We start from the raw sequence: 72089 nt of genomic DNA on the forward strand, positions 1-72089 counted from the left end.
TTTAAATACCTCACCACTGGTCATCAAAATTTCTAATGTTCATTGATGAAACGCCTTCCCTTACTAGTGTAAATAGTTTGCAAATAATTAGAATTATCACCTCACATAATGTAAAATTTGGCCAAATGCTGTTACAGCCAGCTAGGGGGAACAAAACCTGAAAATATTATTATTGTACGCTATTTAATTCGTTTTTAATCCCGCTTCGACTTAGCTTTAATCACACCAGAGACTATTTAGCAGAGACGGGCCACTTCTATTAAAATGAATGGGAGATATTGGAACGCCCAACCAAGAAGCTCTGAGCGCCCAACGGTAAATGGATGTAGAAAGGAAGTCCCGCCTTACAGGTAAAAGAGTCAATCACCTTTTAGATACAGACATCACCTGTCAATCAACTCGCTAACGCGCATTAGCTGCACAAGCTGGGGAAATTGCGTGTTTTAGCGAAATATGAGGTAAAGAAGCACAATTTATGATACCAGTGTCGTCAGATTTTACTGCTGATTTGAAATATGTTCTTTGATCGTAATCTTATTTTCCTTATTTTATTTTTTTTTAAATGCCCAATTCCCATTGTGCTCTAGGTCCTTGTGGCGGCATAGTGACTTGCCTCAACCTGGGTGGCGGAGGGCGAATCTCACTTGTCTCCGCGTCTGAGACTGTCAATCCGTGCATCTTATCACGTCGCTTGTTGAGCGCATTACCGTGGAGACCTAGCATGCGGGAGGCTCACACTATTCTCTGCGGCATCCATGCACAACTCACCACGTGCCCCACCGAGAGCGAGAACCACATTATAGCGACCACGAGGAGGTTAACCCAACGTGACTCTACCCACCCTAGTAACCGGGCCAATTGGTTGCATAGGAAGCCTGACTGGAGTCACTCAGCATGCCCTGGATTCGAACTTGCAACTCCAGGTGTGGTAGTCAGCATTTTTATTTGCTGAGCTACCCAGGCCCCCCTTTGATTGTAATCTTGACCAACCGTTTTTGAGATTTCGGTCTTTCTCCATTCAAGTAGATAGGAGCTGCACTGGCATGACTGGAAATAGCCTCCCGAGAGCGTTCCAAAGATGGCCGACAGTGGACTGACTTGGTTGATCACACGTCCTCTTTCCAAAACCAACAGGTCAATTCATTATTTTGAGCCAATCACAACGTCCTGTTCATAAAGTTACAGAGTCGAACAAAAGAATTGACTCCTGTATCAGAGTCGACTCCAATTCCAGGACGACTCACTGTCAAGGAATCGACTCGTTAGGAGTCTCCCCATCACTACTTACAGCACCTTTAAAGTATACACCCATGTAAAGTACATAAATATTCCACCAACATTTAATAAGGAAAATTGTACATATAATGGCTATTGTTTTTTTTCTACACATATTCCTTTATGTTAAATAAAAAGTGTTTAAATTCTAACATTCAGGAGAACTATTCAAAGTTTTACTAAATCAATCTTGGATACTAGGGATACAGCGTTAGAAAATAAAAGATAATGTTCTTAAAAATCATGTTTAAAAAAAATGCAAACACCATTAATCATAATATAGTTTTGATAGAACATTTATTTCCCCCACATGAGAAAATACTGTTTGAGACTGGTTACTTGGTGGGTCGGTAAAATCTGCAGTTTGTACAAGCTTACAATTTCTTAGAGGTTCCATCTTACAAACAGTCAACAAAAGCTCCACAACTTTCTACAATAAATACAAGGTTTTGTGCTTGATGGCAATTACGGATTTTTACTGTCTAATAGCAAGTGTACAATATATCATCATCCCTCCAGTATTTCACCTTGAAATCTTGAAAAGAACTAAAGCAGAATCAGATCACACGTGAAGTTAGATCTTAAAAGCTAATTCAATAGTTTATCTTAAATAATGGATTTGATTTCCATCTTCAACCAATATAATTTAATTCCTTTATCTCAATGGTCCATAAATAAATTACATTTTTTGTATCAAAAATGAGAATATATATTTAACCACAGACAGCTGTGAGCTGGTACATATACACGTACATAAAATGTATGCCAATTATGTACATATATATGGACATCCTCACACTATCTGATTTCAAAGACAAGCAGGATACACTTTGTAGGAAGTCAATTAATCTGAAAACCTTTTTACACACATGTACACAACCTTCTTCATTTCAACATTCCAATTTATTTCACAATAAACAGGAGAAAAAATTAAATACTATATGATAAAAAAAAACAAAAAACATACGTATATACATGAGTGTCTTTACAGTATACAAGAAGTGGTTTGTAAAACTTTGAAAAGTAAAAAGCTATCATAAGAAAATGGCAGTGATTCATTCAAACATTTATATTATTTAAGGTCATTTATTCGATCATTTAAAATGCTTAATTTTCAGAAATTAATTGCTCTGAATGTATCCAAAAGCTAAAACTCAGAGTCTGGGTGGTTTAGACTCATTACCATAAAGTGACACCAGTTAAAAACAAACAAATCACTGATATAAACTGTCGCCCTTTAGTGAACCCATCCTAAAAAAGCAACCTAACCCCTGAAACAAATAAAAATGGGACTGAATCTCAAATGACTCCACTACCAAATCATTGAAGAGGGTTGTTGTGTCCTGAACATATTGACAAACTAAACTGAAGTGAATGCAATTGCTCAGGAAACCCGTACCTAGACCATTAACCAAATACTGATGTAATGGTGATCTAATATAGCCATTTGAGATCAAGCCCATGTGAGAAGGTCAGATGTGGTTGGTGGCTCTGTTCTACAGGTAGTTGGAGCCGACAAAACCATTTTCTCCCCGAACCCGGCTCAGGTGGATCATAGCTCGGTCGTAGGCCACTTGCACAGACTTCCGTATGCTGGTCTTCTTGCCCTCCATCATACGCAGTTTATCTGCGGTATCGTCCACACCGAGAGGGGTAACCTTATCTTGAGGCAGCCACTGCCTGCAAAGATAGACAAGATATGAGAGAAACTTCCAACAGAGCCACTGACAGTGTCTTCTGAAATCCTTCCAGCCAGGAAAACCAAAAAAAACCTCCAATGCTGTACTTACCAGGTGCGTTTGTTGTCGAAGAAGAGAACAAGGAAGAGTTTCTCGCCAGCCTCTTCCTGTCTCTGTTCCCCCAGGTGCAATACATCAAGAGGGGGAACAGGGATGGGAACTCCGTTATGCAGCAAACCCTCCTGAGGCATTTCTGGATCTATGATCTACAAAACAGGAGCCATTTAAACCATTACATTTACATGCATAAAAATATTCTGAAATTAACCAACATTTAGTTATATTAGTATAACTAAATATATTATAATAGTTATACTCATTTATTATATTAGTTAGTATGTTTTGATCCTAGATTAAGCCAATATTTTGGATTCTAGAAATTTGAATTAGGCGGCTTGCAAATGCCTGCATTAATCAGAATTTTGGGTCATGTGAGCACCTTTTCAGAATATCTAAACATTCCTTTATATCTGCACATGTTCAAACTAAAGTGAATCTGGTTGATGTTACAACAGACAGTTCTAAAAAGTCCAACTGTTGAAGACTTTTGGTCCCATTATTATGAACAGCCTAGTAAAATTAATTTAAGGACTTTCATGTTAAATAACAGTCAAATTAGTGTTCTGTTTTTTTTTTTTTTTTCTCAGACTGAAAAGTATTCATGACTCCTAAGGTTGTATCAGAGTGTTGTATGTAATGTGAGTGTGGAGTGCCCTCTCTCACCAGAGCAGGGTAGGACGGATATCCTCTGCATTTGGCCCACACCAAGTCCAGAGGTTCAGGTGTGTCCCCATTTGACAGCACATCTACATAGCACAAGAATTACTGTATCACCTTGTGTACTCCAAAAACAAGTATATTTTTGTTAAGGGGTAATTATTTTTTGTTTAACTCTTCATTAGGATTAATTTCTTACCAGTCCCAGTGTAGTCAGAGTCTCCATTAACAGTCTCTAAGAATGGCACTTTGGACAACGCAGGTTTCCCCCGGCTTTTTTTAGGTGGCGAGGCACTGAAACCAACAGAGATAATATGAGTTTACTGTAGATGTGACCTGTAACCGGCTGAAAGGTTTTAGTCATTAATGTTGTTTTCTCTTACAGTTCTTTGAAGGTTGGAGATGAGCTGCATTCTGAGTCAGAGACAGCATCTTTGTGCTTTCTGTAGCCATTTGTGAGAGCTAAAACATTCAGACACGTTAAATTAATAACTGTCAACATAAACATTGTCAAAGGCACAATTTTATTTGAAGGGGACAAATCAAGGAAAATAGGCTTTTCCTTGCTCTTCTGAAATTAAATAGCCTAGCTCGATGTACTATGTTGACATGCTCTAACTTTTTCAATGCAAACCTCCTTCCCCAGTCCACTGATCATTTATTGAAATTAACCTGCAAAAAATGGGTCACTTCAGAAATCGTCAGGATTATGATGTCACAACCAAGACCACATTAACATATGACCACCCATATTTACATAACTATTCAGTATTTGACATATTTACATATACACATATATACAACAGGGACTAAAAACTAAATGTTTTTTAATTTCGGTTCGTTCTGAGCAGAAACATATTTTTTGTTCCGGTACCAGCGTTGCACAGCATTCTTTCCAAATGGTAACCGGCTAGAATGAAATAAAAGAGCAGTTAATAAAATTCTTTTTGAAATGACAGTACTCTGTACTAAGGGTGGGTTAGTTAGTTAGTTATTTAGTTAGTGAGTGATTTAACGCCATGCCAGCTTCCATGGCTCTTTTCATGGCGAAAAACGAGTAAAAATATTTTAAAAGGTAGAGTCTAAAACTGTCTCAGAGTTGACTTTGTTAAAAATATATAAATCAAATTAATATAAAAATAAATTAAAAAAAAGTGTTTGCGGAGTAAAATAAATTCCTAAAAGAAATAAAACTTGCACAATCCAATAAAATATGCTTCAAAGATAGTGGATTCTGACATGCGTTGCATAATGGTGGATCTTTATCTGATATTAAAAAGTTATGTGTGAGTTTGGAATGTCCTATTCGGCAACAGGTGTAAATGATCTGATTCCAGCTATTACTGAAATTAATGGTACGTCTTTTGCCCACTACAGGGTTGATTTCATGCAATTTCTTTGTAATGCATTGATCCCATTCTGTTTACCATTTGTTGATGATGTAAGAGATTATGGTAGGTTTCAGATCTGAGGGTGGTATGGAGCATTTGTTAAGATCTGTAGAAAATGCTTCTTTAGCAGCAGGGTCTGCTTGTTCATTTCCCAGGATTCCACAGTGGCCAGGTACCCAGCAAAAGTAAGTATTACAATTCTGTGCCTCCAGAGCTGACAATTTGGTTAGAATCTTTACAAGGGCTGGGTGGTCTTTTTTGAGTGATGCAAGTGCTTGAAGACATGATTTTGAATCTGTAATTATTAAGACATTTCTCTGTTGTGTGGTCTTGATGTGATCCAGTGCTAGAATAATAGCGTTGGCCTCTGCTGTAAAAATTTAGCTCTGTTTGGGGATCCTTATTTCGCTTTTTTGGTGATTGATCACATGTTCAGCTGACACATGATCAACAGACTTTGATCCATCTGTATATATAGGTGTTTGTGATGGAAACATCTCTTTGATATCCAGTTGTTGTTGAAGGTATTCATTCAGATGGGTTTCATTCAGTTAAGTCCAGGATTATTTTAGTTTTTTTGAGATTCCAGGGCGGGATACTGCAGAAGTATGTCTGTTCCAGTATGCTTAAGTCAACTTTTATTTTTTCTAGATAGGATTTAAACCGTAGACCAGGAGGTTGGATATACCTCAGTTTTCTCTCATACAGACATGAATATGGGGTGAGAAGATTGCATAACATGCTGGATTTTCTTTGTTGGTCTTTACTTTTGTTGAGTATTGCAGGTCTAATTTGAGGTGTCTGTCCTCTAGAAAAAGTTCCTTAGCCTCTACATATAAACTTTGAATTAGTGATGTTCTGAAGGCCCCCAGTGCCAGATGTATGCCTTGATGGTGAACTGTGTCCAAATGTTGAATATTCGATTTCCTGGCTGAGCCATACAGTACGCTTCCAAAGTCCAAACGTGATCTGATCAGCGTTCTGTAAATGTTTAGGAGAACAGAGCTCTCTGTTCCCCACTTAGTCTTTAAACCTTTAAAATATCCATTGCTTTAAAACATTTATCTTTTAAAATCTTTATGTGAGGAATAAAAGACAATTTATTAAGTTTATTAATTTATGTTTATTCCAAGGAATTTGGTTTCCTTGACAACTTTGATAGGATCGCCATCCATAAATAGCTCTGGGTCATGATGGGGAGAGCGTAACTGGCAAAAATGCAAACAGACTGTTTTATTCTTTGAGAACTTAAACCCGTTGGACACAGACCAGCCCTGGAACCTATTAATTGTCAGCTGGATTTTCCGTTCAATACTTTTCATGAATTTGCCTCTGTAGCAAATACAAATGTGGTCTACACAAATGCTGCAATGAATGTTTGATCCGATGACTTGCAACGCTGTTTATTTTGATACTAAAAAGGGTCACTGATAAGATGCTTCCTTGAGGTACTCCTAACTCTTGTCTGTGTGGGTCTGATAGGGTAGTACCTACCTTTACTTTAAAATGTGTATTTGATACAAAATGGGTAGATGTCCTCTAAAACCAAGCTGATGTAAATCCTTTAAAATACCATACTTCCAAGTTGTGTCGTAAGCTTCCTCCAAGTCAAAGAAGACAGCAATAGCATGTTCTTTTCTGATAAAAGCATCACGTACATAACTTTCAAGGTTGATGGTGATCTACAGTGCTTCTTCATTTTCTAAATCCATCTTGAGCATTACTTATAAGATGTTGAGACTCCAGCAACCATTCTCTCCATGGTTTACATGAACAACTCATCAGGGCTATAGGTAGGTAGTTGGAAGGTTCGATATGATCCTTTCCTGCCTTTGGAATAGGAATAATTTCTGCTTCTTTCCAAGAATATGGAACATCCCCTGACATCCAGATGGAGTTAAATATGAAAGGTTGGTTGTAAGGTTCCATGTTATTGGATGAAAAGTTAACATCCAACAACAATTGGCTTTTTTAAGTTGCCATCTCTGTAAGCTTGGTACTTCTCCTCTTCCTTTGAAGGTCAAGATTAGTGGAAAAAGGTCACTTCCACAGAGATCATTCCACACTTTCCATGAGAGATCTAATAGTAGCTCAGGCTGGCAGATGGTTAGGTCAATTGCTGAATAGGTACCATGTCCAGGGTGTAAATAGGCTTGAGACCCATCATTTAAAAGGCACAGAGTATGGTTGTTGATAAAGTGCTCAATGTTCTTGCCTTTTCTATTACACTGATTACTACCCCACAAGGTATTATGTCTGTTAAAATCCCCCATAAGTATGAAGGGGGAAGGAAGCTGCTCCACAAGGTTGTCCAGATCTTGAAAGTCCTCTGGAGGGTAATATGTACTGCTATTACTTTTAAATGACTATTTATTGTGATGTATCTGTGTATCACATCATTTCTAATTAAAATAGCTGTTCCACCAGAAGCACGTCTATTGTTTGGTCCAAAAGAATTTAAAATTGTAAAGTTTTTAAAAGAAAGGGTAGTATCAGGCGACAACTGCGTCTCCTGCAGACAAAAGGCAAGTGGATTTATAACTGTAGCTAATCGTTGCAATTCTGCGAAGTTAGCTCTGAACCCACAGCAGTTGCACTGGATAATAATGTGATCCATATTTAAGTTGGGAGAATAGGGATATTACCCCTAGTTCTGCCTTTTGGTGAGCAGCTCCTACTGTGATGGCCACTCTCTTTCATTTCGACATCTTTGATTGCTTTCATCTTTGTATTCTCATCTTGTGATACTTTTGATTGTGAACATCCTGCTTTTTTAGAATTCTTGTTAATTGTTTGGTTTTCTGTTTGTAAGTTCTGGTTGGTTTGGCTATGGGTTGATGTAGTTTCATTCTGATTTCCTGCACTCTTTGATCTAGGAGGAGGTATGCCTTTACTGTTACTGACAGTTTGTGGTTTATCCTTTTGCAGCCAGGTCAAATCTGTCTGGCAATCCACTGAACAAAAGTTTTTTTGACCACAGAGGTGAAAGTTTTATTTACAATGAAAGAGGGTGCGCCACAGAGACCAATTTGCGTGCTTCATTATAGCTGATTTTCTTTGTACATCTTATTTTCTGGATTTCTTTCTCTTTAATCTACATCAAGCATTCTTTTGATGTAGCCATATGTTCTCCACACAATTGCAGCATTTGGGTGGCTTCTGACAGCTTTCTTTATCATGATCCTCCTCTCCACAATTGCAGCAGACACACTTATTCTTACAGCTGTTTGATCCATGTCCATACTTTTGACAGTTAAAGCATCTCAGTGGATTTGGTATAAATAAGTCCACTAGAACACTCATATACCCGAATGTGATTCTTTCTGGAGGACTCCTTGAGATTTAAGTTCATAAGTTATTTATTCTTCACCATCCAACTCTCTGGTACGTATCACTCCTTTGCTGTAGTTGAGTGTTGGATGTCTTTATATCAAGTCCAGCCAGCAAACTGGCACAAAGAAGGTTCTCTGAATTAGTCTTCTTACAACATTCCACCAGAATCTGGCCAGACTGCAGTTTCTTCACCTCCTTAACAGTACCAGCTATTCCTGTAATGCCCTTGTGAATGGCAAAAGGAGCTTTGTGACTGGCATATCTGATGATGCAAAATCAATAATTATACATTTTAGCCAATCTTCATTGTTAGATGTAGAAGCACATTGATTCTCAGAAGTGCAGTCCATGACCAGGTCTAAAAGTAATTTTTTGGATGTGTGTTTGGTAGCCATGTTTGGCATATTATGCTTTACCATCTCTACTCCCCACCCACCTTGGAGTCCAACATGGGGATGCACAGAGCCACAGAAATCCTGCAGATTAGGCATCAGGGATATAGGGATGGTATACTCAAGCACAAAGTACGAGGTATGTTCCATCTACTCGAATGACCCTTAGCCAATGCTTTCTTGGGATACTGAAAAGATTGCTGATGTTAACTTATCACGTAGTATTACCAGGGCATGTCTTGACCAGCCAATTGATTGGATCAGTCCTTTCCAATCTCCCATCTAGATGAAATAATGAAATAATGGAAGCCGCAGCAAACCATATTTCTCAGAGCCAGGATCTCTTCCACCACTGAAACGGGTCGCAACTCGTGGCAAAAAAGTCACCCTCTTTTGACGTATTTTAAGAGAAGCAGGGGGATGCTAGGACTTTAACTACTCAGGGTCCTTACAGAGAGGTAGACAGTGATGGGATAAGAAGATGGGAAAACTCAAGTACAGTAGAGAGAAAAAACAAAATAAAAAATAAAGGTATATAAACAACTGTGACCCTAGTATGGGAGGCTCAAGGGTTATTCACTCTTGCCCAAGGTGTAGACCCTAACACTATGGAGGGAAGGAGCGTGCCACTGTTCCTTTCACGAGCTACCACCACAAAGGTGGATCCCGTGCCGTACCCGGGCTAAGGGTGGGTGATAAACTAGTTGCAATGTTTCCAGATCTCACAAGAGAAACAAGGAAAAACAAGCTCAAAATAAGGGACTTGCCTCACCCAAAATAAGTAAAAATAAGCCATTCAATGTTTTCCCATTTGGGGGAATTTTCAGGATAGAAAACAAGCATAGTATAGAGTAGCCAATATAAAGTAATGTCTCTTCAATAAATCTATTCTTAATATTAAAAATATCCCCCAAAATATTAAAAATATTCATTTGGCACACTGTATGTGCGTGTTTAGACTAAACATCACTTTTGCGGGTTGAATGATTTATATTTTTTTATCATTGTTTTTTAAACTAGAGGTGTCCTTCAGAACCAAAGCGCATGCTAATGTTCAACTAAAAGGAGTGAAGTCTCATTTTTTTGGGCAACAGGAAGTGATTTACTGTGATAAACCCTTTGATTTCTTTGATTTCATGAAAAAAGTATCGCAACAAAATTAACCGGTTATTAACAGGTTACCGGCATTTAAAGGTGCACTCAGTAATTGTTTCCCCATTAAAAAAGTTTTACTCCTAAAGAAATGATCTGTAATTTTGAAACATATTAATAAAATCATGAGCACTTACATGAGATGAGGACTCTGTTATATTCTACATGGGACAGGGGCACCCTCATGGCGGCTGCCAATTTAGAGTCACATGACCAGTTGTATACTACTCAATCTCAGTAACCGTATTGTTATTGGACACTTTTACTCTTGGATTAAATTAATCATTGCTGATCGTGAATAGTGTATTTCTACAATGGCATCTGTAACTGAAAACTATTGATTTTGAATGATGCAACATCCACACCACTAGGTGTCACTGTAAGTCCAAGATGACACAAACAAAAAGTTACCGAGTGCATCTTTAAAAATAATGCTTTCACTTTTTTCTCAGTTTTCAGTTACATTCTGCAAAAAAAAAAAAAAAAAAAAAAAATTGTTCGTTTTCATATTTTAGTCCCTGATATATAATAGTGCTGTCAATTTAACACATTAAATCAGTGCAATTAATTATATAGAAAATAAATGTGTTTAATTATTAACACAATTAATCATGCCCTTAGACCATAAAAAGGAATTTTCCTTCCATCGGAGTAATTCAAGCTTGAAGTACCACCTTCACGTTTTTACAATTCTTAGTCAGCAGGGGGCAGTAAGCTCAACTCCAGCTGTACAGGCAGCGCCAACCTGCATCTCAGAATGGCATTAAGACATGCTATTCTTCTCACCACAATTGTACAGAGCGGTTATCTGAGTTACCGTAGACTTTGTCAGTTCGAACCAGTCTGGCCATTCTCCGTTTTGGCACCATTCGGAGTAAATTCTAGAGACTGTTGTGCATGAAAATCCCAGGAGATCAGCAGTTACAGAAATACTCAAACCAGCCCGTCTGGCACCAACAATCATGCCACGATCCAAATTACTGAGATCAAATTTTTCCCCATTCTGATGGTTGATGTGAACATTAACTGAAGCTCCTGACCCGTATCTGCATGATTTTATGCACTGCATTGCTGCCACACGATTGGCTGATTAGATAATCACATGGATAATAGTTGGCGCCAAATGGGCTTGTATGAGTTTTTCTGTAACTGCTGATCTCATGGGATTTACTCTGAATGGTGCCAAAAACAAAAAACATCCAGTGAGTGACAGTTCTGTGGACGGAAATGCCTTGTTGATGAGAGAGGTCAACAGAGAATGCCCTGACTGGTTCGAACTGACAAAGTCTACGGTAACTCAGATAACCGCTCTGTACAATTGTGGTGAGAAGAACAGAATCTTAGAAAGCTATTCTGAGATGCGGGTTGGTGCAGTGTTGGTTGCACAAGGGGGACCTTCACAATATTAGGCAGGTGGTTTTAATGTTGAGGCTGATTGGTGTACCCACCCTTAGAAAAGCCCTTATAAGTCTACCCTGGAAACACTGACGAATTGAATTGCAAAATGGATTTCTGTGAACTGTAGGCCAAAGATAGGCTTTTGTTCAATGATATGGAAATTAACAATGATTTGCCATCTAAAGCTTTTTGTATTGTCTAATTAATGCTTTACATAATAATGTTATGTATTTCAATTATCAAAATTATATATTTATAATTATTTAAATATAATTATTTCTTTTTTTATTATTTTTGTTTGGGTACCTTGCTGATTTCTGCCAAAAAAAAAAAAAAAAAAATATATATATATATATATATATATATATATATATATATATATATATATATATATATATATATATATATATATATATTATGGTGTAAAAATATGATTTGGACATTTCTTGACAGTTATCGTGAGATTTATCCACTTAAGTTAACACATTAATGTACTAGACATAAGACCAGTCCAAATGCTGCATGTAAAAGAGTTGTTTTCTTTACCAGGCTCTAAAGTGAGTTGGGGGGGTGTTCTCTCCTGCTCACGCTCTGGGCTACAGCTATGGCTTCTTGCTCTCTGCTTTGCTGGGGTTGATATGGGTGGAGGAGTTGGAGATTTTGGCTGGGCTAAAGTTTCATTCTTCGTGGTGGGGGTGCAGTTGAGGATGCGTGCAGGGTCAGCGCTAACTGCCTCGTCCTTGTTTCCATTCTGCATTTGACTGTCTCTCTCACGCTGGAGCTTTGCCCCATTTTTTGCTTTCTTGAAGAGTACAGATGTTCGTCGTCCAACCCCTCCTGTTGTGGGTTGTGTTGGTGACTCAGTGGAGGAGAGGCCGTTGGTCAGTTTGTTCTCACTAGGCAAAGGTGGGCGATCTTCAGGTTTGGTGAAGCTGTTCATAGGGGCAGTGTCGGAATCAGTCTCTTGGCTCTCGCTGTTTAGTTTGAGGCGCTTGGGTGGGCATGGAGGGGTCCTGGGGTCTGATGTCATGGGTCGGAGGGTAGGTGGTTCCCGGGGGGTGTCTCCCGAAGGAGGGGACAAGGCGAGACCTGTGGGTTCCAGTGTGGGTGGAGGGGTTGATTTACAGTCATCTAGATGAAAAGATGAACAACCACACGTTAAAGCAATCTGGAATTACAGAGGCATCATGAGTGTATCTGATAACAGTAAAAGACATGGTTATTAAAATCTAACATTTCACTTCAATCATAAGGAACTGAACGATTCTAGTTGATTATGGTTCCTTTACAATTCCATTAACGACATCCCCCACCCCGAAATAATTGTTCCCAACTATAAACTAAAAATATAACTGAACAAAAACCCTATTATCATTTTTTTTAAAAAAACATTTTAATGTTTTTTTTAATTTTTCATTATTAAAGTCTCACAAGCCTTCAAAGTTGTCTGTTCTTTTCGAGATGACAATGACAAATTTGATTTAATCAGTTCAGATTAAGTCTGACTGATTCAGTGAGTCAGCAAGACAATAAGCATGTGATTCAATCTGAAACCTCATGAGTCTGAGTTCATCGCAATAAATAGATTTGTTACAGACATTACAGTATGCTTTTCTGTAAAGCTGCTTTGAAAAGACGTGCATTAAGAAAAGCACTATACAAATAAAAATTGCTTGACTTATCTATTGATTGTCTTTGTATTACTCCACGGCACCCAGTCTCTTTCATTACATTACATTTAAATTGCAAGTTCACAATTTAGCTGAAACAATGTATTTTGTTTTTGACATTGTAGATTCAGAAGTTGTGCAACCAAATATCAATGCAGTAAAACAAATATTTTAAAACGATGTTCTGCAGACGTTCAAGATCCATTAACAGAATCAAACGTCTTAAAAATACTTTAGTTTCACTCAATTTAAGAAATGGAATTTGATTTGGAATAACAACCATTTTTAATTTCCAAACACTAGTCAAGTCTTACCTTTGTCCAATGATGATGATGACAGATTATGTTCTCCATCGATCTCTTTGTCTTCATCCTCCTCCTCATCTTCCTCTTTGAGGTCTCCATTCATCATGTGCGAGTTCCGTGTGTGTTGCCTATAGCGAACATGGTTGATTTCTCTGCGCAGCAGGCGGAGGCGTCTTGTGCGTGCTCCACTCGAGCGCATTGATGTCACCACGTCTAATTTGTCTAGCAGCTCCCTCAGCTGGTCTTCTGTTGTCATGTGCAATCGATTATCAGGGTCTAGCAGCGTGTCCACTATACACACACACACATACACACAATACAATACAATGAAACCATCAGTACACAGAACAAAATGTAAACTGCATGCTAGCTGCCATCTGGAAAAATATCCGTTCCACAGATGAAGGGTGAGTAAATAATGACAGAATATTCAATTTTGGGTGACCAAACCCTTTGAAGTATGTCTTTTACCATTGCCAGTGCAGTATGTACTTTTCCATATTTAGCAGAAATATGCAAACTAGGATTCAGCCCTAGGAGTCCTTGTACTCACCATCTTCAAAAGTGCAGCGGTAGTAGTCGTTTTTGTGTGGCGATTCTGGCAGATGCATGCCTGTGTCCAGGTCAAAGCCTGTGCTCTGGGCTTGTCTCTGCGCATGCCTCAGAACAGCGCCCCCTAGGTCTCGCAGATGTATTGCAGCTTGGTGAAACACAGTGTCTTTAGAATTGTAAAGCAGGCAGTTGGAGATCATGAGGTTGAAATCAACCTCCAGGTCAGTCACTGAGCGATACTTTTGAGCCTCCAATTTGGATTTCATGGTGGAAAAGTCCATGGGGTGCGAGATAAACTCCAGGTAATCTGGGACCTGAGAAGCCAAAAGCACAGTTGATATTTAAGTCTTGCAGATTTTATTACCATACTATAGGGCTATTATAATACCCCTAAAGCATATATTATATCTAACTCTATGTTAAGGCCTTAACTATTGCTCTAAAAAAAACTGCTGAAAAACATATACAGAAATAATACAGAAATGCATATTGCACATACATACAGTATACAAAGAAATTCAAACTCTCTCAACTCAATATACATATTGACAGACCTCTTTCAAGTTGACAGGGTGTGCAAATATTTTTGCGGTATCTTTCTCCTGAAGTTGCTCTAAAGTGGAACGCAGCAGAACCAAAACCGGAATTAACTGGTGCTCTGTCGTCGCCTGGTGAATCTTGACCTACCGAAGCAATACAAAGTTCCATTCAGACATCTAGCAAAAAAAAAATTTTTTAACTCTCTGGTCAAGGTGACACACAGACCCCATTTACACCTTGCATTAACATCCGGATAGTATCTGGATATTCTTAAGCAGGACTGCATTGAACACTTTTTTTTACTGGCCGCCAAAGCAAAATTTTGGGTCGCCGAAGCAAATTTATTGATATTCCTATCATGTTCTGCGCTTTCTAAGTGCTATGCTTCTCATTTGAAACGTGCGAGTGAACCTGGTATCACATGAGTGTCGCGCGAGTGATAAGAAAACAGGAGAGAAACGCGAGCGAGTAGGGAAGTGTATTTCAATGCAATAATTAATGGGATATTGTTCGTTGTTCAGGTAACAAGATTGCAAGATGGCAGTTTCTGTTGTGTTCTTCAAATTGCAATGGCAGAATAAACAGAAAAGGCAAGAAACCAAAACACAGCACTTCAAAAACAAATGACTGTGGTGTAACCTCATCATATAAATAAATAGCCTACTTGTGTATTTATATCCGGATATCAATAACGCTTTCGAATTTATACCCTCTTTGAATGTGGTCTGAATCCGTCCCTGACCACCTCCGAAAGTGGTTTCAGTGATCTGAAGACGATCCAATTACAATGCGTCTTGGGTGCATTTACAACTGTCATTTAATGTGGTCAAATGCTATCCGATCTCCAAAAATGCATGTTAATGCAAGGTGTAAATGGGGCCACTGACGTGAGCAGATATTACCAAACACCATCCAAACAGATCACACAAATGTTTGTTGTTTGGTAAACCAGATTCTTGTTTTGTAAAAAGGTTGGTCGAGCCTCAAGTCTTGTGTCAGTTCTAAAGTCATGATGGAAATGGCTTGAGTCAAGTCTTAAGTAACAGTCATTGAATTACTTTAGAGCCAGTTCTTTAACTAAATCAGTTAAAAAGACTAATTCTCATTGAATTATTGGTTTGAATCAATCCAACAAATTACTTGCTGAATTTGTCAGTGTTTACTGAATTAATATATGACTCACTTACTGACAGGATTTTACAGGGATAGTTCACCCAAACATTTCTCCCATTATTTACTCACCCTCATGCCATCCCAGATGTGTATGACTTTCTTTCTTCAGCAAAACAAAGATTTTTAGAAGAATATTTCATCACTGTAGGTCCATACAATGCAAGTGAATAGTGATCAGACCTTTGTAGCTCTAAAAATCACATAAAGGAAATATAAAAGTAATCCATGTGGGTGAGAAACAGATCAAAACTGAAGACCTTTTTTTTTTTTTTTACTCAATCTCCACTTTCACTTTTTACATCTGAAAGCCACATGTGGTGCCTGTTTAGTTTCACTTTCACATCTGAAAGTGAAAGTTAAAGTGGAGATTTAGTAAAAAAGGACTTAAATATTGTTCTTTTTTCCACCCACACCTATTAAATTGCTTCTAAAGATATGGATTTAACCACTGGAGTCGTATGGGTTACTTTTATGTGATTTTTGGAGCTATATGGTCTGATCAACATTCACTTGCATTGAAAGAGCTGAAACATTCTTCTACAAATCTGTATTTGTGTTCTGCTGAAGAAAGAAAGTCATACACATCTGGGATGGCATGAGGGTGAGTAAATGATGAAAGAAGTTTCATTTTTGGATGAACTATCCCTTTAAATGACATGTAGTTAAAGATACACATTGACAAAACCGTTTTGTTTTAATAAATACTATTTTAATTAAAACAATGTTACAAAAATAATGTTATTTTATTTAGTATGCAGTTATGGGGATGGGGTAATTCCTCTGCTACAAGCAAAAACAAAACAACAACAACAACAACAAAAAACAGAATTCTTTAATAAATATTAAATTTTAAGTTAATTTTAAATCATCAGCATTTGCAATAAAAACAATTAAGCCTTTTAGCATTCTAATATTTCAAGTCAAGTTATAGGACTTGAATGGAGGTCAAAAGTCCTGAGTTCTTATTCCCTGCATCATTATAGGGCTGGGTAATATGGCAAAAATTTTATCTCAATTTATTTTAAACTTAAGGATGATTCATGATTCGATTTTTCAACTTTTAAATGTTCTCCACTAAAATGTAACTCCAACATGATTCATAATAACATGTTATATATTAGAATGCAAGGCAACCTGATTAGAGAAATCAAAGTTCTTTTCATTATAGGAAACAAAGGTGTGAAAGAAAAATGCACAAAGAAACTGCACCGCACAGGATGTGGTCAAAAGAGTGTAAATGTAAAATAAATTCAAATGTAATAAACCCAGATGTACATAAATAATAGTATAAAATAAGACAACTGCAAAATACTTCTTAGCCAATGTAGGTATTAATAGTCATCTAATTTTCATCTAAACCAAGTCTTTTTAGAACGTTATCTAGAAAGTACTCACTGGACATCAAAAAATGTGTTTGTATAATCTTAAACCCCTGCAGATAGAAACCAGTCCTGAACACGGCTATCATTCTGGAAATATTATTGGTGTTTTTATATCAGTATCAGAGAGCAAGACAAAGAGACCCAAGAGCAGAGGAACAGTTCAAAGGATTTATTAATAATAAATAACAACTTCCACTGTGATGGCGAAGACTGATGATCCCGGCACCGGCTGCAGTTGCGAGGAGGAGTTTGAAGATGCGTGCGTGCCGTGGGGAAAATCCGTGAATAGTGTGTTCGTAAGCAAGTGTATGCATTGTGGAAGTCAGAAGCAGATTCGTAGGAATCCTCCGTTGAAGCGTAGTGAGGTGCAGAGAACAACGCCCAGCAGACTGGAAGGCAATCACTCTCCCGACACATGGGCAGAGACGAGGAGTCCTCCGTTGAAGACTCGTGAGCACAGAGAACAAGCGTACAGCAAACTGGAAGGCAACCACACTCCCGACACGCGGGCAGAGATGAACAACCAAACATATACATGAGACAGGACCAACTAGGCAGAGAGAGTGAGGTAAGTTACTTCAAATCAAACAACAATCTAACAAAGATACTGATAAAATGAAGGGCTTAAGTAGGGAGTGAATCAGTAGAGAACCAGGTACTGCTAGCACAATAATTAGTAGCATGATCAGCGTTCCCCTGGGAACAATCAATGTTCCCATGGAAACACTGATCATGCATGCCAGCAGCATCTGCGAGACATGAGGTAGAGAAAACAACAAAACAAACAGAACAATCCGACAAACTCCCGGAGCCGTGACAGTACACCCCGGCGTCCTCAGCAGAATTACCTTGCCAGAGGTAGAACTGGTCTATGAGGGCACGGTCCAGGATGTCACGAGCTTGGACCCAACATCTCTCCTCAGGTCCATAACCCTCCCAGTCAACCAGGTACTGGAACCCTCTGCCCCTCCGCCTGACGTCAATCAGTCTCTTGACCGTATACGTTGGAGAGCCCTCAACAAGACGCGGAGGAGGAATAAAGGTGTGGGCGGACAGGATCTGAACATTGGGTTCTTGTGCAGGGAACAGAGGTGGCTGATAACTGAGGCTGCACTGGAAGGGTGATAACCCTGTAGATAACGGCTGCAAGGAGTTGTGGGCGTACTCGACCCATACTAAATGATCATTCCAAGAAGACGGATTATGAAAGGCCACATGTCGTAGGGTTTTTTTCCAGTTCCTGATTCGCCCGTTCCGCTTGCCCACATTGACCGGGAGGCCATGAATGTGGAAGACGTGGTTTATGATTGCTACCACTGTCTCCCTCATTGTGGGTAATTTGGGTAGGGGAATGAAATGAGCCACCTTCGAGAACTGGTCCACTACAGTCAAAACGACTGTGTTGCCATGGGAGGGGGGTGAGATCAGTTACAAAATCCATGGCTATGTGCGATCAAGGTCTCGAAGGGACAGACAGCGGAGGAGCCCAGCTGGGGGTTACAGGACGTCTTATTAGTCACGCAAATGGGGCAAGTGGCTACGAACCGGCGTACGTCCTGCACAAGTGATGGCCACCAGAATCGTTGTCTAATGAGCATCTGGGTGCAAGTCGCCCCTGGATGACAAGCGACATTGGATGAGTGACCCCACTGAAGGACGTGCGTCCCAACTGATCGCAGAACAAATAACCAACCCGCTGGGCACGTAGCGGGGGAAGCGGTGTTTCGTAGTGCAGCACGGACTTTAGCCTCCACCTCCCAGGATACCATGCCCACCACTTGAGTGGTGGATAGAATGGTATCTGGTGGAACAGGAGAAACATTGAGACAAAGAGTCAGGCTTGATGTTCTTAGAGCCCGGGTGATACGAAAGAACAAAATTAATGCGGGTGAAAAGTAGTGCCCAGAGAGCCTGTCTAGAGTTAAGGTGTTTGGCACTACGGATGTACTCTAGGTTCTTATGATCAGTCCAGACCACGAAAGGTACCCCCGAGCCCTCTAACCAATGATGCCTCTCACCCAAGGTCAACCGGACAGCCAGCAATTTTCGGTTACCAACGTCGCAGTTCTGTTCTGCTGGTGTTAAGCGGTGTGAAAAAAAGGCACACGGATGCATCTTTCCGTCCGAGGAAGAGCGCTGCAACAGGACCGCTCCAACACCAACCTCAGACGCATCCACCTCCACCACGAACTGACTTGCAGGGTCGGGATGGGTGCGGTAAAAAACCACTCCTTTAATTTAGAAAACGTGGCCTCAGCCCATGGGGACGAACAAAAGTCAGTGCGGGTGGAGGTGAGATCTGTCAGAGGCACGGCGAGTTGGCTGTAATTACTAATGAATCTCCGATAGAAATTAGCCAGCCCCAGAAACCTCTGCAATGCCTTGCAAGAATCTGGGGTTGGCCGATCGGATATGGCTCTGACCTTAGCAGGGTCCATGCGCACTCCCTCGGACGAAACGATGAACCCCAGGAACGGAACCGACTGTGCATGAAAAGTGCACTCCTCTGCCTTGACGAACAGCCGATTCTCTAGCAGTCACTGAAGCACCTGCCTGACGTGCTGAACATAGTCCTGGATATTCTGGGAGAAAATCAGAATATCATCAAGATAGACAAACACAAAACGATCAACCATGTCTCTAAGTATGTCATTTACAAGCCCCTGGAAAACGGCAGGGGCGCTGACCAATCCGAAAGGCATGACCAAATATTCAAAGTGCCCCCTATGAGTGTTAAATGCCATATTCCACTCATCCCCTTCCTAATCTGGGCAAGGTGATAAGCATTGTGTAAGTCCAACTTCATAAAGACGGATGCTCCCTGCGAGAGTTCGAAAGCTGAGGACACCAACGGCAAAAGGTTAGCGATTCTTCACCGTGATGTCATACAGCCCCCGATAATCTGTACAGGGTCTAAGCGAGCCATCCTTCTTCTCCATGAAGAAGAACCCGCCCCTGCCGGCGATGAGGAAGTGCTGATGAGACTGGCTGCCAGAGAATCATTGATATAACTGTTCATGGCCACCCTCTTGGGAGCCAAGAGCGAATACAACGGTCCCCGAGGAGGGGAGGTGCCAGGAAGCAATTCAATCACACAGTCGTAAGGGCGATGAGGAGGAAGGGTCGCAGCGTGGGACCGGCTGAACACCGCTCTCAAGTCATGGTATGTCAGCGGTCCTCTGGATAAATCCGCCGATTCATCCTGCAACGAAACAAGACTGGACAGGGGAGACAGCAGAATTAACACAGTGCGACAAACAGTAAGGGCTCCAAGCAAGAACAGTGTTGGTTGATCAGTCTATGTGTGGGTTTTGCGTTGCCAACCAAGAATGCCCCAACACTACCGGTGACAATGGAGACTGGATCAGATAAAAAGACAACTCCTCCCTTTGATTTCTAGAGATGAAGGTGACTAGTTTGGTGGACTGGGTGATGACGGACAGGGGCGTGCCACTGAGGGTGTGGGTTCATCCAACTGGACCACAGGAATCCGCCATTTGGAAGCCAGGTCGATGTTCATAAAGTTAACTTAGTCTCCGGAATCCACCAGGGCTGAGACCATGTGACAGGTAGATCCATACTGCAGCTAGGCCGGGAGAAGTGTACGAAGTCCGGTGGTTTTGTCCAAAGGTGTTGCACTCGCCAGTAACCCCCTTCCTATTGACGAGCGGTGTCTTTTACCGGTGTCTTTCTCCCGACTTGCATGGGCTCTGGGCCGGGCCGTGATTCTGGTGACCTGGCCGAAGTAGCGGACTGGGTAGGACGGCCAGCCACCTGAGAAGGTGTGGAGCGGCGTCGACGGTGGTAGAGTTAGATGTTGATCGACTCGGATAGCCAGATCCACCAAATCGTTGAAGCGTGGAGGCAGATACAAAGGATAGATTTTGTCCTGGATGTCGTCGGAAAGCCCATGCAGAAACCAGTCCCACATGGTTGTTCCAGTCGCAAGAAGCAGCCAGGGCGCGAAACTCGATAGCATAATCTGAGACTCGTCGATCTCCTTGAGACAGTCCGGATAAGACCCTCGCGGCCTCCCGACCTTGAGCCGAGTGATTAAAAACTCGGCGGAGCTCTGTGGAGAAAGCGTGAAATGAGGCACAACAGGGATGTTTGTTGTCCCACATGGCGGTCCCCCATTCATCGGCCCTTCCGGTGAGGAGTGCGATCACACAAGGAATGTGCTACAGGATCCTGCCTCAACTGAAAACAGGGTTGGAGGAGGGATACGAGCCTCTGAGCGCCCAGAAACATGGGGAACCGCTGGAGCCGGTGAGGATGCTTCCTGAGTGGAACCAGCATTGGGAGGTAGGCGGAGTTGTTAAACGACAGAGGTGAGCTCAGCGAGCTGCGACACCATCATCTCCAGAGCCCAGTTAGATGCGGAGATTTGATCCTGCTGATGTCCCAGTAAAGCTCCCTGCTGAGCGAGGGCGGAGTAAAGAGTAGATTCCTCTGCTGGGTCCATCGTGGCTAGATTGTTCTGTCAGAGAGCGAGAGTGAGACAAAAAGACCCAAGAGCAGAGGAACAGCTCAAAGGATTTATTAACAATAAATATAAACTTCCACTGTGCTGGTGAAGACTGAGGATCCTGGCACCGGCTGCAGTTGCGGGGAGGAGTTTGAGGATGCGTGTGCACCATGGAAGCACAATGGGCAAATCTGTGAATAGTGTGTTCATAGGCGAGTGTGTGCGTTGTGGAACTTAGGAGCAGATTTGTAGGAATCCTCTGTTGAAGCGTAGTGAGGTGCAGAGAACAACGCCCGGCAGACTGGAAGGCAATCACTCTCCCGACACGCAGGCAGAGACAAGGAGTCCTCCGTTGAAGACTCGTGAGCGCAGAGAACAAGCGTACAGCAAACTGGAAGGCAACCATACTCCTGACACGCGGGCAGAGACGGGCAACCAAACAGATAAATGAGACAGGACCAACTAGGCAGAAAGTGTGAGGTAAGTTACTTCACATCAAACAACAATCTAGCAAAGATACTGAGAACACGATGGGCTTAAGTAGGGAGTGAATCAGTGGAGAACCAGGTGCTGCTAGCATGCTAATTAGTGGCATGATCAGCGTTCCCCTGGGAACAATCAATGTTCCCATGGAAACACTGATCATGCATGCCGGCAGCGTCAGCGAGACACGAGGGAGAGAAAACAACAAAACACAGAACAAACCGACAAACTCACCGGAGCCATGACAATCGGTCTCCATGTTGTTATCCTGATTCGTTCATTTGGAACGCACACACATGTGCAGCTGATCAGATTGGGAGCGACATCAAGCCAAGTGCTATGAAAATGTTTTTTCTTCCGTATTCAGCCTTTGGTTGATTGACAAAGTACCTAACTATAACGTTAGCTAATATTTGTTCGCAAAACCTTGATAAAAAATTCTAATAAAAAACATTTGCCAAAAGGTAAATTCAAATTAGTTGGGGTGGACTAAATAAAAATAAAAAAATCGGCCAGCCCTACATCATTATTTATTAAAGCAAACCACGGGAATAGACAATTGTGGTACAAAACATTTAGTATATTTGGAAGCTATATGTTACCTGCTCTCTCTTTAGTTTCTCTCTCTTACGGATGAGCTCTATCAGCAGTCGAGCTCTTTCCAAATCATGACGAAGCTTCTGCCAGTATTTCAGCTCTTCTCTCACAGCACTGAACTTCTCATCTGGCTCTGCCTACATGGATATTCACAGTTAGTAACAGCCAGAGACTTGCAAACAGACCCATTAAGGGGTGTAGCTTTTGCCTACAAAATCTCATTATTCATGAAGGCTGACCTGTTCTGCACTCCTCTGGCCCTGTAGATGTGAGTGTAAACGGCGAATGAGAGGCACTCCGTTGCGTGACTGCCGTTTGAGTAACCAGTAGTTGTGCAGCCTCTGCATAAACTGATTCTTTCTCTGTATGACAACATCTTTAGAAATTTTGTTCAACCTGTAAATAACACAGACAAAATAATCAAACAATAAGCTTTGCTAAATAATTTCCAAAAATATCATAAACGAATAGTTTACCCAAAAATTAAAATCTGTCATTATTTACTCACACACATGTCATTCCAAACCAGTATATAAAAGTTGTTTCATTCTGCATGGAGAGGGTCTCCTCATGGGGGCTGCCATGTTAGAATCACATGACCAGTCAAATACTACTCGCTTGATCTTATTAACCTCTTTGTTATTGGACACTTTCACTATTGGATTAAATAATCATAGCTCACTATGAATAGGTATTATTGAAAGTCCAACATGACACAATCAATGGACAATATTTTTTTTCGCTCTCTCTCATCTGAAGCTTGACAGATGTGGTAATTACTATTGTTTTATGGAGAGAGCGGTGAAAAAAAAAACTTTAAAAATATGTGCTTTTAGGTTTGGAGAAAATACTGACAATTTTAATTTCTGGGTGAACCATTTCTTTAAAGGAATAGTTCACCCAAAAATTTTAATTCTCTCATCATTTACTCACCCTTAAGCTATCCCAGATGTGTATGACTTTCTTCTGCAGAACAAAAATGAAGAATAAATCAGCTTTGTTGGTCCATTCAATGCAAGTGAATGGTTACCAGAACTTTGAAGCTCCAAAAAGCACATAAAGGCAGTATAATATGACTACAGTGCTTAAATCCATATCTTCTGAAGCATTATGATTGGTGTGGGAGAGAAACCGATCAATATATACGTTTTTTTACTATAAATGTCCACTTTCACCAGCCCTCCTAAGCGCTATCTTCTCTCCTAAGAGTTCTTCTTTTGTTTTTGGTGATTTGCATTCTTTGTGAATATCACCACATACTAGGCAGGGAGGAGAATTTATAATAAAGTCTTAAATATTGATTCTCACCCACAGATATCTTACCTATTCTGAAGACATGGATTTAACCACTGGAGTCGTATGGATTACTTTTATGCAGTCTTTATGTGCTTTTTGGGGCTTCAAAATTATGGCAACCATTCACTTGCACTATATGGACCAACAAAGCTGAGATATTTTTCTAAAAATCTTCGAAGAGAGAAAGTCATCATTCAGATCTGGGATGGCATAATAGTGAGTATATGATGAGAGAATTTTCATTTTTAGGTGAACTAATTATTTTACAGCAATGTATTTGACACTCTCCTTCCCGTTAAATGTACAGTCATGAAAGTAGTGCATTTAAAATTGATACAAGTACCTGTGAGTAGGTATTTCCGGAACCATCACCAATGGTGTTGCAACTTTTTTGGATGCCTCTTCTTGCTTTCCTTTCTTCTGCTGATGTTTGGAATCCAATTTATTGCTTCGCCGTTGGGTCTTTAGCTCTGGCGTCTGAATATAGGCACTGCGACCCCTGTTAGCTCTACACCCCAAAACCCTCCCCCCAGTTTCTTCATCATCTGAGCCCTCCTTCACAGGCGGCGAATGCGCCTCGCAAAACGCCGTCTTTTTCACCGAAAACGTAGTCCCATTCACAGTAGTCTCTCGGACCGGTTCAATTTTCATAAAGAGTCCCGCTCTCTGTGCACAAGTCACGTGGAACGCAGTGTAGCAATTGGCCTTGTGGCACTGGATGGATGCCCCACAACCTTTCTGCTTGCACAGGTAGCACATAAGCTTCCACCTAGCCGGTGGGACGTTGTCAACGCCCTCAACGGGCTCAAGGAAGACTGTGTTTGCAAAACACACCTCTGGGATCCAAATAGCACAGACAACATGCGCCCATCGTCCGTCACTGGTCTGTTTGAACGCTCCGCCCCGGTTAGGGCACAGCACGCAGTCCACGGGGTGAGAGGGCGACTGCAGGCAACAACGGCAAAGCCACTGGCCTTCAGGGATGTAAGGAACTCCGTAACACTCCTGGTGCACAGCCAGATTACAGATGTCACAGAAGAGGATGACGTTACTGTTGAGACATTCATCGTCGAGACAGACGCAGCAGAAGGCGTCCTCGTCGATGACACTTTGCGAAGGCGCTTGGCTTCGTGACTCCAAGAAGGACTCCTTTTCTAGGCGGTCCATTAGGAGCTCGAATGTATCAGGTGGCACTTGTGGCTGGCCTTCGGACTCTCGCTTGTCATTGACCAACTCCAACCAGGCCATGTCCTCCTCGTCCATATCATACTCTGCATCGGTTTCCAGTTCTTCACCAGACTTTTCTATGTAGCGGTAGTATGCAGTAGGGCGTGAGGGAACCTCGACTGGTTCATAAGACTCCAGCAATCTAAAGGTGGGGTTGGGAAGGACGTCATGGTGGCTGTGCAGATTTGACTGTGTCTGAGAGTGTCCGTGAGAGTTGGAGCAGTGGTTTTGCGGTGAAGGGAACAATGACAAATTCTTTGTATCTTTCTTCTTGGCTCTATGGGAGATCGATCTTCGCGCCGAGCTCACGGTGGTAGTCACTGATGGCTGCTCACTGTTCTCTTTGTTGCTGTTGCACTCTGTAATGTCCTGAGCTGTCATCTCGTCCTCAGTGATGACCGGCAAGTTGTCAAAGATGCTGATCCGATGCAACCTTCCTTCCAGGTCTACTTCTACAATCTTCTGAGCCTGGGAGTACGTAAGGGTTTCTCTGGTGGGTGAAACTTTCACCCGGTAGGGAGAGGGTGACCGTGGCTGTGATGCCCCCCTATCTGCTGCAGCTGTGCTAGCAGCATCGCTTCTTTGGCTCGCTAAGGCCCCGGGCAGGCCTCCCCTCCGTCGTGGTTTTCTCATGGGCACTCACACCACGTAGCCCCTTGTACCTTGGACTGTATAAAAAAATTATAATAAAAAAACAAAAACAAGAAAGCATTGTATTCGATTTCTCAGTAGTTCTGCATATAAAATTTTGCAAATAACATTTTGCAACAGCCTCAAAATGATTATTGTTTCATCCATAAACAATAAGCAATGTCTTGCAAAAAGTCAACAATGAGAAGTTTTTATACCACTCTTGGTTGACTGAGTCATGTGGCTTTAAATACCGTGCGTGCGCCCTTATTTCCTGGAAGTGGTCACAACCAGCATCGTGCTCATTTTCAAGTCTTTCACACATTATGGTTTCGGTTATTTAAAAAATATTTATATATGTGGTCAATTTTACAGTCAGCGTTTGTGCTTTTATGAGCATTTAATATGACTACTTTTGTGGAATAAACAATACTACATAAAAACTAAACAATTAATGTGGCCAACTGTTAACCTGAGCAAATAAATAAAATTCTTAAAAGCACAGATGTCATAATTGCTTAAAAAACAAATACTTCTCAAGTTCAGTTAACTGAGTTATTCCTGGTATTCGGTGCCTTTTGTGTCCCCAGTAAAGATCATGATCTTCTTGCCTTAAAATGTTGAAAAATATAAAATTTAAAGCTGTCTTTGACAAAAATAACACCATTTAAACTTTAAGCATATAAAAGTTTTTACATTTTTTTTTTTTTTTTTATTTGAAACATTTTAAACCACCAAATATCATTTCCATATTGGAAATATATATTTATCTTATCTTATATTTACCTTAATATGCCTGCTCTGTTAAGGGTAATATTTAAAATTATCGTTTTTAAATTCCTTCAATTCTGTAAACCTTCTATGTTTGCCTCTTTATGCTCAGACATTGTGCAATGGCTGATTTTAGGTCAGAATTTCCAGTTAGAATTGGACAGTTAGAGTGTACATAGTGACAGTGAAAGTAATTTAGATTTAAGTTGAAGAATTAGTGTATGTGAACTTCATTAGTAATGTTTTAAATATTGTTTCCAATTAAAACTCAGTTCAAACAAAAGTAATATTGTAAATGGTTGTATGTCTCTCAAAAAATGGCTCTTAGTTCTGCTGGGACACAGAGGCGCTACAGAGAACGTTGGGATTTTGATCCTGACTGGAGGAAACAGTACCTGGAGAAGGAGAGGGAAAAATGGAGGGATAAGCTTGAAATCAGTGAAAGAGAAAAGAGAGCCTTAAGCAGGGGTGGGGAACATCAGGCCTCAGGACCGTAAGGCCAGTGAGACCATTTTACCCAGACCGCGAGGCCATTTGAGAAATAATTTGAAAAGCAAAAAACAAAAACAAAAAAAAAAGGCCTTGATTCCATTAACTGAAAAAAAAAAAAAAGAAATATATATATATATATATATTATTTTTCCAGTTAATGGAATCAAGGCCTTTTGTTTGTTTGTTTTTTTGTTTGCTTTTAATATATATATATATATATATATATATATACACTGTATATACACACACACACACACACACTACCATTCAAAAGTTTAGGGTCACTTACTCATTCTTTATTTTTTTCACATTTTAGACTAATAGTAAAGTCATCATAACAATGGAATACTAGAAATGGAAATATGGGAATTATGTTGTGACTAAACAAAATCCAAAATAAATCAAAACTGTGTTATATTTTAGCATCTTCATAGTAGTCACCCTTTTCCTAGAATTTACAGACATGTACTCTTGACATTTTCTCAACCAACTTCTTCAGGTATCACCCTGGGATGCTTTTTAAACAGTATTGAAGGAGTTTCCATCTATATGCTGGGCACTTAGTGGCTGCTTTTCTTAATTATTTGGTTCAAGTCATCCATTTCAAAAACTTTTATTTATTTTTTTATAAAATTTTAGTTTTGTAATTAAATATATTAATATGGTGGCACAATTATATTTTTGTCTACAAAACTAATTTCAAACATTTAAGCATACGCCTTTAGATCAAAAGGTATTTAAGATCACGAGAAACATTTGTCAAGTGACCCCAAACTTTTGAACGGTAGTATATATACAATTAAAATAATTATTAAAACTCATTTTAAATGATAATGCAAAATACTGTATAATAGACAGACCTTTCAGTGTTTCTTCTTGGTGCGTGAGCACGTAACGGAATGTGTACACTAATTTTAACACTACACTGTACACTAATGTGCAAGGCCTCTCAAAAAAATAAAAAAATAAAAAAAAAAAGAATAAAATAAATAAATAAATAAAATTTGGTTAAAGGGATAGTTCACCCAAAAATGAAAATTCTCTCATCATTTACTCAACCTCATGCCATCCCAGATGTGTATCCCAGATTTTTAGAAGAATATTTCAACTCTGTTAGTCCTCAAAATGCAAGTGAATGGTGGCTAAAATTTTGTAGCTCCAAAAATCACATAAAGGCAGCATAAAAGTATGTGAATGACAATGTGAAAGTGGAAATTGACTGAGCAGGGAGGAGAATTTATAGTAAAACAATTACTTAAATATTGGTGTGTTTCTCACCCACATCTATCATATTGCTTCTGAAGACAGATTAAAACACTAGAGTTGTATGGATTACTTTTATGATGCCTTTATGTGCTTTTTGGAGCATCAAAATTTTGCCACCCTTTCACTTGCATTGTAAGGACATACAGTGCTGAAATATTCTTAAAATCTTCGTTTGTGTTCAGCAGAAGAAAATCATATACATCTGAGAGTGTGAGTAAATGAGAGAATTTTAATTTTTGGGTGAACTATCACTTTAAGCACTTGTTATGCGTGTTTGTTATGCCTGTTCTTCATTACAAATGCAGCACTGGTAAACCAGTGTTAATTAAATCACACACACACACACATGGATATATATATATCAAAACCTCAAATTAAAAATGAATATATACTTTACTACTTTTATTTTACTGCAAAGGTAAAGTCTCAGTTTCACTGAGATTGTTTATTGTGTAAATCCATGTTGTTATCTAAATAAAATTGAACACAAATAATCATAGTCACCAAATCATTTTTGGTTTCAGGTTTTGTCCACCCTGTTATTACTTTGTCCACCCTGTTAAGCATGAGTGGGTTTTTTTTTTGTACAATAATTCCATAAGGTCAGCCAAAAAAAAAAAAAAAAAAAAAAAGGGGGGGTTCATACATAATATCTTATATATATATAATTTATTAACTGATAAGCTATCAAGAGGACAAAGGGACACAAGAAGTGATTTTAAAAATGTTATGATGTCCAAAAGGCACAGAATGCCAGGAATGACCAAACTATAAAGTGTTGCATAAATGTATAAATCCGTAAATTCGTTAGACCAAAACGAAATAAATATTGACATGGGTGGGGATGTAAACATATCCATCACCAATTTCGCAGAGGACATTTGTTTACACAAATTCATTGGCAGGATTAAGATCAGGCGGGTCGCCAAATTGAGAGTGTTTTTATTTTTGCTGTCCAGTGGGCGGGACTTTTGATGTTATGGACAAGGCCTCAATCGCTTTGTCTTCTTACTGCCAACTCTTAAACCGTTTTTAAAGATGAATACCGCCGTGACACATTGGTACCAACCACCTTTTACACTTTAGCTGACATATTTAAAAAAATAACTTACGTAGAGTGTTGTGGAATTTATCACAGAAGTGCAACGACCGCCTGAGGCTGCGAAGTTTATCAACCCCCACATACTTAGGTAGCCAATCACAGCCGTCCGCCCTCTCCGTCTGGCCAATCATCGGCGAGAAAAAGTCTCACGCAGCCCACTAACTAGTTCGGTTGCGCGTCCTTGATTTTAGAACGAAACGTCAGCCATATTTACAGTCCAGCAGAACTTCAGATTCAGCGGAGTTTACCGTTTCCAGAGAACTCCCTTCCACAGAAATAACCCGTTACAACACTATTATCACTTCAAATCATTAACCTGTTCCTTAGGGACAGCGAATACACGAACACATTTTCGAATAAACTCCGAGGCGATTTAAACACCGAGAAAGCTAAAGCTGGCGTTAACTCGCGAGCTAGTTAGCCGCTCTCGCCCGGGTAACCAGCGCAGCAACGCCGCGTGCGGTCACTGACCAGTCGGCTCGCGCGTTAGCCGTCTCAGCTAGCGACTGTTGACATTGAGGAGCGCCCGACTTTCCATCTCAACTTCACTCGTAAAACACACATACAACAAATACACCCGACACAACTCGATAAAATAAAAAATAAAAACCTTATTTTCCGACCGCAACTCGTCCGTCGAGCAAGGACTCCGTCTGTACAGAAGCCGTACCTTTTGGCCCTAGCTGTTTATGCTGGCGGCTTGGCCGAAAAGCCGGTAAAAATGTCGCCGATAAAATGTCCCGTCTCTCAGTCCTCCATAGTTTCCTCTTGTAAATGTCTTCTGCGCACTCATGAATTCGGATGCACTTCCCGCATCCTAACTTCTGACCGAGTTTGAGTTTTAGATTAGGACGCTGTCGTGGGTTTCTGACTGAACAGCGAAGCTAGCAGCTGGCTATTTTCAGCTTCGAGTACTACAACCGTCGCTGCCTGGGTAGATAGATAGATAGTAGCTCGCCAGATACAGAGGCAGAACGGAGCTTTCAGTGGAGAACACGCCCCTTCAGAAAAGCAGGCCATCGACTATGTCAGCTTTACGACTGTTTTAAGAATACATCATGTTGGTGTTGTTTATTTTACTTTTGATCGGGGCTCGAAGTTTGTGCCAGTTCATGCAATGGCCAGAGTTCATCACGACCTGTCAGCTGTAATGCATGCACCCTGATTGTTTGGAAAGGTGCAGCAAAGGGTTTTGGCCAGTGAGCAAAAAGGCGCTGCATTTGCAAGATAAACGAAACGAGTAATTTTTGTCCGAGTACAAACAGACAGTTTGCATAAAAAAAATAAAAATAAAAAATAAAAAATAAAAACAAATCACTTTCCAGTATGCAAGACAAGGGCATATTTGAGGTATGGATGAGTAAGCTAAGTCTAAAAAAAATAACTACCTATTTGTTTAAATTAACAGATGAAAAAGATCACCTGTGCTGGAGGACTACAGTTATAACAACTGACTGACAATATTAATTCATATTTTTATCCTGATGCAAATTTGGTTATTTTGATTATATATATCAAGTGTTCTAAACTGAAGCAAGGGTATTCAAAGAAAAATTTGACTATTTTGAGACGTGCCCCACCGAGCACATCCATTGTCTCCAACTTAATATCTTGTGAATAATAATATAAAACCTTATTTGGTGGAATATATATCTATCTAACTACAGTGCATATCTATATCTATATCTATATCTATATCTATGTGAATGCTGTGAAGGGGGTGAATTGTCTCCCCCAATCATGCCTCTGTCCTTGTTTATATTTTTTTAATCAACGCTGAAAATAATTAGCAATTGCGTAACTGAGTCTGTCATAATAAGACAAAAACTGAGCTGAGATGGTATTGCCCAACTATTGGGTAATCCCCTCTTGCAGACGGCTGTATCACGTACTACCCGTTACTTTTCTCGGCACTGGCCAGGATGGGCCAATCACAGTCGTTACTGAACGCTGTGGCGGATTTCCATTCACAGGTATGAATCCTTGCAATTATCAGTTTTTATTAACAATACAGTGTAAAAATGCTTGCAATAAGACATAAAACGTTCTGAGATTTACATGCAGATGCATGGAGGATTCGGTTTTCCCAGCATCAAGTGTCCCCCTGCAGGAATAAAACTTTGTTTCATAGTCATAATCAGAATGAGCTTTATTGCCAAGTATGTTTACACACGCAAGGAATTTGTCATGGTGACAGAAGCTTCCAGTGCAAGAGAATACAACGTATATACATACAAACATATACATTTAAACATATACATATAGTGACATATAATAATAATAATAAAAACGATATAACAGATAAAAGAGAAATATACACAAGCGCAATAATGTTGTTAGAATATTTTATATACAGATATGTGCAGGTGATGTAATGTATTGAAGAAGAGGTAGGATATGTTAAAGAATATAAATGAAATATAGATGTAAGTAGGAATGGATGGATTGAATATTGCACATGGTTGTAATGACCAAAGGAAAGTATTTTGGGGCAGTTTTAACTGTTCATGAGGTGGATGGCCTGAGGGAAAAAAATGTTACTGTGCCTGGCTGTTCTAGTGCTCAGTGCTCTGTAGCGCCAGCCAGAGGGCAACAGTTCGAAGAGGAAGTGTGCTGGGTGAATGGGGTCAAGAGTGATTTTACCAGCCCTTTTCATCACTCTGGATGTGTACAATTCTAGCAGGGTGGGTAGGGGAGCGCCAATAATCCTCTCAGCAGTCCGAACTATTCTTTGAAATCTTCTGATGTCTGACTTAGTAGCTAACCCAAACCAGACCGTTATAGGAGTGCAAAGGACAGACTCAATGACTGCTGAGTAGAACTGTATCAGCAGCGCCTGTGGCAGGTTGATCTTCCTCAACTGGCGAAGGAAGTACAACCTCTGCTAGGCCTTTTTCAAAATGAAGTCAATGTGGGTCTCCCACTTCAGGTCCTGTGAGATGGTAGTGCCCAGGAACCTGAATGACTCCACTTCTGCCACAGTGCTGTTCAGAATGCTGAGCAGGGTTAATGCTGGGATGTCCTAAAGTCGACTATCATCTCCACTGTTTTAAGCATGTTCAGCTCCAGGTTGTTTTGACTGCACCAGATGGCCAGTTGTTCAACCTCCCTTCTGTATGCAGACTCATTGTCATCTTGGATGAGGCCGATAACAGAGGGGTCCTTGGCAGTTCAGTCATTTGTGTAGAGGTAGAAGAGTAGTTGGGAGAGCACACATCCCTGGGGGGCACCAAAGCTGATTGTACATGTGCTGGAGGTGAATTTCCCCATTCTCACTAGCTGCTGCCTGTCTGTCAGAAAGCTGGTGATCCACTGACAGATAGAGCCGGGAACAGAGAGCTAGGTTAATTTAGTCCATAGGAGAGTGGGGTTGATGGTGTTAAAAGCCAAACTGAAGTCAACAAATAGTATCCTTGCATAAGTCCCTGGTCTGTCTAGATGTTAAAGTATAAAATGCAGTCCCATATCGACTGCATCATCCACAGACCTGTTTGCTCTATAAGCAAATTGAAGGGGATCCAGAAAGGGTTCAGTGATGTCCTTCAGTTGGGCCAACACCAGTCTATCAAATGACTTCATGACCACAGACGTCAGAATGATGGGTCTGTAGTCATTAAGTCCTTTGTTCTTGGGTTTCTTTGGGATGGGGATGATTGTGGAGCTTTTGAAGCAGCAGGAAACTTCACACTGCTCCAGTGATCTGTTGAAGATCTGTGTGAAGATGGGGGCCAGCTGGTCAGCACAGGATTTTAGACAAGTGGGTGAAACACCATCTGGGCCCTGTGCTTTTCTTGTCTTCTGTTTCTGGAAGACCCGGCACACATCATCTTCACAGATCTTAAGTGCATGTTGAGTAGCAGGAGAGGGGAGGAGGGTGGTGGCAGGAGGTGCAAATGTTTGTGTGCTGTGAAGGTCAGAGCGGGTGTGGGGTGTGTGACTGGGCTTTTCAAATCTACAGTAAAGCACATTCAGGTCATTAGCCAGTTGTTGATTCCCTACAGTGCTGGGGGATGGTGTCTTGTAGTCTTTCAGGCCTCTCCACATTAATGCACACTTTTCAGAATAGCTTCTTTTAGCCACTCTAATCTCCTTTGTCAGTCTGTATTTGGCCTGACTGTACAAGATTTTATACCCACTTCTGTAAGCATTCTCTTTGGCCTGATGAAGCTGCCTGAGTTTTGCTGTAAACCATGGTTTGTTGTTGTTGTATGTTAAAAAAAGTCCTAGTAGGAATGCAAGTCTTCACAGAAACTGATATATGATGTCACAGCATCTGTGAGCTCATCCAGGTCGGTGGCAGCTGCAAACAATCCAATCAGTACAGTCAAAGCAGGCTTGTAGTTCCAGCTCTGCTTCACTGGTCCATCTCTTTACAGTCTTTACTATAGGTTTAGCTGATTTTAGTTTCTGCCCATAGATCTGAAGAAGATGAACCAGACAGTGATCAGAGAGTCCTAAAACTGCACGTGGGACAGAGTGATATGCATCCTTTATTGTTGTGTAGCAGTGATCCAGTATATTTCTGTCTCTTGTGGGGCATGTAATGTGCTGTCTGTATTTGGGCACTTCACGTATGAGATTTGCCTTGTTAAAATCTCCAAGAATAATAATAAGTAAGTCCAGGTGCTGTTGCTCCGTGTCTGTGATCTGATCAGCCATCTGTTGCAGCGCTGCACTAACACACACGTGTGGAGGAATATAAACACTCACAAGAATACACTCCTGTGGCAAGTAGAAAGTCTTACAGTTTATGAAGAGTGTCTCGAAATTAGGACAGCACATCTTCTTCAGCATTGTTACATCTGTACACCAAAATTTGTTGACGTAAAAACATATTCCACCGCCTCTCGTTTTCCCCGTTAACTCCGCGGTGCAATCCGCTCCGAACAGCTGGAAGCCTGGCAAATGTAATGCGCTGTCCGGAATGGCTTCTCTCAGCCAGGTTTCCGTGAAGCACAATGCAGTAGAATTTGCAAAGTCCTTATTTTTGCGGGTGGGGAGAAATAATTTGTCCGTTTTGTTAGAAAGAGAGCGGAGATTCGCTAGATGGCTGCTTGGCAGCACTGTTCGAAAGCTGTGCTGTCGGAGTTTATAGAAATGATCAGTTGTTGTTTTCTGGTTGAGGAAAGCAGAGAGGCAGGTATTTCAGATATCTTTTTATCATAAATGCTTGGGGCTCTTAATGTAGTACAAGGTATGCTGATGACTGACAGGGTTTTGGCCTATACTATAAATATTAATGATGCACTCCTGTTATAATTGTAACCTAAGGATAAGCTTGCATTATTTCCCAATGTCTGTACTAACTCAGATAGATAGATATATAGATAGAGAGAGATAGAGAGAGAGAGAGAAGCAGAAGGAAATTAAGGAGTGACATTTTAGATGCTATGAATTTCATAAAAAAAAAAAAAAACAATTCACAGGGAAGCATGCCCCGATACTCACCCAATACCCCCCCCCCCCCCACGTTACATTCTTCAAATAGAACAATAAAATGACAAAAAATAAGTAAGACAGTGGCACAGAAGTCATAGGCTTTTATGTCAGTTAAAAACGATCCCATATTTTGCAACAACATAGATAAAATCAGGCTCCTTAGAAACCCAAAGGACTGATTGAGCCTCTACATTTCACACCGTTGTGCTACTAAACCCCTCATGTGCCCTCAGTTCTCCCATTTCATCACCTCATTTACATTTTCCTCCAATCAAAACATCCTGTCACACCTTTCAAAGGTTTTGATGGTAGCCAACTGAGCCTTAATCAAGTAAACACCTCACAATACTAAAGCTTTCTTTGAGTGTTTGACTGAAGTCTAAAACAGTGATTGCAGTGTTAAAAAGATTCAGTCAACTAGTCACCACAGTAATATTTAACAATGCATTGTTTTTGCAGTTCTTAATACTGTATACTATCTACATTAGGTCTATATATATTTATGTATCCTAAATGTCAAATATGTTTTTTTTTTTTTTTTTACTTTTATGACCCATAACACTAAAGTACATGATAATGTATAGAGCATTTATTTTAACCTTACATAATACTTAAAGGAATAGTTCACCAAAAAATGAAAATTTGCTGATAATTTACTTACCCTCAGGCCATCCAAGATGTATCTGAGTTTCTTTGTTCATCAAAACAGAATTTAAGACTTTTAGGATTTCATTTCAGGCCTCCTCCTCTAAACAATGCAAGTGAATGTCCTCCATTTTTTGACAGTCCAAAATGCATATTTAGGGTGCATCAAAATAATCCATACGACACCAGTCGACAAATAAAGTTCTTCTGAATGCAAACGATTGATTATTTTTAGAAACAAAACAATACTTATATACTTATATACCAAGCATCACGTGGAGGAGTCAGGAAGTGTTTATTATTTGGAAATTATTTGTATCTTATTTTATATTGTTTTGAAAATGTTTTGGATGGTTTTGGTTTGTAAATGGCACAAGTTTCTCTTGTAAACTATGACGTGCTTCCTGACTCCACATGACGCGTGACCTTACCAACGAGCTTACGTCATCCCTCTCATTTAAAGCTCAAAAAAGCACATAAAGTCAGCGTAAAAGTAATCTGTACAACTACAGTGGTTAAATCCATGTCTTCAAAAGTGATATGACATGTGTGGGTGAGAAACAGATCAATATTTAAGTCCTTTTTTTCTCCTAAGAATTCTTCCACCTACTGGGCAGGCAGCAGAATTTATAGTAAAAAAGGACTTTTAACAAATACTGATCCGTTTCTCACCCACACCTATCATATTGCTTCACTGAAGACACTGATTTAACCACTGGAGTTGTATGGGTTACTTTTATGCTGCCTTTATATGCTTTTTTTACTTCAAAGTTTTGGACCCTGTTAACTTGCATTGTATGGACCTACAGAGCTGAGATATTCTTTTAAAAATCTTTGTGTTTAGCAGAAGAAAAAAAAAGTCATACACATCTGGGATGGCATGAGGGTGAGTAATTGATGAGAAAATTTTCATTTTGCGGTAATCAACTCCTTTGAGGTGATATGCACATTGGCAATAAATGAAGGACAGTTACCACTATATCAAAATAAAATGTTCACATTCACCAGAGGCCCAGAAATACCACATTTACAAAATACTGCAATTTATATCAAGTTTTTAGAAATGCATATACATTCTAAACTGTTCCAAGGCAGAGACTGAAAGCCTAATTGTGCCATTGTAATACAGTGCGCCATTAATGTCGAGCACATTATCACTTAGACATGGTGAGTGTGTTTCTTCTCTTTGAGTCTCTTCTTGGGAACGGAACAAAGGTCCTCACTTCTTTAAATGACAAACCTGTGAAGAAAATGGTAACATTACATAATAATAAAATACACATTCAATATACTGTATGTACATATGAAGTACAGCAGCCATAATAATCATAAAGATGCAAATATGTAGGCCAATCCAGAGGGCTAATTCACCATGGGTTTCTAATGGATTTTAAAAACAGCAGTTATCAATGTATTAGTAAAATAAAGTCTGTGGTAAACATAAGGTCCTACAACATACATTACACAAAGTCGTAACTTTATACCCCACTTTTGAAGCACTCTTTTTTGTTGGACATTAAGTACACAAAATCATACTTCATACATTATTTTTTTAAATTGCTGTGTGTTGTAAAAATGTATGTTAAATAAGGACTGCATCTACCACAAGAATATGACTTTACGTGCGTGGTCAATCAGACAACCAGTCCTTATGTACAAACTTATTAGCAAAAATGTTTAAATACACATCGGTTTCAAAATTCATGTGAGAAATTCAACATTCAACAACCCATAGATCGAAAATGTTAATTCTCTTCCAAGTTTAAGGACAACAAACTAAAGAGCTACATAATTTTCAGAAAATATCAGCTCACGTTTCCATTCTTCTAAGGGCAATGTGGAATTGTCATAGCTGTCATCATATGCCATCGGCTCTGTCCAGTCTTCTGGGTCCCTCAGGCCATCAAAAAAACTGTGTGCCAATGCACCACTAGCAGTGAGTCGAGCATCAGCATCTAACACCAACATCTTCTCAAGCAGCTCTACCGCTGGGGTTAGTTACCAGTGCAGTGGTAATGAGGGAGGACACAGGTGTGCCGTACACAGAGCAACAACATTAGATTAGCAACAGCTGATGATACGTGCATTATTACATGGCATTATTGTATTAGTATGGGGCAAGCTGAGTTAAGGTTTTACAATATAGAGTAATTTTGGTCTTTTATTAAGGTTGGTTAATGTACAATCCAGAAAGAATTGCTTCAGAATTAGAGGTAAATTATTTAAGTGGACTCTCTATAAAAATATGTGAAAATGTTTTTAATTGTTATTTGCTGTACAGAATGGTTGTTGCAGGAATTATAGATTGCATTTCCGAAGTTTTGAATCAAAATAAAATAATGCAAAATAGGCTAAAACCACAAGAAATGCTACAGAGTAACTTCAGACATAAAGGAATGTGTTTTTTTTTTTTTTTTTTTTACATTTTGTTACAGCCTTAACTAACCTTAAAATAATAATAATAATAATCAATAATAATAACAACAACCTTAAATAATAATTTAATACAAATATTCAGAAGTGTCAGTCAAATTTCACCCCAAAGTAAAAAAGTTTTTTTATTTTTTATAAAATGATATTTTATATATATATATATATATATATATATATATATACTGTCTATTTGGTAACAAACACCTAAACAGGTTTGTCCTTAATAAAAATAATTGTTTTACAGTAACCATAGTTTAACTATAGTATTTGTAATAAAAACAGTAACCACAAAATCAACATGGTTACTGTCATGTTTACAATATATAATCATGGTTACTATATGGAAACTACAGTATTACTGTTGTAAAACCACGGTTAATTGTATGAAAACCATGCAAAGAAAATCATGTTGACAGCAGTCATGGTTACTACAATATTACTATAGTAAAACCATGGTTAATTTTCGTTAGGGTCTTTAGAGAAAAGTTGTTTTTTTTTTTTTTTTGTTAATTACTAAATCAACATTTTAACTTAATACCTGCACTATGACTTTACATGCATCGACATAAAATGCATTTCAAACTCTACTGCACATATATTCAATATTCAGAAGCTGTACATCACTACAGAAGGAACTTTGCTATTAAAATGGATACGAGGGATGCTGTGACGTGGCTCAAGTGTTTTAATCTTGCGAGGAAATCACACATCTTCGTCAGCAGAGTAGGGAAACATATTGTTGGCAATGAACACCCCAGTCGCTTTAATTATTGTTTTATGCCTGTCTGAATTAGCAGCACTGAGTGCCTGCTTAAAAACGAAAGGGAGTGTGTGCAGTTTCAGCTCATCTGCGGCTCTGTCAGCACTGCGCACTATCTTTCCCCGGTGATTTCGGCGTAAATGATCGCGTCGAGCGATGTCTGCAAACAGTGCCTGTTTTGTAAACATTTTTTGACCGATGTTCTTGTTTTGTCGCCTGTTGCGTGCATCGTGTGTTATTTGCTTTGCGGTGAATGCTCGGGCTTTGTCTAGTGTGGGAATGCATGGCATCGCTTTGTTGGCGTTGCTGTGCATTCTCTTGTCTTGTCTGACATTTGGCATGAGCGCATGTTGCCTTTTAGTTTCTGGCGATATGCGCTCATGTCATTTGTGTGTTTGTGTCTATAAGAGCACGTGGCTTTGTTTTGTTTCCGTATTACCACATGTCTCTCTGTCTTGCATCATACCCGCTTCCTTGTCTGCTTATTATTATTAGTTCATTTGTTGCACCTGCTCTCCTTATTAACCTGTTTGATTTCTCTCCCTATTTTATTCTCCTCGTGTGCTCTGTCCGGTGCCAGTTCATCTTGTTTCCTTGTCCTGTCAGAAGAGTCTCCAGTTTTAAATCTGGTTTTGCTCCAGCCCAGCCTGTCTATATTTAGACACCCTGGACTGTGTTTCTCTCCTTGTGGAGGTTTTGGTTTTCTGTTTCCTTTTCTGTAATACTTTAGTTGTTTAATAAACACCCATCATCCTGCATTTGAGTCCTGACCTCTCTTCCTTGGTTCACGCAGAGAGTGAACTGTGACATACCATATACTGTATTTTTTGCATTGTGACATTATTTCTATGACAATTAAAAGGGATAGTTCACCCCAAAATGAAAATTCTAATCATTTACTCACCCTCATGCCATCCCAAATAAGCATGACTTTCTTTCTTCTGCAGAACGCAAATTATAATTTTTAGAAGAATATTTCAGCTCTGTAGGTCCATACAATGCAAGTGAATGGGTGCCAAAATGTTGACACTCCAAAAAGCACAAAAAGGCATCATAAAAGTAATCCATACAACTCCAGTGTTTTAATCCATATCTTCAGAAGTAACATCATATATAAAATATATAAGTCCTTTTTTGCTAGAAATTCTTCTCCCTGCCCAGTAGGGGGTATGCATGAAGAATGCGAATCACCAAAAACACAAGAAGAATGTGAAAGGGAAAGTTAAATTGGAGATTGACTGAGCAGGGAGGATAATTTATAGTAAAAAAGGACTTAAATATTGATCTTTTTCTCACCTATCATATCACTTCTGAAGACATTGATTTAGCCACTGGAGTCTTATGGATTTCTTTTATGCTGACTTATGTGGTTTTTGGAGCTTAAAAATATTGGCACCCATTTACTTGTATGGACCAAAAGATCTGAGAAATTCTTCTAAAAATCTTCATTTGAGTTCAGCAGACGAAAGACAGTCAAATACATCTGGGATGGAATAAGGGTGAGTAAATCATGAGAGAATTTTAATTTTTGGGCAAACTATTCCTTTAAGTACATTTACCCCAAATTCTCATTTATGTAATGCCAAAAAAATAAAAATAAAACAAAATTCCTGCTCTCATTACAGTAATACAGTACAGCAATAAAAATCATCCTGTCCTGATACAATTTGTTTAATTAAAATCAGCATAAATCAAATTCAGTACAACTAATCCTGCAATGTTGTATACTAACAACTGTACTTTACAAATGTACTATACAATCTAAATAATAAATCATTATTATTATTTTTTCCCCAGTAATGAGAATATGTGATTTTGAGTTGAAATGTGACCCCGGCATTTCTTGACAGTTTTCATGAGATTCACCCTTACATGTTTGGGAGACATTTTAATACTTTTTTTTTTTTTGGATGTCTATTAAATTCCACGCTGCGATATAACTTATATAGAAGTTTCCGCCACTGTGCAACAATACAAAATATATGTAGCAATCTCTACTGGTGATGGTCACATTCTGCCTGCAGTTTTGAGTAAAATGTAAAAACTAGCTTAAATTCCTGTTGCATTTGCCCAGCATCTTGTCAATTTTGTCAGAAATAATGACACCACGTTGACAAGCGGAAATTATGCTGTCAAACTAAATCATACGTTTTACAATAAAAACACTTGCAACCCAAGAAATGTGTCACAACATGACAGGAGTAATTTTTCATTAGGGTATTACTAACCTTTTTTACTGGCTCTGGGAAACAATGCAGAAAAATCTTTGTGTGGGTAGTGGGGCTGAGATCTGATGTAGCTTTTTGCCTATTTAACAGTAATTAAAAAACAGCAAGGTATTGAAATTAATCAAGATCAGAGCTGACAAATTAGCACACTGGCAACAGCAAGATGTCAATAATTCAAGTGATTGAACACAAGGCCAGATATTTTTTCCATCTTATTTTGTATTGCTATGGTTTTAGCAATTCATTCAAGTTAAATCAGAGCTCAAATTCAGATTTAATCAGGATTCTGATTTACCACACATACCACATAATAAAGATAAGGTGCTTAAGTATCTCTGGTTGCACTGAAAAAGTCCTACCTCTGGGCTTTCTAGTTTCTCAATGAATTCTGGACCAGGTGTCCCTGTTACTTTCATTATCTGAGTCAACTGATCCATGTCTGAATATCAAAAGTTAAAAACAACGCATTGCATATGATTCGGAGTAACAGGGTTCTCATGTTTTTGACCAATGAATTTCCATAACTTTTCCAGTCATTTGTGATTGTGACTTGCAATCAACTAAAATACAGTGTAACTTTGTCAATCACTACAATCAATGCACTGTACGTTTAAAATTATTTTGAGGATACTTTCTCTGAATTTAACTCTCAGGAATGTGATGTTTGGTAACACTTTAATCTGTCTTAAATACTACTATTCTGATGCTAGTGAAACTTTGTAATACAGCACTTGTCGTACCACTGTCTCCTTAAGATGATTCGCTTATAATGTATTCCTCTTTTGTAAGTCGCTTTGGACAAAAGCATCTGCCAAATGTAAATGTAAATGTACACTACTGAATAAATCAGGCAAGGTGAATGCTGAAGGATACAGTCTTTGCCTTTAAAGAGTGTTTTTCCATTGAACATTTCACCCATGATGCAGCCAACAGACCAGATATCCACTAGAAATGGGGAAAAGGGAACAATTGTAATAAATACTGAACTACAATCATCATTGTTACAAGCGATGGCCATTAAAACAATACAAAACCATTTGGCATGCAATAGATTCACCCATAACTACTTAACACAGTAATCTAATATTGATCTTGGTAATAAAAATCAAAGTACATTCAGTCTAACTGGCAATTAAAGACTGATATCTATCTAAAAGAAGAGGAGCAAAGCATTTGCTAAAACGTCCAACCAAAAGTACATGAAATATTATTTTGGCCACTTAAACCTATTTGATTATTTTGTGTCTTATTTAATGCTCCAGGTTTTTACCAGATGTTATATTATAAAAAAGATATTTAAATTGTATTTTTTTATTAAACTGGCAGTTTGTGAACTGTATGCTAACTGAAGTGCCTACACAATGTCATTAGTATTTCTACACTGTAAAAAGTTCTGTCATTTTAACAGTCTCAACAGCAAGATGATCCACACTCCTTTTTCTCAATTTTTATATTTTATTCATATCTCACAGTACAGGAGAACACAGATGTTTCGGCCTCACGACCTTCTTCAGTATATAGTTTTGTTATACAACTGAGTTTTTTTTTTTTCACCCAATTTGAAATGCCCAATTCCCAATGCGCTTTTAAGTCCTCGTGGTCATGTAGTGATTCGCCTCAATCTGGGTGGCGGAGGACGAATCCCAGCTGCCTCCGCGTCTGAGACCGTCAACCCATGCATCTTATCACGTGGATTGTTGAGCGCGTTGCCACAGACACATAGCGCATGTGGAGGCTTCACGCCATCCACCGCGGCATCCACGCTCAACTCACCATGCGCCCCACCGAGAACGAACCACATTATAGCGACCGAAAGGAGGTTACCCCATGTGACTCTACCCTCCCTAGCAACCGGGCCAATTTGGTTGCTTAGGAGACCTAGCTGGAGTCACTCAGCACGACTGAGTTTTTTTTAATTAAGTCTGATGGTTTCCCTGGTGTGGGCATCACCTTCTAATTACAGGTAATTGGAACACTCAATGAACATGATTCTCTCCTTAATTACTTAACAAGCTTGTTAATTAGACCAGACATCTTTGTGCATGTGTGAAGTGATCCAATATGTTAAGCAACTAGTGAATGAATGAATGAATGAATGAACGTTACATTTATATAGCGCTTTTCTGACACTACACTCAAAGCGCTTTACTCAGTGAACAGAGGACTCTCCACAACCACCACCAGTGTGCAGCATCCACCTGGATGATGCGACGGCAGCCATAGAGCGCCAGTACACTCACCACACACCAGCTATTGGTGGAGAGGAGAGAGTGGAGTGATAGAGCCAATTAATGGATGGGGATTATTAGGAAGCCATGATTGATAAGGGCCAATGGGGGGAATTTGGCCAGGACACCAGGGTTACACCCCTACTCTTTTCGAGAAGTGTCCTGGGATTTTTAATGACCACAGAGAGTCGGGACCTCGGTTTAACATCTCATCCGAAGGACCTTTCATAGGTCCATATCACCACCAAGAATCACATAAAGAGTTCACCAGATAAGACTGAGTACATATTAATACAATCATATAAGATGCAAACATTCAATTCACCCCATCACAGTATATGATCCACTATAAAATCATGAATACATCAACACATATTTGATGAAAATAAATGGCGATCTGACACATCAAGCAACAAATGCCGTTCATAAATCAATATCACCACCTATAGTCAAGTGAAAAAAATGTATCAATGGCAAAGTGAAATACAAAATAACAGTACAATAATGATTTCTATTCTACAGAGTATTGGTGAGAGACTATTTAGGGATGCTTAGAGGTAACAGGAGAGATCGAAATCCTCATTAAGGCCCAATGGAGACATGGACTTCAAACAATACATCCAATAAGCTTCCTGTTGTAGAAGTTTTTTCTCCACATTCCCACCTCTTCTGAAACAGTCTACCTTTTCAATTCCTATACAGGTTAACTGTTTTATATCATGATTACCATCATGAAAACGTCTAGAGATTGGTGTGGTCTTCTAATAGCTGATTTATGTTCACTTTAAAGATCTTGATGTCTTCCCAACATAGATTAATGGACAGGGGCATTTTAACATATAAATCACATGCGATGTAGAACGTGATCAATGAGTTAATATAAAAGATTTTTCCCGTATGTACATCTGTGAATTGATTGGTTCTTATTATGGAGGAGCAAGCTGCACAGTTCTTGCTTGGATAACAACCCTTTATGAATGCATGTTTCTTTTCTGTAACTGCATCAAATTTTACCAATTTATTTGCTAAATTATGGGATTGTTTGTGAATGAATAAGGGAGGATGTTTAAAAATTTCTGTAACAAAGGGTCTGTGGAAAGAATGCACCAATATTTTTGAATATTTTTAATTTCCTGAGAAGATTTATTGTTAGTACATAATTAACAGAAAATGATTTACTCTTTCTTTTATAATTCTGATTTAGTAATTGTTGCCTTTCCAACGCTTTTACCTTATTTTATGCTGATTGAAGCCAATCGTGTGGATATCCCCTTGATTTAAACTGATTAAACACCAGTGGGACTGTTCTTCAATCTTCTTCTGAATCACAGATTCGACGTAACCGGTGGAATTAGCTAAACGGTAAATCTTTTTTTAACGAGAGAGGGTGATAACTGTCAACTGACAATATTGTGTTTCTGTCCGTAGGCTTCCGAAAAACCGTGGTATTTAATGTGTTATTCTGCTTTAAAACTAATAACATCAAGGAAACGATCATATTTTGATCCCTTTCCATAGAAAACGAAATAGATTCCAGACTTGAATTTAAGAAATCTACAAATTCAAATAGTGTCTTCTCTATCCCTGTCCAAATTATGAAGCAATCATCAATGTACCTCATCCATAATTTTATATTTTCTATGAAGGGATTATTGTTTTGAACATAATTCGACTCAAATTTCCCCATAAAAAGATTGGCATAATTTGGAGCTAACAGTGTTCCCATGGTGGTTCCATGTATTTGTATATAAAAATCGTTTTCAAATAGAAAATAATTCTTCATCAAAACAAACTTGGTTAGTTCTGTAATGAACTCTACTGATCTATCAGAGTTTTCAGATGTCATAAAGAATTCAACTGATTCCAAACCTTCTTTATGGGGAATGGACGTATATAATGAGGAGACATCCAACGTTCCCAGCCAATCTTTTGCTTCTAAATGTACCGATTGTATTTTAGTCAAAAAATCAGTAGTGTCTTTTATAAATGATGGAAGACTTTTTACATAAGGTTGCAATTGATAATCAACAAATTGAGAAACCTTTTCTGTTAAAAGAACCAATAATCGAAACTATTAGGCAGTATGAAGTATCAATACTGCATTTGTGGAATTTTGTCATTTTAACAGTAAAAAAATATAAAAATGCTACATTCAAAACAATGTTTATTGGTTAACGGGTAACAGTAAAATATTGTAAAAAATATTGTTTTTTTAGATGTAAAAATTATGTTTTTACCATATAATTAATGTAAAAAATTTGTATTATGTTTAACAAGCAAATACAGGTTGTTTTTATTGTAAACTACTGATAAATTACGGTGAAACAATAATCGGCCGAACCTAGAAGTCCCTGTGTGACCCATCACATTTCATTATATTTTAAGGGAATATTTATGTTTCTTCTTATTTTATAAAATCAGTTATGTACATTGTTTTTTTTATTTTTTATACTGTATTTTATGTAGTTTAGTTAATGTTAAAGGGATAGTTCACCCCAAAATGAAAATTTACTCATTTACTCACCCTCATGTCATCCCAGATGTGTATGACTTTCTGTCTTCTGCTGAACACAAATTAAGATTTTTAGAAGAATATTTCAGCTCTGTAGGTCCATACAATGTAAGTGAAAGGTGGCCAGAACTTTGAATCTCCAAAAAGCACATAAAGTAATCCTTAAGACTCCAATGATCGAGCCTTCTCTGTTGTCGCCCTCAAACTCTGGAACAGTCTCCCTTTACACATAAGGTCCACCCCATCTTTAGCCATTTTTAAATCTTCTCTTAAAACCTATATTTACTCTGTAGCTTTTGATACTATTTAAGATCAAGGTTACATGTTGTTTATTGGTGTTAAGTTTGTTTAAGTATTGTTTGATTATTTTTTATATATTTGTGTACTCTCTTACATTTTTATATTTAATTGTACAGCACTTTGGTTAAACTTTTGTTGTTTTTAAATGTGCTTTATAACATTGAATTGACTTGAATGGTTTAATCAATGTCTTCTGAAGCAATCCGGTTGATTTTGGGTGAGAACAGACCAAAATATAACTCCTTTTTCACTGTACATCTTGCCATTGCAGTCTCTGGGCACAATTATGATTTCCAGCTCGATTACAAGTCCTAGTGTTTAACGCATGCACAGAGCGCTGGATGGTGCTATAGGAAGTGTAATCGAGCTTGAAATCATAATCGCCAAGGAGACTGCTGCCAAGATGTACAGTGAAAATGGAGTTATATATTGGTCTGTTCTCACCCAAAACCAATTGGATCACTTCATAAGACATTGATTTAACCACCAGAGCTTTATGGATAATGTTTATGCTGACCTGATCTGCTATTTGGAGCTTCAAAGGCCTGTCCACTTGCATTGAATGGACCTACAGAGCTGAGATATTCTTTATAGAAATACTTTGTGTCTCTGTGTGTGTGTGTGTGTGTGTTCTGTTGAAGAGAGAAAGTCATACACATCTTAGATGCCATGAGGGGGAATAAATTATAAGAGAATTGTAATTTTTGGGTGAACTATTCCTTTAATTGCATTATTTAGTGTCACATGTGTTACCCTGATGGTGTTTTGTGTTTGTGTGAGTGACACTGTGCACTGTCTCTACATGTGCATTAAATATTGGTCCTTGGAAGGGCCACTCTTTATGAACTTTAAGTCTTCATTTCTTACATGTATATTCTACCGTGATTAACAATACATTTTAAAGTGAAAAGCAGAATTTTATAGTTCCAAAAGGTTAGCATATCATCTTTATATAATTTACAGTAATAACATAAACGGTAGTGAACTGTAAAATATACAGGCATCAAAATTACATCCCATAAAGCCTAAAACATGATCACCATATTTTTACTGTAAATCTCTATAGCACAAACGATGACTTAATCTTAATCTAAAAGACCTGAGTAAAACAGCTCTTGACTCATAGGTTTAAGAGGTGTGTAGAAGTCTAAACAAAGAAGAATGTCTTGCCTGTCTGCGTATAGTGCATCCAGTTTAGAATGACCTCAGGGGCCCGGTACCACCGCGTCACGACGTAACCTGTCATCTCAGCTTCTGCATGACGTGCCAAGCCAAAATCCAAAATCTGCAGCCAGAACAAAGTAAGCGTGTTTACTGCCAACCTTCAGCTGCTTATTCTTTTATGGTGAAAGAACGGTGGCACAAACCTTCAGCTCGAAATCTTGGTTCACAGCCAGGTTTCCTGGTTTGAGGTCCTGCAATGCAAGTTGTTCTTTTCAAAATCGAAGTGAGCAGGGCAGCTTTGAACAGTTCTAAGCATGTGCAGAAAATACCCCACCAAACAACATGACATTTCAAGCAGGGCAGTTCCTACAAATCTGAAAGCACTTTTAAGTGAATTAGTAGGGTGTGTTGTGACCAAAACCATTAAGCAACGGTAAGAGTATGGGTCACAGTATCACAATAAAGTTATTTTTTATGGATATTCAACCTCCCAAAAATGTATATATATTTAAATAATAATATTAAATTATCTTTTGAATAATACAGTGATTTCAATAGTTTACAAAAGAAACATACTTCATCTGATAATGTTCTCTTTTTATTTGGAGACAATTCAAAACAAATGAATAAGTCTGGCATTAATGCAAAAACTGCTATACATTAGGGCTGGGCGATATTACGATATATGCAGTATATCGTGGTGACGATATAAAGTGTCAATTGATAGAGATTTTGCTATATCATGTATATTGCGATATGTAAATATCAATGTCTGCGGCATGTGCGTATCTATCAGTGGGCGGGGCTTCACGTGAGACTGTGAGAGATTTATGAAATACTGACAGAGTTTAAAACATTTTCGCTGGCCACCCAAGCAAATTCAATTACATTCATCTCGCGTTCGGCGCTTCATAAGCGCTTAATATGCTTCTCATATGACGCAAGCATTAGTGTTTCACGTGAGCGTCGTGTGTGCTATCTCTGGACCACGCAAGTGTGCGTGAGTCCAGCAGGATTCCTGATATTTACAGGAGAGCTCAGAGTGGGAACACATACGCTACTTAATCATTTTTGACCCAGGAAAAAACCTGAGAAAAACATCTCCACAGACAGGACAACTCCCAAACAAGTCAAGAAAACGAAGAGTAGCTTGTTATTACAACAGGTGCGATATCTGTGGTGTAGGTTCACAAAACCCAACACAGAGCAGAAAATATAGTATGCAAACTGTGTCGCTCGACGAGAATCTATCGTAATTCAAGAAATTGTTTTACCTCAAAATAAAGCACGCAAAAGAATATGATAAAAGTCAAAAGATGCACGCTGCATTAATTCGGCTATAATTTTTTTTGCAAGAAGTGTTTATATTTATTTGATATTTATTTTATACAAGAAGTGTTTACATAATTTTGTATATTATCTGCAAGGTGTTTATTTTCATTGCATTCTTTTTTTTATTTTTTAATTACATACTATTCTCTATGTAGGGTTCCCACTCTTTTCAAGGCACAATTTTCCGGGACATTTTATGCGCCCCACAAGTGTAATATTTAAGCAAAAACACATGCGGCAATTTAAATCAAGCTTTTATTTTGCCGTTTCTGTTTGTTTTTGATGGTAGTTGCTCACCTCCAGATAAGCAGTTTGCTCCATGGCCCAGTGTGATTATTAATCCCCATAAAGCTGTGATTCAATTTAATAAATACATAGTCTGTATGTGCTTCAGAGTGCTCTCTGTCTCTGTCATCTCACACACACAAGAGTGCACGTGATGATCATGATGAGGTGTCTTCAGTGTATGAGCAGCCGACTCTACACATTCATTTTGAAACGCGCATCACACAATTATATCAGAGACTTTTTTAGCTTAATTATCACACCAGGACATATCACAATTTTAATTTGATTAAAATCAAATATGTCATATTCCACGACATTCTGCGTTTTATTGCTAATGCCATTTTTATGACTAGATTCCGTGTTTACCACGTTACAAGCTGAATCTAATCGTTGAATGATTGAAAATGAATTCACATCCCGAAGTATTAAGGCCGAATCACCGTGCTACCAACCCAGTGTGAATTCATTTAAAAAAAAATCAGTGGTCTGACTGTCATCGTTGTCTAAAGTTTATAACTCACAGGGATGCAAACTTATGAGGGGCGAAAAAGGTGAGACAATCACTGATCCACAAACATGTATTTTTAATTGAAAGAATAAGATAAGAAATGCAGTGAATTTCTTTACTGAATTAAACTTAATAAAAAGTATTTTTTTCCCTTTATTTTTTCATTTAGAGGTATTTTTAAAAGATGATTTTGTCCTCTTTATTGTTAGTAAGCACAATTAATACAACGTTTTAAGTCGGGGCACAAGCTGAATAATCGGTTAACAGCTAATGATTAATCGTTGTAATAATCACCAAATAATCGTTCTAATAATTGTTAGATTAATCGATTATCAAAATAATCGTTAGCTGCAGCCCTAATGAGTACCAATTACGTCTTTACCTTCTCCTTTATTAAAATTTGCATGACAGACTTCAGTAGAATGTTTAAGCATTATAAGAACAAAGCAGATTTACTGTATCATTTTCCTACAGCATTTAAAATGCTGAGCATGTGTTTTATCAGAAAAGACAACAATAATAGCCTAATAATAATAATAATTATTATTATTTTGAGTTTCAATAATGTCCTTTGGTCATTGTAAAGCTCATTTCACATGAGTTGAGTCGAGGCGTCAACGCTCTGTTCAACACCAGCGTCAAGCGGCGCTTTGTCCTTCCACATAACAAGCACTGCAGAAAGCGTCACGGAGGGGTGAATTTACGAGCTTGCCACGCAAGAAAGCAAGAGGCGTGCACAATGAACATTGAAAACATTTATTTGGAAGACAAAAAAATGGCAATTGCTTTGATTGCAGAAAATAAAAAGAGGACTCGTTTGTTTAGATCTTAGCGTTTTGTTTTTTTTTTTTTTTTTTTGTAAATGTAATTTCTGTAGTTCAATAACTGGGGTCTCATGATACTCGGAAACGATAAGGTAATAATGAATTAAAATAAATTATTAGACATTCAATATCTCTTCATAAATTTGGAGAGTGTTAAAATATTTCTTGTAGCTTTGTACTCTCAAAGACATCATTTGTGAGGCAAAAATGTGTGTGAAAAACACTTTGGTGTGAAGTTGGAGCCGAGGTTGTGCTGACGTGTCACTTCATAGACTTCAATGTATTTGGCAGCGCTGACGCGAGTCATGTGAACGGCCCTCAATGTGTATAAACAGTCACTTTTACACATTAATAGCTCTTCCGACCTTTTCACTCCGTGATGAACAAGGTAGACTCACATGCCGATGCTGAAATAAATGAACAACATGCCCTTCTCATTCAGTCTGTCGGTACATGTACCAGGGCATTCCGTTTGTTTATGAATGAGAAGTTTCACAAATGCCGGTGTCATGATAAATTGAGTCCGCCCAGTAAATCGAGTCCCCATATGACATCATAGCGATTCCATTGGCTCAAAGAGCTAGTTATGGGTACGCTATTCAGTGCCTTATTAAAAATCTTACAAATTCACTTTATGGTATATGCAGTTTTAACTATGTAAATACGAAATTAAATGTCTTTTAAATCATATGTTACACAAAATAATATATAACTGATGTTATAGATTGTGAAATTAAAGATGTGTCATTGTTTGTGTTTTTCAGCTAGCCTACACTTCAATGACATGCTATCACGATAACATGATTGCACAAACATTACAAACAGTTACCCCCATGGGGACTCGATTTACCGAGCGGACTCAGTTGATCATGACACCGGGGCTGAGTTCGGAATTGCATACTACCATACTATTCATACTATTTCTGCCTTAGACACATATGGCAGAAGTAGTAAGAGTAGTATGGGTAATATGCCGTTCCGAACTCAGCCCAGTTCTCACTGTGCACGCGCTAAGCACGCGATTGGCTGTAGCTGTAACCAATCAAGCGATCTGCCTAGGTTGGACCGCGACTGCCAAGCACACGATTGGACGCTGCTGTAATCAATCACGAGGGTGTAAGCGCCCTTACCCGCTGATGTTATTTCACAATGCGCAGCTGCCGGCAGTGACAAAACAATATGAATTTGTGTATTTGACTCCTATTCCGAGTCCCGATCATTACCATGTTTTTGTACATGTTACGAAAACCTTGCTAGCAACATAGTCAAACCATTTTATTATACTAAAATATTTTACAGGACAAATAATTATTTTTCAGGACATTTAGGTATTTTTCTTATTTTCCATGACTTTTCCATGACTGGAAAACTGCACTGCAAAATGCCAGGTTTTCCAGGACGCATGGGAACCATTGCATTGCTTTGGAAAGATCTCGAGTTTTTTGAAGAAACTTATAATAATATTAGTCAACAACATATGGGACTAAAAATGTGACATAATGTGAAATTTTGCATTATGGTAAGAATGATTTAAAACCAAGTTGTTGTTTGTTTGTTTTTTGCACTTCGACTATTGTCAAGCTCCAAATAAAGAGAAAATTATATAAAAGCAAATATTTAAAATTATTTAATTCACTGACAGAATAGACAGTGAAAACAGTCATTACAATATGGTTATTTTTTTAACTTATTTTTTTAAATGCACTATATTGTGATATACAATATATTGTTATCGTGGTATAAAATTACTCATATCGTGATATAAGATTTTGGTCATATCGTCCGCCCATACTTCACATTATGTAAAACTTGAGTTAAAAACAAAAAGCTCAAAACTGCAAAACTTTAAATATTCGATCGAATGAGCCACATTTAAAGCCATTTTAAATTAGCTGTTATATGCGCAACTGTGACTGCACATTAGTTGAATTCAGTATTAATGTGGAAAGTTTGCCTTTTGCTTGGCAACCATAAACAACCCACAGTTACTCTATCTAGAATGGACACAAATGGCACATGAAAACTAAATCCCTTCCATTATAATCAACAGGAAGTGCCCATCTGTGAAAAATTCTAGAGTAGACTAAAGTTTTATCCTTGAAAAAAAAAGCACCATGAACATGCTGTACAATGTGTAACCAAGTGGTAACCTTGTTGTTGTTACCTTGAAGGAATAGTTCTCCAAAAATGATAATTCCTTATCATTTACTCACCCTTTATGGCATCTCAAACTCATATGACTTTCTTCTTCAGAACACAAATGAAATTTTTTTGATGGAGATATGGTGTGTTTATATCCATACAATGCAAATCAATTGGGTCCAACACTTTCAGGCTCAAAAAATGACATTAAGGCAGCATAAAATGTAATCTATACTCGAGAGGTTTAATCCATGTCTTCTATGCATGTCTTTTTGGAGATGGAAAGTGTTGAACCCCATTGACTTGCATTGTATGGATACAAACACATCATATCACCATCAAAAAAATCTTTGTTTTCCACAGAAAAAAGAGTCATACAAGTTTGAGATGACACAAAGGTGAGTAAATGATGAGAGAATTATAATTTTAGCTATTTTTACTTGACCTTACTCTTAAAATTCATTTTGTTGGTGTAACCTAATTGATTCAATGATCTTTACTAATATTTGTATATTTACAGTCATGCCACCCAGGCCTAGTGCATTACATATTTATTACTATTAAATGCCAAAGCTGGATGACCACTTGCTCATCTTATCAGATCGGAAGCTTATGGCACTTTTCCACTGCACGTTATGGTTCGACTCGACTCGACTCGACTCTGCTCGCTTTACTTTTCTGAGCTTGCTTTTCTACTGCAGTTTAGTGCCGCCTCAACATGGGTGGGATTATAGGCTGATCGTCATAGTTGCGCCGCCTCTACTGCCGTGACATCATCTTAAATGCGACACAAACATTACTGACCATAAACAATAACACGACCGCTAGCTGTTAGTTACTAGCTCATTGTGCTGCATAAATCAGTTGTTGCATGTTGATTTTACACAAGTGTAACAGTTAAATTGGCCTGGTTGTTTTAGAAGCAAGCTTTCCAGTAGCTGGTCAACTAAATAAAGTGAAGCTTTCAAGCAGAATATAGAGTTAACGTAACAAAACGTACCATCCTCCATCGTGGACTCCAACAACGCCGAGTCCAGGGCACTCTCCCTCCCATTGCTCGCCGGTCTATTGCCATAGCGTCCATTTGGTCGAACCACTTTCACTTTCTCCTGTTTGAACCACTCCGGCTATTGTGGTTTTTTTTACTTTTCCCTACACTGTTGGTAGGTCCGGTGGTAGCCGTGTGCAGCCAACATCTGAGACACTTCCTGAACGACTTTTTCATTTTGCGTCGTTTCGTTCGTCGCTAACGAGAGGAATGCCTGCACCTCGTTTATTGACCACGGTGTGGTTTTGCGCACAGCCATTTCTTTTTACAATTCGAAAGTCGCGTGAACAAATGATATTGCTGTTGCTGTTGCTAACTTTAAAACTAGCGGGTTGATGTCCCGTGTCGCAAATCCAGTGACGCTGGTAGTGACGATTCTCTCTGACCAATCAGTGATCTGCAGGGTTTTGACGTCACATTTATTATCGGCTCGGCTCGCTTGGAACCTCGACCGAGGTGGTACTAAAAAAAAGTATCAGGTACCAGGTACTATCCACAGTGGAAAACCCCCAAAAAGCAAGCAGTCGAGTTGAGTCGAGTCGAGTTGAGCTGTACCGTGCAGTGGAAAAGCCCCAATAGTAAATCGCTGTTGATAGGCCACTGATCAACACATATTAGTGAATTAACTGTAACTAGATGTAATTCATGGAGATGAAAACTCCCCAAAGGAGCACAGCGATGTCTCCCTGCAAAGAGCTACAGCGATCCCAAGAGATGCCATGTGTTTTCAATTCAACTCTGTGTGGAAATGATCATCATTATTAACAGATGCTGTTTATTCATTGCCAGTCTCACTTACCCTGTGAATGATGCCAGCACCATGAATGTACTGTGGAGACAAACAGAGGGAGATAGAGAAACTGCACAAATCAGTATCTTGTAACTCTTCACAGTGCTGTTATAGTGCACGATTACACTAATAATAATTCCTATTGACAGTTTGAATCTTCAACACAAACCATCAACATGCTTGTGTGGTTTCTTGGACTACAACTAGATTGCAGGGTTTATAGGAACTTCTGTTCTAACCTAGTAACAGCAGATGTGATTTGCAGATGCCAGATATCTGGATATTTTTATTGAAGTCAACATGAACCTGCATTCAAAAAGCCATTAAACTTCCATGATGTGATGTGTTTCCAAGTGAGACAGGAAGGAGAAAAAAATGTAGAGACTTGATTTTATCCGTCGGTAACTGATTGTATTGTTAAAAGTGGGTGTTCTATTCCAGAATCAGACCAGATCAGAATGTGTTTTTGCAGCAGAGTGGAGGACTACTCTCTCTTGAAACACCCATTGCTTGAAACTAAAGGGGTCTTGGTGATGTTGTTAGAAATTAAAGTCATTTCAGAGGTGGAGCAAGTTATTACGAAGACATTTTTGCACTGATAAATCATGCACAATATGACCAGGAATGTGTATTAAGAATGTAAAAAGGGTCAATTTTCAGTTCATGTTGACTTTAAAATGAAGCTTCTTTGGACAATTTATGCCTTGCTTTATGTCCTAACCAGGCGCGACGTGATAAATTTGAAACGGCAGGACATTTTGTCAGTCATTTGGCTTTTATTACGGTTCCATCATGCAGTAATAGTAGCCCTGTTCACATAGAAATCTCACTGGTCAAAAATCCCATTGCAAATAACATTTAAACATTAAACATGTTCTGATGCTGTGGTCGTGTCGTATCACATTGCATTTTTGCTTTTGGTATGGACAGACACAATACTTTTGGCTTGTGTTGTGTCGTGAATGGTTAGGACACAGTGTCAGTATTTTGCTTCTCTCTGTGAGGTATTATTTTGGTTTGACCTTTAGTCCGCACAGCATTTGATAGACCAGGAACTGCACATGTTCTTCTGAGAGGAGGCCCTTGACTTTAGAGAGATCCATGTACATGTATGGCATCACCAGATAGCTAAAAGCCGAAAAGAAATTACATTTTGTTTTGTTTTTTCTCAAAAACAAGTTCAGGCATATGGTTATCAGGTACATAAAAAAAAAAAATTATAAAAAAAAAAAAAAAAATAGGACTCATTAAAAAGCTCACAAGTCTTGGAAGTTGTCCAGTCTCAAGGCAGGAGTGAAGACATCTAGCAGGCCAATCACCTGGGTTGGATTGCAAAATTGACATGGCAAAAAGTAGTGTGTCACATGGTCTTTTCAAAGCAATATAATGATGCTAGATGGACAGACTGACTGAAAAAGCCTGCCTTGTTTTCACTGTAATCTGCAGGTACTTAAAGTAATAGTTCACCCAAAAATTAAAATTCCCTTATAATTTTCTCACCCTCATGCCATCTCAGATGTGTAAGACTTTCTTTCTTCTGCAGAATACAACCGAATATTTTTAGAAGAATATTTCAGCTCTGCAGGTCCATACAATGCAAGTGAATGGTGACCAAATCTTTGAAGCTCCAAAAAGCACATAACAAAACATAAAGTGTGCAAAAATAAACCATGACTGAAGCGAACCAATTGGTTTTGAGTGAGAACAGACCAAAACAAAACTGTTTTTTCAATGTAAATCTTGACATCAGCAGTCTCAAAGTTCTCAGAGCTTCAAAGTTCTGGCCACCATTCACTTGCATTGAATGGACCTACAGAGCTGAGATATTCTTCTAAAAAACTTTGTGTTCAGCAGAAGAAAGAAAGTCATACACATCTTGGAAGGCACAAGGGTGAGTAAATGATGAGAGAATTTTCAATTTTGGGTGACCTATTCCTTTAAAAAAAGTACCATTTATAACACTGTAATCAATCATGAAGTGTGTCTCTAAGCAAAACAAGTATCCTGTTCTGTGCACAAACACAGTTGACTAAGAAAAACACTTGATACTCACACCATATTCAATGATAACAATGAGTATGGTGTGATTCAAGCCTTTATATGACTTTAGCTGAAATCTAAAACCATTCTATCTTCTTTATGGTCATAACATTAACATATGAAAACAATGTAAGCAACATTATTTGACTAGATGACTCCAAGGCATTTCAGGCATAGATTACACTTACATTTTCATGCTTCATATGCTTGAGGAGACTTAGTTCTCGATAGGCTCTCTTGGCAAAGATCTCCGACTGAAAAGGCCGGTGTAATTTCTTGATGGCCACCTTCTCTTTGGTTTGACTGTTGATGGCTGAGCTGAGATAGGCAGAATAATCACAATCATAACTGAACATCATGCACAGAGGTTGTAGGTTCAATGACCGATTGTAATAGACTGTGAAACTGATAGAATCAGCAAGATTTAAAAAAGAAACCAAACAAATTTGTTGATCTATAACTGTCACATTTAGTTTTGTCACAAAAATTAAGTTGCAAAATCTTGTGGATTTCACACCTTCCTTTTTCACCAATAATTGATGTGCTGTTGAGGAGGTGGCTTCAAACCCTTAAAAAGGAAACGTGAAAGTGGTTGGGATAGATCATAACATGATGACTTGTTTTACTTGTTGTGACTTGTAATAACATGATTGTCCCAGTCAATAATATGCCAGTAGTAAAGTTGCCTAGACATATACAACAAGTCACAACATACAACATAAAAGTCCTTGGCTCAGACTTCAGTTTTTCCAGTTTTAGCAGCATAATCTTTTTGCAGTGCCAGATTTCCAAACTACATAACACCCATCTTTTAAAAAATCTTTTCAACTCTTCTATACATTAAAATGTTTTGATGCCTGTTTTCACTTAGTATGAATGACTTTTTTGTCTAAAAATAGCACAAATAACATAGATTTCTAATATTTGCCATCACAGCGGTTCTCCTAAATTAAAAACAATTATCAGTTAACTTAATCAGCCAAATTGTTCACTTAATGTTGATTAAAAACATATTATGTTTTATTCTTCTGTAGAATCACTCTAGGAGACAGAAACGTTACCCTGTTTGAACAGTCACCTACATAATGTTACAAAATCAGAACTCAAGTGGCGCAAACAGTACACAATTGCACAATCATGTTTGAAGGATAGCTCTTAAGTTATGGAAGATATATCAGATATAGTTGGACAACAAATATACTTTTAGCTTATTTCTTATACAATCACAAAATTATTTAATAACAATAAAATTGTGAAAACAAAATCCTATCAGTGCATCCCTATGCAAAACTGTGACAAAAACAAACAAGTTAAGCCCAATTGACAGCATTTATGCCATAATGTTGATTACCACAAAAAAAAAAAAAAAAAAAAAAAAAAAAATATATATATATATATATATATATATATATATATATATATATATATATATATATATATATATATTTTGACCCGCCCCTTCTTTCCTGTCTTTAAAAAACAAAACAAAAATCAAGGTAACAGTAAGGCACTTACAATGGAAGTAAACGGGGCCAATTCTTGGAGGGTTTAAAGACAGAAATGTAAATCTTATAATTTCATAAAAGCACTTACAATAAATCCTCTGTTAAAACTTGTGTATTATTTGAGCTGTTATGTTGTTTGTTTAAATCAGTGTTTTTATGGTTGCATTGGGGTTTACCGCGTTACGTCGCCATAGCAACGAAGTTGTCAAATGTAATCTTGACACAGAAAAGGGTTATAAGTGATTTTATCACACTAAAATCATTTTAACACTTATATTGTTTACGTATGGTGGCTCTACTTTTGAAACAGTGAATATTTTAACGTTTACCTATTGGGCCCTATTCACTTCCATTGTAAGTGCCAGATTTATTTATTTATTTTTTTTAAAAGAAAAGGAGGGACGAGTCGAAGATAATTTTTTGGTTATCACCATTAAGCCATAAATGCTGTCGTTTGAACTTAACTTGTATTAAACCTTGGATATTCCTTTAAGACTGAACCCATACAGAAGTGTAATTCTATATCGCCAACCACCCAAATCAACTTATTTAACAAAGCACAAGGACTATGGAGGAGAAATCCAGAGATATTTTAAGATAAGTGTGCATTCACAGCGTCCTGCTTCATGTGTCAACCTGTTGAGAACACAGCAATTTGAGGAACTCACCATACACAGCCATACGCTCCTGTTCCGATCTGCTTCAAGCAAACGTACTTCTCAGGAACTTCCCATATTGTGCCGTTTATCTCCTCGCGGCTGAATTCGACCCGTGACTCCATTCAGCGATATTTGCATTCGAGCTCCAAAAGGTCAGTGCGTAGGGACGAATTTGCCGAAATAAAAAAAAAGCTGTTTATCCTGTTGTGTTTCGCGCGGAACGGACACAGCATCGACGCACAAAATCACAAGCCATTGAAACTTTGTAACATCGTGTTCGCTCGCTGTGATCTGTCTGGTGCTGATGTCATAATCCTCCGCACACGCCTACTTTTGAATTCAAACTGCAGCTTTGATTGACACACTGCTGTATGGCGTCATTTCCATATCACCAGAACTTGAATCTTGAAAAAAGACTAAGTGTAATTTGATGTTATCGAAAAATTTAGCTGTTAATTTCAAATATTTGAAAATATTTTGTGTGAATTCACCTAAAAAAATAAATAAATAAATAAATAATAATAATAAAAAAAAATAAAAGTAGATTTGTTGTCCAAAATGATCTAAAATGTCTTCCGTAAGTTCACAGCTATCCTAGGGTGACCATACGTCCTCTTTTTCCCGGACATGTCCTCTTTTTCGGCCGGGATTTCTATATTTGCGAAAATGTCCGGGCTTCGGCTTTAGTTGCATTATGATGTGCATCTGGTCTAATACTTCATTGCTCCGCATATTTGCATTGCTTTAACCCCTCTTTGTAAGTCCCGCCTTCTCGCGCACCAATTGGTCGATTATAAGAGGCTTGCAGCAACTATTGGCCAAATTCCTGCCTGTCAATCTCTCCGCAAACACGCAAAGCGCTGTTGTGTTCGGCATCAAACAGTTGCTTGACAGTAGCAGCAAATGACAGCTGAGTGGAAACAATGCCCAAACGAAAGTGCAAATTTACAGAAGATTTGCACAAAAAATTCCCATGCTTTCGTCCAGGTTGAGATCCGTGGGAAGCAGAATGTATGACATGTAAAGCTGGCACTTATGTGTCAGTTGCTAATAAAGGTGCAAGTAATTTAGAAGCACACATTAGCTCTGCAAAGCATAAAGGGTCAGCAAAAGGTGAAAGTTCATCAGGTAAATTAACAGGCTACTTTTTGCGACCAGGTAAAATTGTTATCACATTGCTTCATTTTCCATGGCCATTCAAAATAATAGTAATAGTAAATGAAGATACTCATGGTATCAAATATTTTATTTTAGTACATGGGCATTCAAAAGAATGTTGGATATTTTTATTTATTTATATATATTTATGTTATGCTACTAGAGTGTCACTTTCACTGTATTAAAGTTTGCATTCATAGTAACACTGTTTTGAACCCTATCCAAGATGACATTCTGGAATGCAAAGAAGAGCAAACGAGTGTTGATGTAATCCATCTCTCTCTTGGACAATGGCATGGAAACAGCTCAAACGTAATTTGAAACACGTGACAAAAACATTGTGAAAACACAAAAAGGTATACTTTAGTGATGCTTATTATTATGTTTCATTAATGTATTTTGACGAAATTGAATCAGTAAATTGGATCCTTCACCTAACAGTTTCATCAAGAACCTTATTTCATAATCATATGGGCAAAGGACATTTACCAGTGGAAACAAATGATCAAACTACCTAATTTTAACGATATATCTGCAAAAAAAAAAAAAAAAAAAAAAAAATAATAATAATAATAATAATAATAATAAAAATAGTTGTAGAGAAGTATTAAATAATAAATCTAAAAAATATATATATTTCTGTAAGTCTGTTAAATAGTTGTGATATAAATTTTTTTATAACAACATATATATATATATATATATATATATATATATATATATATATATATATATATATATATATATGACAATATGGATATATATTATAAATACATTTCTCCACCTTCAGAGAGCAACAGTGTGTTTAATCATTACATCCAAGGGTAGATATGCCTCTTGTTGATACTGTAAATAAATGAAATAATACAGACCTATGGCTGACTGAAACAACAGCCACCTTTACCTGGTTTGTAAGTGTGTGTTGCATGTCTTGGTTGTTTGATAAAATTATATTTCACTTTCTCTTGCACATTTGTACTAGTGCAGAATGAAACTATAGTGAACTTTGAATGCACAACACACATTCTGTTCCTAATTGTTTACAAGTCTGGCTTACCTGAGTTGGCATGCCATCTTGCTTTGTAATATTTTTTTTTTTATCAAAATGCTGAATAGTCTAACCTCATATTTATACATCACATTTATTACATATGTAGACTACAGATGATTTGTCAGTGTCTTATTTATTCTGTTTATTTTCTGGCAGACCACATTACCTTCATGATAATACAAATCTGGGCTCCATCTATTTACTTTAGAGAAGTGTTCTGTAATAAGTGCATTAGCATTGTACCCCTTACTAAAATCAGACAGCAGTATTCCATTATAGATTCTTTTGTCTTGCATGTAATGCATGCGTGAAAGATCAAAATAAAAAAAGTGATCATTACATGAGTCATTTAACCTTAAATGTCAGTCTTTTTGTTCCTCACATTTTCTTTAATGTATTAACAATCACAAAACATAATAATAATACAGAGGCCTATAAAGTATTCTTTGTAATTTTCTTTAGCTATTATTAATCAGGTATTATTATATTAATTTCCTTTATAAGGCACTCAATTCGTACATATACCAAAAAAAACAACAAAAAAAAATTCACGTTAATGTATGAGCATATTGTTTCATGTGACATAACATCACTATATGACCACGGCGCCTTTGTGAACAAAATTAAATTTACTTTCAGTGTGCTGTGCTGTGGGATGCGACAAAAGCCAGCACAATTTTTGTTTCTATTTATAAATCTTGAAAAGTGATACTGCTGTTAACTGACCAGAGCCAACATTTTATTTTTCTTTTATTAAAGTTTTATCTTTCAAGTAACACGGCTTCATTTCACCCAAGTCAAGCAGCGATGAAGGGGAGAACAGAGATATAACACTTATTGGTTTCTGCTTTTAGACATGTCAGTTTTCTGTGCATGTGTCAAATACAGTATATATATATATATATATATATATATATATATATATATATATATATATATATATATATATATACTGTATTTGACACATGCACAGAAAACTGATATATATATATATATCAGTATATATATATATATATATATATATATATATATATATATATATATATATATATATATATATATATACCTGTATATAGGCCAAAATACATTATATAACACAATGGAGTCGCATACAATTAAACTGCACATAGGACAATGTTAAGTTCATAACACCCAGACTACAGTATGTCATGATTGAAACACATTATAATAATCATAATAATAAAAAAAACACTATAATATAAATTACAGTATATTTTTTTTTATGTGTATATACTAATGTTGGTCAGTAAACAACACATAAGGTTATGAAGCACATACTTTATTCACACTACACTTTATTCACTACAATGTAAACATAAATCATAAAAATATGCCTCGGATGCTTTCGCCTTTTGTGTATTCTTCATGAGTTAAAAGCAGCTCTTACATTCATATATAGACGTGATCATCACAGACGTTTTGTAATTAATCAGACCACAAAACAACACAAAAACACTGGAAACTTCTGAATGAGAGATGTTTACGGTGATGTACCGCTGAGATTGGCCGGTGTTATGGAACAACTGGGGATCGTGTTTTCTGGACTGTGGTATGCATGCATGTGAATAATTTTAATTGCCTTTTCAGCAGATTTGTTCAATGTGAATGGCCAAGAAGCAAAGGAAAGACGTTACATATACTGTATTCATTCATTCATTTACAATTACTTTTGAGCTATTTACATGCCATTGTCCAAGAGAGAGATGGATTACATCAACACTCGTTTGCTCTTTAGCATTCCCAGATGTCATCTTGGAATTTTGCCACCTGAATTGAACCCCTATTCAACAACCTGAATATTGAGACCTGAATTTCACGACCTGAAATCCACCACTTGAATAATAAAAACTTGAATTTCACAAACTGGATTTTTTTTTAGGTGAATTCACGCAAAATATTTTAGAATATTTAAAATTAACAGCAACATTTTTTGATAACATCAAATTACACTTTTTTCAAGATCATGAATTTGGAGGCTTTTTCAAATTCAAGTTCTGGTGATATAAAAATGATGCCATACTTACTCTGCATCCCTGTGTTACTGCTGATTTCCATAACGACCTAAAACGTTTTAAATATAAATTGTTCTCTAAAATGCTTGGCGTGATGGTTCTGACAGCAGTATTGAGTACCAAATTAACTGAATATATATATATATATATATATATATATATATATATATATATATATATATATATATATATATATATATATAATTAAATGTAATCCCAATACAACAAAAAGGCAAATATCTATGAAAACATATGTCATCACAGACTGACCTCACAACAACTTGTACTTAACAATACAAATTAATAACAAAAGGAAAGAGAGAAAATAATAATAATAATAATAATAATAATAATAAAAGGTTATAGGGGTTATATTATGCAAAGCCATATTTGTCTAAAAGAAAATGCTAATTATTGGCATGGGCAGACATCAAAACATCTTCATTTTTAAAACATGCACTTCTGTAGAATCACTCTAGGAGACAGAAGAGTTACCCTATTTGAACAGTCACCCACATAATGTTACAAAATCAAAACTCAAATGGAGTTAACAGTGCATAGCTGTGAAGTTATGTAAGGTATTTTAGATATAGTTGGACAACAAATCTACTTTTAGTTTATGTCTTATACAATCACTAAATTATCTAATATCTATAACATTAAGAAAAAAGAACAGAAAAGTAACATGTAACGTTTACTGAACATTATATAACCTACATAATTGCAAACCGCACAATCTTGTTTTGCAGTTATCCCTATGATGTGCAAGTCTGCAGTGGCCATATAAAAAGTATATGGACACTTGAGCCACACCTAAACATTTGTGTTTGTAATTGCATCTAAATATCATGTGCACTCCTGGGTGGTCCATTCAGACTGGTTGCAAGGAAAGTGCCAAGTTCTCATGGTGATTGTAATAGTGAACCATCAGAAAAAATGCAGTGGTGAATCTGGGGGCAGTATTTCTTGGATTTTTTTTTTCCCCAGGTACATATAAATCTCTCAACCCTTTTTATGTATATTGAACCACTCAATTATGGGAAGCTTATAACTGTGAAAGACAAATAAATTCTTACAGGCTTTAAGCACTAGCCCAGAAATGAAAGCTTATTTATTTAAATAGATTGGCCACTAGATGGCGCTGCTATACATTTATAATGTGGGCAGCATCATTAGTTTAGGTTTTGCACAAGCCATCATCACAAACTGGTGAGAATATATATTTTTTTACATAAATATACTTTATGTGAGGTTTTTGTAGCGTGATTAAACCTTACTATACTACATTTTGCAACTTATATTTGGAAAGCCCATGGAAAAACTACAAGATTTAAAAGTTTGTCACATATATTGTCATTGCAGTTACAGTGGGGTCCAAAAGTGGTGAGACCAGATTAAAAATACGGGATTAAAATTCAAATTTGAATCTGGAAAACAGAAAGTTTTAGATTTTGAGAAAAAATACAGTAGTAATAATAAAGAAATGTTATTATGTAAATTCAATAAGAAATATTTAATATTCTGCACTATTTCTAGGTCACTAATAGAAAAAGCACATTGGTGACATTGACCATGTCACCTCAAGTGACCTTTGTACAAAAGGTCAGATGTCCTTGCTTACATTAAAGCACACAAAATGCTCTTTGGAACATTCTCAGATCATGCTCGATAACATGGTTTATCATGTTTTGCACAATCTTCCATGAGTCCATGCCAGCTCGATTTCATTTTGTCATTAAAGCAAAAGGTAAACATAACAAATACTAAGAAATTCTGGAATTCATATACATTTTTCAATCAAAATATTTACTCAAATTATAATTTACTGTTTAATGAAACATATTGGTGTAGGTTACATTTATTTTTAAATATATATATTTTTTACTATGGTTTCAGAATTTGGACCCCATCATACTTTATGTGAGTGTTTGTGTCATGATCCAACTTCACTATATTTAGCATCTTTTAGTTGGTGAACCTAAATACAAGTTTCAGTAAGTTTGTCATCTACACAGTCATTTTAGGTAAATATAAATATATGTATATAATTTATAACATTTTTAATATATTTTTAAGTTGACAAGTAACATAAAAGCACTAAAGGGCTGGCTTATTTATTAAGCCGTTCCCCATGCGTCTAACATTTATAGTGCGTTGACAGGCTCTTGTCAAAAATGATGAATAAAAAAGTAACTCTTTTATGACCACGACTTCCTGTGTTGCAGTGCAGAGATAATTGGCTCATTAGCAGCAGACTGCGTTGTGGTGGGCTCTTCCTTCCTGAACTAACGGTTGTGGGGGGGCTTTGACTCTTTATCCTCTCGGAATAATCACACTGGATCTAAATGTCACTAGCGTCACTCTAATATGTACTCATTGCTCGAGGGGTTTTATTTATTAAAAGATCTGGGTGGTGTTGTAAACGCCAGCTAAAATACACATTTGAACCTGAACACAACACCAAAATCATATAAAATGAATACATTTAGGTTTTTGTACCATGTTTCTTGGAAATTCTGATTAACGTATTACAACAATGCATGCGCAAATCTTAATAATACATTCGATGTACATTTTAAACCATTTAAAATCACTCAGGCTGCATTTAACAGAGTATGACAAGTATGAGAACTGTAGAGGATAGGATACATTTTTGCTCTAAAACCCTCGACCATTGCTGTATATTAACCAAATAATAAGCCACATTGAAGTAGTACGTTTTTTTCCTCAAACTATTTCAAATCTCTGTCTTTTTAGTCTCTCAACCCAGTTTACCCCAATTTCTCTCTAAAGAGAGTTCTGAGAGCAGAGGAAGTGTGTCAGGTTAGTTTTTCCTCTCAACTAATGAATAATTTAAAGCGCATGAGATTTCATATTAGTGCAAATTTAGACATTTTTCGTCTCCTGTTGTCAAAACAGAACATTGAAAATGACTGGCTGTGTCTACGAGGAATTTCAGTCAAATAGAAGGGTTTGAACAAATAAACAAAACATTAATTATCTTCATTTGTACAATCCCTCTTGTATTGAGATCAATAGTTCATGCATCTGTCTAGAAAATTAAACTGCTTGATTTGAATTCCAGATACTCAGTTTTTGACTATTTAAATGTAATGTAGGACAAAGTGAGTTCAAAAGTAAAACATGCTGGGGAAAAAAAAGGAAAATACGTACCAATTGGCCGATGATGCCCTGCAAATTAGACTTTACAGGGTATCTTATAGGGATATTTTACCCAAAACTGAAAATTCTCTCATCATTTACTCACCCTCATGCCATCCCAGATGTGTATGACTTTCTTTTTTCAGCAGAACACAAACAAAGATTTTTAGAAAAATATCTCAACTCTGTAGGTCCATACAATGCAAGTGAATGGTGATCAGACCTTTGCAGCTCCAAAAATCAGATGTAAAAGTGAAAGTGGAGATTTAGAATAAAAAAATGACTTAAATTTTGATCTGTTTCTCACCCACACCTATTATATCACTTCTGAAGATATGGATTTAACCACTGGAGTCTTATGAATTACTTCTATGTTTCCATTATGTGATTTTTTGAGCTACAAAGGTCTGATCACCATTCACTTGCATTGTGATCTACAGGACCTACAGATCTGAAATATTCTTCTGAAAATCTTTGTTTGTGTTCTGCTGAAGAAAGAAAGTCATACACATCTAGGATGACATGAGGGTGAGTAATTTATGAGAGAACGTTCAGTTTTGGGTGAACTATCCATTTAAGTGGGGATAGATTGAGATTGCGAATCGTAGGTGTATATGGGGTGATTCTCACAAAACCTGTCAAAAAATGTTCTGGACCTATTTTAATCTAATAAAAGGAAACAAATAAATGATACAGTATTTTGCATTTAGAAACTGAAGCCTGTTTTAAGATCATTATGAAATTCTCTTTACCAAAACATGATAAAATTATATATTTGTTTTAAATGGTATTTATACATCATAGTAGTACTCACATGGCACTGCTTTTCATTTTCACTGGTTTTAATTCATTGTGTGCTATGTCATTGTACAACAGCATCTTTTTTACTATAATACATTGTGTTATGAAGAATCATTGTAAAAGTAAAATGTCCGGACTCATTGCAGTAATGACAATTGAGGGGTAAGATGTGCTTAAGTGTCCTTAAAATAATGTCACAATGCAAAAACTCTTAATGCTCCTAAATGTAGGCTTCATTTTCTTTATGCAAAATATAATTTTATATTTTTTTAAGTGTTGATTTGGGGTTAAAGTTGGGAACAAGTGTACATCAGTATATTACTTCACACGAAGTGGGCTGGTTAACTTGAGGGGGGCTGTCTACATCTACTAAAAATCACCTTGGGACGACCTTGGTTAAAAGCCATTGCAAAAAAGTCTCAGAAGGGTAAATTTAATTCCGTATAAACTCTAGCATCATTTGTTTGCAGATGCCTCTTGGTTTGATATTTTATTATCTAATGCAATTCAGGCATGTTTAGGTGTACTTAATTTTCTTGGGTTAGGTCTAGGGGTTAGTGTATATGATGTAGTTTATGATGTCATGAACATTTGGTAAAAAAAAAAAAAAAAAAAAGAACAATTGGGCAAAAACTTGACCTATCAATTTTTATTGAGGCCCACCTAAAAGTAAGAGCAGAGCATTCCTTTGAACACATTTTGTAAATTGAAGTGAACTTCTACAGATATCCCCTGCTCAGTGTGTAGGCAGCAGTGAAATCTGCACTGGTACCCTAGTATCCATTACAAGGAAAACATTCATCCTTTTTACGAGTCTTCGTTTCCATTTGACAGTTGAGCCAGTGATTAGAAACAAATTAAAGATGTGATTTGACAAGTTCTACCTGCTTTGCTAGGGGATTAATCACTGGCCTCAGTCAATGATGTTATCTGGGACTGGCGGTAAAGTGGGGAGAAGGGACTCTGGCATGATTAATGGTGATGACCTTCTCCATGACCCACACTCCTCTTCTTAAATCTCTCCCATTTAATCGTGACCTTAGGACAGGAAGTTTTGTAGGAATCATCAGCATGCTAATGCTATCAACAATCCACTGGAGATTGAACAACAGCATGCTACATCTCACTTACTCCAACCCTCGTTGCAGTAGAAGCTCAATGTTTTCCTTTTATAAAAAGACAAGGAACCTTGGGAATGCTGTTGTGAAGGATTAGTTCATCCTCATGTTGTTCCAAACTCATATGACATTGTTTCTTATGCGAAATTCAAAAAGAGATATTTTCATGAATTGTTCTACTCAATTCAATCCTATGGCAGTCAATAGTACCTCACTTCAAAGCTTAAACTCTGCGGACCGGCCGGCAGGTTCGTGGGGAGGCGCTATATGGCAAGCCGTTTTATCACTTAAAACACTGAAGTGTGATTTTATTACTTAAAACACTGAAGTGTGAAACTTAGAATCTGAACATTTCAGAGAACCCCATCACTTTTGAATTTAGTTACATAAAATAACAAAAAAGGCCTGAAAACCTTTGGGTCGCAAATTAGCCCCACCTAGAGGTTACGTTGTAGAATTTTAAAATAAATATAAAAGTCCTTCACATAGCACTTAAATAGACAAGTCATAAATCAAATGAAAACTCTCATTCTCAAGAAGGTGACTGTACAGTTTATTTGGTTGTCATAATACCAAAGTTTGAATTATTTTCAAAAATATCACAGTGAAATTTTATTTTGGTAAGGCATAAAATGCAAACATCTCTTTTCTGTGCTGACCACTGATCTGTAAGCCCCAAATATCCTCAAACATTCTATATAAAATCTTACCTTGGGTTATTTGCTTTAATATGAGTTAAATAAATTACTTGTTTACTTGTTTGTTAGCTTGCTTGAGTGAATAATCCAATGCTGTGTCAAAAACTTTTGAGAAAATATGGAAAGAAAGAAAATATAAAATCCGGTAGAAAAAGTGTGAGAAACAAATAATCAGCAGAAGCCAAGATATTAACCAAAAAATTTGGAAGCTCTCAGCACTTCAAAAAAATACTTGTTGTCTATGGGTGAGGGCTAACATGCATTAGAGCACCACCTACATTTTAGATCAATATAATGTGATGGAAGGTGATAGAGGAAAAAATATTTTTTTCTAGTACTTGGTGCCATCCAGTGGAATAAAATAATACTTTTCTCTTGAACACAGAGGACACAGAACTGAAATGGCATGCTTTTAAACATTAGACATAATTTTTTTTTTTTTTTTTCAGGTATCATAAAAGTAGTCCATGCGATTTGTGCATCATATTCAAAGTGACTTCATTTAAATACTCATAGCGCAATGCTGTTCTATTTAGAATTCGCCTCTCTGTTCAAAATTGTTCTGCTTAGCAACATGTTTCTTGTTCAACTCCCTTAATTTATGAGGTGATCTACTCTACTTTAGATGTGTGACCTGCATGGTAAAGGTTATGTAAATGTTAAAATACCTATTTTGCCTCTGGCTCTTCATTTACTCTTGTTTTACATCCATTTAATCTTCTGCTGGGGTTTCGTAGGTGGCTGTAAAAGCCCATTTTAGGGCCACGAAAACAGAGATAATGAAAAGTCTCTGGTCTTGTGAATGTTTCATTGTTTTAAAGAGATTGAAATTGGATGGCAGATGGATAATAAGCATTCTTTCTTTCCCCCACAGACACATGCACACATATACACAATAATACTTTCTTTTCCTCTATACACACACACATTTTTAATTATGCTCGACAGTGCCATCAGTCCTGCACAGTGTGAACGGTCAGTGTACATTCAGGCAACAGTAAGCACAGTCATTACCATCTATTACATTAAGAGGTGGGACTGACGAGTACTTTACCACAGTGTTGCCAGGGTCCCTCTCTCTCCCTCACTCTCTTTCACCATATCATTGTTATAAACTCTAAATGAGACTCTATTGTGCCGGAGAGGCTGCTGCACTGGTCATTTATTTATCTCAGTTATTTATGCATGGGTTTATTTGCTCATTAATTTGGATTCATTGGGAAATTAAGCATATGAGATGTTTTGGGTCCTCCATTATTCGTCAACAGCACTTGCTCCTCGTTGTATTGTGCTCTGTTTCTCCAAGAGTGAATATGAAACACTCTTCAATATAAAGGGAGCTATTATGAGCCAAAACTGATAAATACTGAGGGCTGAATTTCTTCCAAGATCATATATTGAAAAAGTCATTTGTTTTGCTCAGCCAAGCATAGCTTAAGGGGATAATACTATAAACTTGTATCAGGCTAAACAAAAGAGGTCAGAAATTAACCAGATTATTTAAAGACCCCGAAGTAATCCCTTGACGAGCGCAGTTTTCATTCGTGTGTTGATCCTATTGAAATCCAAGGGTCAAGGTTTGGCTAGTTAGCATGGCTTAGTTGGCCATTGCTTATAGATGCATAATAGAGCGTAACATTGCATACCTTATTTTTTAGCCAATCACCTGAGTGTAAATGTGACTAATTACTTTGGAGCAGCAGAAATATGTGTGATGGCACCATAAGATTGTGCACTGTCCCAAGACCTTCACTTTTGTCATGCATGAATTGTGACTGCAAAGCAGACAGGAAAAAATATAATTTTCCAAAGTCCATTTCATGCTTTCAAGACCATATGTTATTGTTGATGTATTACCCCACTGATAAAACATCTACAATAAAATAACACAGATTATAGGCATTAGGCAGTGCAGAATATGTATGCTAAAATCAAGTGAAAAGACTCATTAGCATGCAGTTGGGTTTTCTTAATAAAGCTGCATCCAAAAACATAGGCAGCTGACTTGTTGCCTTGCTGCTATAAATTAATGGCTTAACTGACAGAGTTTTTGAATGAATGGAATTTTTAAGTAATCTTGTCTCAGAAGAGTTTGAAAAGCTTTTTTCAGGCAGCATTTTCCAGTTTTCAGAAACAGCCATATTAGTTAAACACACACTCGCATATGATATCCATGCAGTGGCGTAGCCAAGGGTGGTGGCCCACCCAGATTAGACCCAGGCCCACCCATATTATCAGAGATTATTCTTTGACTTCAAATATATATTTATAAAATAGTTTAAAAAATGCATACATTTTGATTTCTGAAAGTGTGAAAGAACTGTTTTAATGCGTCGCTTCTCTGTTGTTAAGGAAAATTTGGTAGAAAAAAAGAAAAGAAAAGCTGGCTGAAAACTTGACCCATCCATTTTTATTGAGGCCCACCTAAAAGTAATTTCCTGGCTACACCTTTGTATCCAAGATCTTTTTCACTACAGATCTTTTGCATTTTGCACACCTCGGTTGAGAATTTTTTTGACCCAATTTTACCAGTCACTTTGATTTTTACAGCAACCGTTTTCCGATTCAGTATAGGCTATTTACAGTCCATGTACAGTAAAATGCAAACTACCGGTTTAAAAGATATTTAAACTCAGAGCACCTCCTAAAATTCAACTTCAAAGATAATTTGCAGCACTCAATTAAAGAATTATTTTTTTTTGCACACTGACATAGAGAAGAAAACTCTTCATATGCACGTTCTGCGAGAAGTGCTTGCGCTGCTCTTGTGAGTGGCATCAGACACGCGCACTGGCCGCTCATCTTTCGTCTGTTCTAAAAATTTTATCAAACGTGTTCCTTCAAGCAAGTCTTTGTGTCTAAGCAACGGCATCTCTTGTCAAATGTCACTCTTGCCCTGTTCAGAGCTGGCATTAACTCAGGATCTCAGGAGATCCAATCACAAGTGGACAGCGCTAAATACGGGTGCAAACCATCTGAAACATACAGATCGGTGGGAAGATGAGCTAAATTACCTGCTACTGTTCAAAAAGTGTCCACCTTTTGGTTAATTTGTCCACTTTCAGTAGTACACTAGCATATAAATAGCCTCATTGCTAACAAACACGGACTAAAAGCTAAAATGTTTTTATAAATACAACAGCTCACAAAAATATGCATGTACTGTCATTCTTCAGATATGAAATGACATAACCAGGCAGATAAGAGTGATGCATGTACACGTGTCCATCAAAAGATGTCTGCATATATTTGTCTGAATATAGCTAGTATACATAAGTGTTTTTTTATTATTTTGGTGGGCATTTATATGCAGGGTTGGGGAGAAATGAAATACAAGTAACGGGAATACGTATTTAAAATTTTCAAAATATAAGTAACTGTATTCCACTACAGTTACAATTTAAATCATTGGTAATTAGAATACAGTTACATTCAAAAAGTATTTTGATTACTGAAGAGATTACTTTGCATTTTATTGTCATTTGTTTAATTTAATATTTAGTCCTTTCAGATGGAAAACATTTATACATATAAATTATGTGATCCAAAGTGCATTTGAACAGCGGTGAAACACTTTCTTATGATGTGTTACATTCATATGAGCAGACAGAGAAGTAAGTTTGAATTAGAAATAAAGAAATAAACCTTGTGTAAACTGTCAGCTTTACGCTAAGCTAAAATGCTATTTCTAGCCATTTTACATGCACATGTTACCAGACACGATCATATTTTTTTATCAAGAAAATTCACGTTAGATCATAATTTCTTTTTTCTAGTAAGATCTTTGATATTAGGGCAAAAATTATATTCTTGATAATAATTTTGTATTGTTTTCCTATAAAAATATCTAAAAATCAAGAAACAACACTGCA

At 37.6% G+C, this 72089-nt stretch overlaps 2 protein-coding genes across 2 annotated transcripts; both read right to left on the reverse strand.

Moving 5' to 3' along the window:
• Positions 1–1547: 1547 nt before the first annotated feature.
• LOC127423916 (bromodomain and PHD finger-containing protein 3-like) lies at positions 1548–30426 on the reverse strand. The gene is made up of 13 exons (XM_051668600.1): positions 29962–30426; positions 24207–25758; positions 22807–22963; positions 22573–22704; positions 14479–14607; positions 13926–14238; positions 13382–13663; positions 11944–12528; positions 4115–4193; positions 3931–4025; positions 3738–3820; positions 3066–3220; positions 1548–2955 (listed from the first exon to the last, which is right to left on the reverse strand). Exons 2-13 carry the CDS (start codon positions 25721–25723, stop codon positions 2772–2774), a joined length of 3711 nt encoding a protein of 1236 aa, XP_051524560.1. The 5' UTR covers positions 25724–25758; positions 29962–30426; the 3' UTR covers positions 1548–2771.
• A 4448-nt stretch (positions 30427–34874) lies between these two features.
• LOC127423933 (mitogen-activated protein kinase 13-like) lies at positions 34875–58663 on the reverse strand. Its single transcript, XM_051668644.1, has 12 exons — positions 58206–58663; positions 56221–56350; positions 55253–55311; positions 55015–55120; positions 54002–54031; positions 47264–47311; positions 47067–47181; positions 41730–41801; positions 41216–41295; positions 40857–40935; positions 37250–37423; positions 34875–36675 (listed from the first exon to the last, which is right to left on the reverse strand). The coding sequence occupies exons 1-12, from the start codon at positions 58316–58318 to the stop codon at positions 36590–36592; spliced, it is 1092 nt and encodes a 363-aa protein (XP_051524604.1). The 5' UTR covers positions 58319–58663; the 3' UTR covers positions 34875–36589.
• Positions 58664–72089: the final 13426 nt, after the last annotated feature.

The sequence above is a fragment of the Myxocyprinus asiaticus genome, chromosome 33 (genome assembly GCF_019703515.2).
Source record: "Myxocyprinus asiaticus isolate MX2 ecotype Aquarium Trade chromosome 33, UBuf_Myxa_2, whole genome shotgun sequence".
In the NCBI taxonomy this organism is placed as follows: domain Eukaryota; kingdom Metazoa; phylum Chordata; class Actinopteri; order Cypriniformes; family Catostomidae; genus Myxocyprinus; species Myxocyprinus asiaticus.

Coding starts and splice junctions, on each gene's coding strand:
- LOC127423916 (XM_051668600.1), bottom strand. CDS start 25,723: ATGAGAAAACCACGACGGAGGGGAGGCCTGCCCGGGGCCTTAGCGAGC. Junction 13,664..13,925: donor CCGCTGCACTTTTGAAGATG/GTGAGTACAAGG, acceptor GTGTGTGTATAG/TGGACACGCTGCTAGACCCT. Junction 3,821..3,930: donor CTCTGACTACACTGGGACTG/GTAAGAAATTAA, acceptor TGTGCTATGTAG/ATGTGCTGTCAAATGGGGAC.
- LOC127423933 (XM_051668644.1), bottom strand. CDS start 58,318: ATGGAGTCACGGGTCGAATTCAGCCGCGAGGAGATAAACGGCACAATA. Junction 54,032..55,014: donor AAATGCTGTGCGGACTAAAG/GTCAAACCAAAA, acceptor TTGTCTCCACAG/TACATTCATGGTGCTGGCAT. Junction 36,676..37,249: donor GCCCTTAGAAGAATGGAAAC/GTGAGCTGATAT, acceptor TTTTCTTCACAG/GTTTGTCATTTAAAGAAGTG.